At 44.3% G+C, this 72089-nt stretch overlaps 1 protein-coding gene across 1 annotated transcript; it reads right to left on the bottom strand.

The window, feature by feature from the left end:
- Positions 1-40450: 40450 nt before the first annotated feature.
- On the bottom strand, positions 40451-70604 carry Edem1 (ER degradation enhancing alpha-mannosidase like protein 1). Its single transcript, XM_041633261.1, has 12 exons — positions 70043-70604; positions 62100-62172; positions 57763-57866; positions 56384-56555; positions 54871-55054; positions 53024-53198; positions 51027-51147; positions 50366-50536; positions 48711-48784; positions 47102-47198; positions 45238-45438; positions 40451-44194 (listed from the first exon to the last, which is right to left on the bottom strand). Exons 1-12 carry the CDS (start codon positions 70522-70524, stop codon positions 44105-44107), a joined length of 1944 nt encoding a protein of 647 aa, XP_041489195.1. The 5' UTR covers positions 70525-70604; the 3' UTR covers positions 40451-44104.
- Between the last annotated feature and the right edge of the window lie 1485 nt (positions 70605-72089).

Below are 72089 nucleotides of genomic sequence, written 5' to 3'. Positions count from 1 at the left end.
TAGTCTTTCTAGGAGAGAACTGAGGCTCGGAGAGTTGACGCAAATTAGTCAGTGCCAACGTTGATTCATACTGAGTCATGACAGCGCCTAGCTTTGTTCATCAAACCAGGAAGTAGACCAGACCAGAAGGGGCAAGCAAGCAAGTAAGGCTTCCAGTCCAGGGGAAAGAAAGGCCAGCAGGCACTGTGACAGATATCAGTGAAGGTCTTTCTGAGGAGAATCACAAGAGCTACAGCGTGCTGAAGGATTGCCTTCCACCAGACAGTGCTCAGCCCTGCCCACACACAATTCTCCAGCATGCCACAGACAAAACACTATAGCTCCTGCCGCCTTCTGTTTACTCGTGACCTTTTCCTCCCTCTGCCACGTCACGAACCCACGGAAACTCCCATCTTTCTACCTTGAATCCTGACTCCAAAAGGGAGAAGTAAGTACGATTACAAGCCTTGAACCTGTGGTGTGTGGGCACCAACGAAAGTGAACTGAACATAAGGAAAACAGCAGCCGGCCTTGGGGACAAAGCCACATCTTCAGGAATCCTAGAGCTTGTGGCTTAGGAAATCTGGACTAGATGTTTTCTGTGTAATATGAGAAAACGGAACCAGAGTGAGGGAGCAAAGTAGAGGCAGTGGGTACCCCACAGTTTTCCAGATCTGTTTTAAACCCAAGTTGTTCTAAGGGCTGGTTGTCAGCTTCTGAGAGCCACACGATCCAGCGGAATTCCCACTGGGAATGGATGCTGGCGAAGATTTTTCTCTCTGTCCGCTTTTATCACACCTTTAGATACATGGTGACTGGTGTACCCACTGATCTTCTCACACAGGTAGACTTAACAAGTAATGAACAAAGACAAGCAGAACCCTAGGGGAGCCCGATTGTCCCCACTCAGGCAGAAAAAGATGCCTCTGACATCACACCCCAGGAACAACTTTGGAGTTGCTGTCTGCTGCCCTCTTTACTCCCCAGGGCTTTCCCTCACTTGGATAATTTGCAGGTCCATTCTTTCTACCCACATTGTATTCCTCAAGTTTGTCTCTTTCCCTTTAACTCAAGGAAGGTGGGAGGCAAGAAGAATGGAAGGCTGTAGCAAAACAGAAATGTGAAAGAAACATTGCCCCAAGATCAAATATTTATGCTGCCGCCAGTTTGCTGGATGACGGTAATATCATAGGCTAATAAATCCGTTGGGAAACGGGGGTGAAGGAGCGATCAATGTGAACAGTATAATTTGCCTTTCGTCAAGTGCGACTAGAAGCTTGATTTTTGTCATTGCTGTTATAAACCTAACAACGATCATTTCTGATTATATTTGTCTCATTTAAAAACACATTTTCTTCCCCTGCCCCCAAGCCACTCAGAGGTGCCCTGCTATTAGGGAGGGTGCTGTGGAGGACGCACTGAATTCCCGACTCTGTATCCTGTCAAAGGAAACGTGTAGCTTCTGACATTGTGTCTGCTTTTCAGTGGCCCCTGCTGGGTTTTCCGTGATTAAGAAATTAATTGAAACCCAAACAGATGGGAGCATTTCAAAGAACAACTATTTTCAAATTGTAGATTCCAGTAAATGAGACATAGGAAAAATTAGCAGCGGCCAACTCGCCATTATTTCTCATTCCTAGCCAACCATCTCCTTCTCTTCCCCCAAGTCCAAGTGGGCAGCAAGGAAGAAATAAAATGTAGACAGAGACAAACAATGCTCACGATCGTTTTCAAATAGAACCACCCATCTTGCTGCATTTTTAAATTGTTATATTATGTGTTTTGATTACAAAATCTTCTTAGGCAAGTCTACCAACCAGGTCATAGTTTAGAGATAAACTGTCCTAATATGCTGCATCAACCTATTAATATACAGTGGAAACAACCTGAGTTCTTAGAGAAAGCTTAGATATGACATTTTGTTCTTCTGCTTTGAAACTTTTATTTGTGGCTGGTATTAGGATATAACCCACATGCCATGTCATTCAGCCACCCTAACTGTACAATCAACTCAAGGTTTTGCTGTATTCACAGACTTGGCTTTCTCAAGAATAACCACGATTCTGCTGTTTTGAAATGGACTTTACAGACTGAGAGCCTTTCAGAGAAATCTAAAGACTCTGTAACACAAAGCGTCAGGCGCTGCTTTTCTTCCATCCCAAGCCTTTGTAAATTTTCACTTTTGCTTTAAGGAGGATTCATTCCCACAGTTAAAACTCTCTCTGCCTAATGTCAGCGCAGCAGTAATTTCATGATGTCCCTAACTGAGGAAAGCAGAGATGAAGCTCTGAGTGCTGCTGTTAGAATATCAAAGCTTTGCTCCCTCCCCTTCCCCCATGTTTCCTTAAAGACCTTGTTGGGTAAGGCTGATCTTTATGACTCCAAATTTGCTCAAGGCAAATGATTTATCAGAAGCAGTACCTACATAAATTTATAGAGAAAAATATAAAATATTAGTGAACTACAGCTCACTCTAAACAGCTCATTCTGCCTCAGGGTTGTATGTATGAATGTGTATGCACATGGACACTGTACACACACACACACACACACACACACACACACACACACACACACACCTCCTGGTGTACAGCATGGTTTACAGGTCCGGGCTGGTACGATGACTCAGCAGATAAAAGTGCTTGCAGCCAAGACTGAGAGCCTGAGCTTGATCTCTGAACCCCATACGGTGGAAGAAGAGAACTGACTCTCGAAAAGCTGTCCTCTGACCTCTACAATAAGCAAATAAACATTTTAAAAATTAAATTAAAAAGAAAAAGAAGAGATTGTGAGACAAACTTGGTGATCTATGCTCATAATCCCAGCACTTGAGAGGCAGAGGCAGGAGGACCTTTACAAATTCAAGGCCATCCTGGTCAATATAGTGAGTTTCAGACTAGCCAAAAATATATAGTGTCTCAAAATTGAAATATGATTACGTCCATTAATTCTCTTATTTCTCTGTTAGGTTTCTGTCTGATTGACCTGTCCATTGGTGAGAGAGGAGTGTTGAAGTCTCCTACTATTAGTGTGTGTGGTTTGATGGCTGACTTGAGTTTTAGCAATGTTTCTTTTATGAACGTGGGTGCTTTTATATTAGGGGCAGAGATGTTCAGGATTGAGACTTCATCCTGATGAACTGTTCCTGTTATGAGTATAAAATGCCCCTCTCCATCTCTTCTGACTGATTTAAGTTTGAAGTCAACTTTGTTAGAAATTAGAATGGCCACACCTGCTTGTTTCTTAGGTCCATTTGCTTGATAAGCCTTTTCTCAGCCCTTTACTCTGAGTAGGTGCCTGTCTTTGTGGTTGAGGTGTGTTTCTTGTAAACAGCAGAATGTTGGATCCTGTTTTCTTATCCAATCTCTTAGCCTGTGCCTTTTTATAGGTGAGTTGAGTCCATTGACATTAGGTGATATTAATGACCAGTGGTTGTTAACTCCAGTCACTTTTTTAGTCGTAGAGTTTGTGTGTTTCCCTTCTTTGAGTTGTGTTGGTGAAGGGTCTCTAGATGTCTGAGTTATTGTGGTCATTGTTGGACTCCTTGGTTAGTGATTTTCCTTCTGTTACTTTCTGTAAGGCTGGATTTGTGGCTGCGTATTGTTTAAATTCGTTTTTATACTGGAAATTTTTATTTTCTCCATTTATAGTGAATGAAAGCTTGGCTGGGCATAGTAGTCTGGGCTTGCATCCATGGTCTCTCAGTTTCTGCAGTACATCTATCCAGGACCTTCTGGCTTTCATGGTTTCCATGGAGAAGTCAGGTGTAAGTCTGATAGGTTTACCTTTATAAGTGACTTGGCCTTTTTCCTTTGCAGCTCTTAAAATTCTTTCCTTATTCTGTATGTTTTGTGTTTTGATTATTATATGGCAAGGGGATTTTTTTTTTATCCAGCCTATTTGGTGTTCTGTATGCTTCTTGAACCTTCATAGGTATATCTTCATAAGAGATATCATCTTACACCTGTCAGAATGGCTAAAATAAAAAACTCCAATGATAGCCTTTGCTGAAGAGGCTGAGGAGGAAGGGGTACCCTCATCCATTGCTGGTGGGAATGCAATCTTGTGCAACCACTTTGGAAATCAGTGTGGAGGTTTCTCAGGAAATTCGGGATCAACCTACCCCTGGACCCAGCAATACCACTCCTGGGAATATACCCAAGAGATGCCCTATCATATGACAAGAGCATTTGTTCAACTATGTTCATAGCAGCATTATTTGTAATAGCCAGAACCTGGAAATAACCTAGATGCCCTTCAATGGAAGAATGGATGTGGATGAAGAAAGTGTGGAATATATACACATTAGAGTACTACGCTGCGGTAAAAAACAATGACTTCTCGAATTTTGCATGCAAATGGATGGAAATAGAAAACACTACACTGAGTGAGGTAACCCAGACCCAGAAAGATGAGCATGGGATGTACTCACTCATAATTGGTTTCTAGCCATAAATAAGGGTCACAGAGTCTACAATTGGTGAACCTAAAGAAGCTAAGTAAGAAGGTGAACCCAAGGAAAAACATAGAGTTATCCTCTTGGCTAGGGGAAGTAGACAAAATTGCCGGGGAGAAAATTGGGATCTTGGGGGTGGGGTGGGATGGGGGTAAGGGGAGATAAGGAGAGAAAAGGTAGAAGGGGAGGATGGGGGGAACTTGGGGAAAAAGGATGATTGGGATAAAGGAAGGCTGGATAGGGGAGCACAGAAGCACAATTCTTAGTTAAGGGAGCCACCTTAGGGTTGGCAAGAGACTTGAACCTAGAGTGGCTCCCAGGAGCCCAAGGAGATGTCCCCAGTTAGTTCCTTGGGCAGCTGAGGATAAGGAACCTGAAATGACCCTATCCTATAGCAATACTGACAAATATCTTGCATATCACCATAGAACCTTCATCTGGTGATGGATGGAGATAGAGACAGAGACCCACATTGAAGCACTGGACTGAGCACCCAAGGTCCCAATGAGGAGCAGAGGAGGGAGAACATGAGCAAAGAAGTCGGGACCACGAGGGGTGGACCCACCCACTGAGACAGTGGAGCTGATCTATTGGGAGCTCACCAAGGCCAGCTGGACTGTGACTGATGGGATAAAACCGGACTCTCTGAACATGGCGAACAATGAGGGCTGATGAGAAGCCAAGGACAATGGCACGGGGTTTTGATCCTACTCAATGTGCTGGCTTTGTGGGAGCCTAGCCAGTTTGGATGTTCACCTTCCTAGATATGGACGGAGGGGGGAGGACCTAGGACTTTCCACAGGGCAGGGAACCCTGACTGCTCTTTGGACTGGAGAGAGAGGGGGCAGAGGAGTAGGGGGAGGGGGAGAAGGGTGGGAGGAGGGGGAGGGAAATGGGAGGCTGGGAGGAGGCATAATCTTGTTTTTTTTTTTCCTTTTCTCAATAAAAAAAAGAGAAAATAGTGGAACAAATGCTCTTGTCATATGATAGGGCATCTCTTGGGTATATTCCCAGGAGTGGTATTGCTAGGTCCAAGGGTAAGTTGATCCCGAATTTCCTGAGAAACCGAAACACCGATTTCCAAAGTGGTTGTACAAGATTGCATTCCCACCAGCAATGGATGAGTGTACCCCTTCCTCCACAGCCTCTCCTGCAAAGGCTATCATTGGAGTTTTTTATTTTAGCCATTCTGACAGGTGTAAGATGATATCTCAAAGTTGTTTTGATTTGCATTTCCCTGATTGCTAAGGAGGTTGAGCATGACCTTAAGTGTCTTTTGACCATTTGAACTTCCTCTGCTGAGAATTCTCTGTTCAGTTCAGTGCCCCATTTTTTAATTGGGTTAATGCCCAAGCCGAGGTCCCCAGTTAGTTCCTTGGGCAGCTGAGGATAGGGAACCTGAAATGACCCTATCCTATAGCAATACTGATGAATATCTTGCATATCACCATAGAACCTTCATCTGGTGATGGATGGAGACAGAGACAGAGACCCACACTGGAGCACTGGACTGAACTCCCAAGGTCCCAATGAGGAGCAGAAGGAGGGAAAACATGAGCAAAGAAGTCGGGACCACGAGGGGAGCACCCACCCACTGAGACAGTGGAGCTGATCTATTGGGAGCTCACCAAGGCCAGCTGGAGTGTGACTGAAAGAGCATGGGATAAAACTGGACTCTCTGAGCATGGCGAACAATGAAGGCTGATGAGAACCCAAGGACAATGGCACGGGGTTTTGAACCTACGTAATGTGCTGGCTTTGTGGGAGCCTAGCCAGTTTGGATGTTCACCTTCCTAGAAATGGACGGAGGGGGGAGGACCTAGGACTTACCACGGGGCAGGGAACCCTGACTGCTCTTTGGGCTGGAGAGGGAGGGGGAGAGGAGTGGGGTGAGGGGGAGAAGGGTGGGAGGAGGGGGAGGGAAATGGGAGGCTGGGAGGAGGAGGAAATTTGTTTTTTTTTTCTCCTTTTCTCAATTAAAAAAGAAGAGAAAAAAATTAAAAAAAATTGAAATATGATTATGTTTAACTTTTCAACCTGTATTTTATTCCTCCTCGCTCCAGGTTCCTTGACCTTCTGGAAGGACTGGCACATAAGAACCTACATTCTTGAGAATTTTTATTTTTAATGTTTATTGTTAGAGCACCTGTGACGGTATGTACAAAACCCAAACAAAATCAAACTAGAAAAAAAAGTCCTAGAGCGGAGAGGGGAGGAGGGCATGAAGTTGCCCCTGGTTTAGGAGGTATTCACAACTGCGGAACTTACATTTTAAGCAAACTGTCCAGGTGATTCCAAGGCTCTAACACTGATGAAACAAGACCACACTGTCAAATGCTGGAGAGCAGGCATTCAGTAAAACTATAGATGACAGAGACACTGGAACACATCCTGTCCCTGTCAGAAATGGGAGAGCTTCCAAATCTACATGTGAACTAAATGTCTACCGAATGGGCCTATAGAAGAACTACAGCATAGATAAGGCTCAACTCCTGACTCTGTCTGGGAAGAGATGGGACTATGAAACCAATAACTTGCAATAAGTTATTACTAGAATAGAATAAAATAAAAAATTATGAATGAACTCAGTCAAATTGTGGGACACACCACCGAGTTTACTGTATCTCCTCTTTCCTTCTTCTAAGTGATCTCATCTTCCTGCCTAAACCCCTACTTCATACAAGTACACACCTCACACTACAAACATACACACACATATATGAATACATACACACCAATGCTCCCGGCCTATGCATATACCTTATTCTTCCTACAGACACATCATATAGAGAGAAATTGCCAGATTTAGAAAATACCAGCCCCAGGACACTCAGCTAAAGGAGTTTCAGGAGAACATATTTAAGACACACTTACCAGTACTGGATAGTTTAATATCCACTTGACATGAGTTATAGTCATCTCAAAGAAGGGACCTCAATAGAGAAAAAGCCTCCATAAAACTGGACTACAGGCAAGCCTGTAAGACATTTTTCTTAATTAGTAATTGATGGGGGAGGTCCCAGCCCATGGTGGTTGGTGCCATCCCTGGGATGACATTCCCTGGGTTCTACAAGAAAGCAGACTGAGCAAGCCATGGGGAGCAAGTCAGTATCTAGCACCCCTCCATGACCTCTGCATCAGCTTCTGCCTCCAGGTTACCACTCTGCTTGAGTTTCTGTCCTGGCTTCCTTCAGTGATGAAGAATAATGTTGAAGAGTAAGCCAAATAAGCCCTGTCCTCCCCAAGTTGCTTTGGTCTTGGTGGTTCATCAAAGCAATAGTGACATTAACTAAGACACTACCTTAAAAATACTTTACCTGAAGTTCTAATTTAAATGAGAATCCTATACTTTCTTTGTCCACTTCCACCTCTCCTTCTGCTTGACTTTCTTTCATATTGGCCTACTTACTGCATTGCTGAAAGCCCTACAAGTGAGGAGAGTTCTAAGTCACTACATCTTTTCTCCTTTCTGTATCATTTCTTTATATATATATATATATATATATATATATATATATATGTGTGTGTGTGTGTGTGTGTGTGTGTGTGTGTATGTATATATATACATATATATATATATATATATATATCTTCTGTAATTGGATTTTTTAATGTTCAGAAATACTTAGATGCATATTTAGTAATGTTAAGCCACCAGCATTCCTGGTAACATGACCCCTCCAGAACCAATTTGTGAGCTGACTCATAAAGCATCAGGTGTCTGAGGAAATGCAGGAGACCACAGCAGAAAAAAGGGAGGGCAAAAACAGAGGTGCACTAGAAAGGGCAGCTGTGAAAGGATGCTGGGGAAAGCAATCAGGGAAACCCTGGGCATGCCAAGGGCTTTGATGTTTTTATGAGGAAATTAATTACAATAATAGTTGCCAGGATATTTTGTTGCCGTGTGTGCACTGCAAAAGAGAATCATGGTGAGAAAGGATGCCCTACGCCAGACTCAGAGGGCATCTTTCCCTAATTTCTCTAAAGGTTTCATGAGAGCTAACACAACTGCCTCAGTTAGTATTTAAGATTAATTGTTACATGCTGGCTAGTGTGCTAATAGACTCAAGATTATCAACTCCCTGTGGGGAGCTCCCTATTATAGGAAGTAACAACACTCAGGGAAATTTGGCTAACAGCAGGGAACCTGGGATGTAGTCTAACTCACACATTACAAGCTGTCACTCTTTATTCAGCCTAGATCATCTCATACCACACTCGTGAGACAGATGTAGGATTCTGTTTTCCAAACACGGCTTCGCGTTGATCTTCTAGAGTGTGACTCCCTGTTCAGTACATCAAGTTTAGTGCCCTCAACCTCAAAGCCAACCATGGTGGGGGAAAAAAAGCAACAAGGTTAAGCAGAGATGATGAAGATGGCTTGAGAAGCTGGGTCAAGAGAGATGAGGCAGTTCCCAGTTCCCACATTGTTTTCTGGACCATGTACAGTACGTAACTAGGACTTACAGAGTCTGGCTATCATGAAACCACCACATTGTGAGGAAACCAAACTGCTTTCAGAGCCCAGAGGTAGACTCAGAACTATCTTCAACCAGAACCGGGAAACATCCAGGGATGAACTTGCTGTGTGGAATTCAGATCTTTGAAATCTCATGGCTATCAACTTTTAGGTCTTCTTAAATGAAAATTCTGACGCGCTAGAGCAGAGACAAGGGATCCCTAGGCAGGCATGTCCAGTCTCATTTCCCGAGACATACAAGGTCCAATAGCACAAGTCACTAAGTATTGAAGTAACTTCTTATAGTCATTGAATCCGGAACATGACAGAATGTCACATGACCTGTGAACATGGTAAGGCCTAACAAATTCTATCAAAGGCTGGAGAACTAAATAGCAAACAGGTTGGCTATTATCCTGAAATCTACCATATCAGGAGGTCTCTACCTATGGCCTAAGCATCACTGTAAGATTTAACATTACTTTGATAATACCAATGCAGAACTTATAGGTCTGAAAAATAAAGCAATTAGTACAAACTCATTTTTCCTACTCTACTTCAACTTTCTTAGAAATATACAAGTCTTCTATGCTATGAACATTTCTGAGCCTCGTGGCTTATATAACACCCTCAGCAAAGAAACAAGACAGAAAAGCGTACAGATAAAATTGGTCTACTATCTTCCAAGGACAGCAGTCTGGTGCCTTTCTGAGCTTTTTTCTTTTTTTTAAAAAAAATATTTATTTATTTATTATGTATACAATATTCTGTCTGTGTGTATTTGCAGGCCAGAAGAGGGCAGCAGACCTCGTTACAGATGGTTGTGAGCCACCATGTGGTTGCCGGGAATTGAACTCATGACCTTTGGAAGAGCAGGCAATGCTCTTAACCACTGAGCCATCTCTCCAGCCCTCTGAGTTTTTTTCTAGGTAAACATTATGACACCAGGTGTTAGCCAATCACAAGTCTCTTAGGCCTTATTTGGGCTGCTGAGGATTTCCTTACATGTCTCTATAGCATGAAGAAGAACATTCATAGCAAGCAAGTATAGTTTTTCTTTCTTACAAATCAGTTTTAGATATAGTCAAAGTATTTTTTTTTAAAAAAAAAAGTAAAAACAGGACCACACTATACATGCAAGCATGATTTCTAAATGACGGTGTGTTCATCAGAGGGCTTGTACATGCTAAACACACTCTTATTTAAGCAACCAAATATGCAGCCCATCTCTGAGAAGGGAAACAGAATCTGTGGGACCATCTTGCAAAGATCATTAGGAAATACTCAAAACCCATTAGTTTCATCTACTGCCAAGGCAATGAAAAAATCACGACATACTATTGTCAATGGTCAAAACCTAGGTAAGGGGGTTTTATTTGCATATATTTAAAGAAGCACTTGATAGAATTTAATAAGGCTCAAGAGGAGCCCCAAATCATCTCTATACCTTCAGGAGTCTCACAATTTAAAACATCCATTACCCCCATGAAAAATGTCTGAATCAATTGAAGCAATTGTATACTATTATTTAGAAACAAAATCAACAGCATTTAGGTTTTAATGGTAATATACATTCAACTATTTGGATCTTAAATGTTCTCAAAGGCCCATATTTTAAACCTCAGAGTTGCACTGTTAAGGAGTTGTTTAGATCTTAAGAGGTGGAGTCTAGTGAGAGAATTTAGGCTGTGGGGGTGTGGTGCTAATGAAAGTGTACCATCCCAGTGCTCACTTCACTCTCTCCACTTCCTGGCATTGAGTTGAGCCATTCCACTAGGGCTCCTATCATGGTATGCCTTCTCTCCACTGACCTAAAAGTGACCTTTCTTCCCATGGAAGACCTCTAAAACCATGTTTGGGGGAATGCTGTACTATGTTCAGTTCATCAGCAACTCTTGCACTATCGCTTGTTCCAGGAGTCTCCCTGCCTCCTGGATTCTTTCATCCCCACCTCTTGCTTGCTTCACTAGGACATCTGCCACATAGTTCATCAGGAAGCCAATGGAGTTAGAACCAGAGCTGAGACCCGGGGCTCTTTCTGCAGCGTTGGGCTGAAAGACAACCTTGGACCTTGAGAAGGACTCTAGTTATGTAAATATAAGCCATGGGGAGCCTTATGAAGTGCTGAGAAATATCTTTATCTTTGTATTGTTGATTTCTGTTGCTCTCCACCTTGTCATTGTCATCTTTTAACCACTGTATGGTTCACCTGGATAAATCTTCCCCCTTAATCACCCTCAAAACAACAAGAATATTCTCTTCCTTCCCAGAAGTTCTGGGCAGATTTTATTGGGATTCTGGAAATGATTATCTTCTTGTTTATATTAAGACATCTGTTGCTACTCCAAACACAGCAATTATATTTCAGATCTATGCTCTCTTCTCAGACTGTTGGGGATGGGGAGGATTCTAAGTCACCAGCAAAGACTTCAGTGATTTGTTAATGATGTCCTCAGAGATCAGGAAGCAAAGCCAAGTGCCACAGATTTGCCATCCTGGCTCTGAACTAAGGTATGGTGGAAGCCACTAGTGTCTAGAAACAATAAAACCATTTTTAAAAAGCACAAAAGTCGGTCATAAATTAACAGGGGAAATTTAAACAGATTTTTTTTGTAATATTGTTTTTTTTTGTGTACCACCAACCCTTGAGGAAAGAAGGTGTGAAAAATGAGTCTACTTTATTACATTGCCGGGTCCTGCGGCTGATTCCAGAGGGATTAGAGTTAATAAACATCTAAGATGGAAGATTGAGTTGTATTTGCTGCAATCCCCATTTCATTTCGTTACAGATAATATGTACTCACCAAAAGCAACTTTATTATTCTTCTGACATCTTTCGATTCCACCTGTGAAATGTGTGTGCTTCATGCCCTGTCCCTTCAGGAACTGGGGAAAACCCTCAGCGCTAGCATCCACACCTAGCCTCTGGGTGGAAATCCATTCCCATAACCAAATGCACATGAGCAAGTTAGTGACAGTGGTTTCCTAATGCTCAGTCACTCCCTTAGAGCGAAGGAGGCCGGGTAATGAAGCAGCTCTGGACCCTGTTTGTTCAAGGGACTAAGAAGCAACCCTAGGTCCAACACTGACTTTTCTCCCCACACAGTCATAGTCTTCAAGATGCATGATTTGACCAGGCAATGCAGCCATACACAGGGAAAGCATTTCAAGAGGCCTGGCTTCTAGACTAGCATCCAAGTGTCCTTTCTCTAACAATAAAAATATTCAGTACACTTACCTATCAGAGTTAAGGTGGTTTAGCTCACCCTGCCTAGCGAGCATAAGGTTCTGAGTTCTAGCCTCACTTTTGAAAAACAACTGAACAGTCCCAGACGGTGGCCACATGTCTACTGGGCACTCACAATGTGGCTATGCCACAGAAAAAAATAAAACTTTTCATTTTAATTTTAGTTAGTGCAAATTTAAGTAACCAGTCTCTTAACTTTGGTCAAATTAGTTTGCCCAACACTCCGTTTTACTTCCTCTAGAAGTCCCAAATCTACCCACTCTTTTGTTTCTGCCACTATTTAGTCCCCTAATCCAAGCTACCCAGGTCCTACCCTGAGTACTCACTGAGCCTCCTAATTAATTCCCTTTGCTGACCCTCGATAGCAAATGCATGTAAAACATGAATAGTTTAGGAGGTAGGAGAGCATACTGCTGTGCAGAGGTCCTGAGTGTAGTTCCCAATGCCCACAGTAGGTGACTCATAAGTGCCTGTAACTCTAGCTTCAGGGGATCTGACACCACCAGCCTTTGCAGGCACGAGCATGCACGCACACACACCCCTAAAAATGTTAAAGTAAATTGTTTTAAATATCATATTTAAGGTCAGGTATAATGGCATACATCTATGAACCCAGCAAATGGAGACAGTACAATTAAGAGTTTAAGGTTAGTGTGACATACAATAGGACACTGTCCCAAAAACAAAACAAAAAGTGGATTTAAAGGTTAGTATTTAGAGGCTGGAGTGATGGCTCAGCAATTAAGAGCCCTTGTTCGTGAGGATGATCCAGGTTTGGTTCCCAGCACTCGTATTGTGGCCTGCAACTGTCATTCCACTCCAGGGGATCTGATGCCCTCTTCTGACCTGAACAAGCACCAGACTTGCATGTGCGCATAAATACATGCAGGCAAGAAGCTGATACACATAAAATAAATAAAGCTAAGAATAAAATTTTTAATTAGTATTCAAGGGATCCCTGTAATGTAATCTCTAGGGAGGCTGATTGTAAGTTCAAGGCTAGTCTAGGACACATGGATTCGTAGCAAGTTCAAGACCAGCCTGGGTTATGTGGGACTCTGTCACAAAATTTCACAGTCCATTAAAAACAATCTTGTGAAAGATTTCCATAAAAGACCACAGAATTATGTGGATTTTAATGAAGACTTATTTGATATCCAAACCCTCCTTGATTGAACTCTCCCATGATGTTCTCACCTCCAAAGCTCCAGCCACTCTGACCTTTCTCTAGCCTTGCAGTGTCATACCCCAGGATCTTTGCACTGTCTTTCCTTCCTGGTCTGACACTCAGAAGAATGGTCAGGCATGCACTGAAGAATGTCAGAATATCTAACCATAGTGCGGTCTAGCACTTCTCCAGGTGTGACCTAGACCACACTTTTCCTGACCCACAGATCCTCTAGCATTTATAAAAACTAAATGAACGATTAAATAGGCCCTACTTTGTGCCCCTTGAGCTGTGTTACAGGATACAAACACAAATATCTAACCATCTCAGTGATGGAGAAGAGAAGCAAAGATCTGCATTCCAGAGTGAACTTTCTATACCCATTATCATACTCTATTGGCATGAGATTCATGGGCCTTTTGGAGGGCAATGAGGCAAAATATACCGAGACTTATAAAATATTAGTGCCTTGTGCTGGAATGAGCCTCAGTGGTACAGTGTGTGCCTAGCACACATGAGGTCATGGGTTCCACCCCCAGGACTACAAGTAAATAAATAAATAAATACAACTTTTAAGTGTTCTGATAACTTTATTTCTAGAACATAGCTTCTTAATGAGTGACTACTGGCCCAGATCAAAGCTCATATGTAAATCTTAGTAGCATTATTCATCACAGGAAGTACAAAATGCAGCCCGAATTGCTGATCACAGAGGAACTAGGTTAAAAGATTATGACTCATTCATGAAAAATCACGTTCGCAGCTAGTTTGGAATGACCCAGGGAAATGCCTCTGCCTCACTTTCCAACTTCTACAACAGTCTGTGTTAGTGATCGGTTGCTGTCTAACAGATGACCACCCCATAACCTCGGCAGCCTAGAACACCACCGCTGTGACCGAGCATGCGACTGCATCTCCCTGCACATGCCTGCCCCAGAGCTGCAGTCCCCTCAAAGTTCAACCAGTGAAACATCTGCGTCCACATTCATTGCTGAATTCATTGCTACCTTACCTCTCCTGCAGCCAATGGTCATGGTCCTACTTCTTCTGCTTAACACATGAACCTTTCCATGAGGCAGGTCACATATTCAGGAAACAGCTATGTCAGCAACCGAACAAGAGAGAGTTGTCGACAGGATATAGTCAGTATTTTGCAGTTGGAATGTGAAGGAAACATCCAGTTCTTCTTTCATGTCCTATTTGTCAAAAGCACCTGGCTAGCTGGGCATGGTAACACATTCCTTTAATCCCAGCACTTGAGAGGCAGAGACAGGTGGATCCCTGAGTTTGAGGCCAGCCTGGTCTACAGAGAGAGTTCCAGGACTACATAGAGAAACCCTATTTTGAAAAAAAAACAAAACCCAGAAAAGGCATCTGTAAATAGGTGTGCACCCCATGGAAGTTCCTGTCAGCAGCATCATAGAGTCTTGCTATTGGCACCAAGAACCATGCTAGAAGATTATACACAGGATCCAGAGAGAAGCCCTAGCTGGAGCCCATGCACATGAAGAAAGGATTCTACATCCCTATAGATACTAGCAGTATCTACAATCTGAATATGTCACCTCCAGTAGCTGGTCAGAGGTCACCCAGACTAAGTTCTCCTGGTCTTTCCCATCAGCTTTAACAAGGATAAAAGAACAAAGAAAATTTGCCATAAGCACTTGCCCAAGGACGAAGAGCAATAAGCACACCAGAGCAATCAATGCAAACAGTGGGAAGAGCTGAACATTCAGAAGATCTTCCTTGTAAGCCCAAAGGTCACAAGTATTAAAGAGGAGAAGGGCATTTTCATACCCAGGCCAGCTGGTCTTGGTGAGTTCCCGATAGAACATCCCCAGTCCTCCTTCTTATTTAGCTTCTCTAGGATCACTAATTATAGGCTCAATGTCCTTTATTTATGGCTGCAATGGGTTTTTGATCCTACTGCACGTACTGGCTTTGTGGGAGCCTAGGCAGTTTGGATGCTCACCTTACTAGACCTGGATGGAGGTGGGAGGTCCTTGGACTTCCCACAGGGCAGGGAACCCTGATTGCTCTCTGGGTTTTCGAGGGAGGGGGATTTGGTTGGGGGAGGGGGAGGGAAATGGGAGGTGGTGGCGGGGAAGAGACAGAAATCTTTAATAAATTAATTAATTAATTAAAAAAATAAAAAAAAATGGAAAAAGTTTAAAAAAAAAAAAGAGGAGAAGGGCAAAGCAGCCAGAGGAAATTCTGATACCTGACTTAAGCTTTAAAGTCCCGCCAAGAAGAATCTGAACCAGGGCAAGAAATAAATGTTCAGCCAGACGGTGGTAAAATGCCCTGTGCTCCCCATTCAGACTGCCTCCCTATCCTAATTGTCCACTGGGACTGTTGACCACTGATAACATACTGTGTCCATTTTTCCAGAGAACTCCTCTCAGATGGCAGATGCCTCCTCCCCAGACAGTTCCAGGCACACGCCTACCAGAACAGAGGCGGCCCACTCATGCAAAGTTGACTGCCTCAGTTATCCTTGCTCAACTCCTTCCCTTTACCTAGCCTGAGTCCTTCAATCTCTTTGTTTTTGTTGGGGTTTTTGTAAGTTATTTTATGTTTTGATTTTTTTTGCTTTGGTGTTGTGTAGGTATGTTTTGTTTCTAGCCCAAGATGTCTACAAACTTCCTGTCTAGCTAAGGATTACCTTCAGCTTCTGATCCTCCTGCCATGGACTCCCAAGTGCTGGACATACAGGCATGCACTGCCAATATTCAGTGTGTAGCATACTGGGGCTGCGGGAATCAAACCCAGGGTTCCTGCATACTAAACAAGTTCTCCATACTGAGCTGCACCCCTAGCCCTATCCTTCAACCTCTTATAGGTTCCACACACACACACGCACAAGAAATAACATTCTGCTGGGCACAGAAACTCACACCCATAAGCCCAGCACTTGGGGAGCTAAGGCAAAAAGATTGCCACAAATTCGAAGTCAGTGTATACTACACAGTGAGGTCTAGGCTAGCCTTGGCTACAGTGTGAAATACTGTCACGAAAAGAAAGGAAGGAAGGGAGGAAGATATCAAGGCTCAAATCTCCCTCAAGCCCCAAGCTCTAGGCAAAATGACCTAAGGTAATCAAGATATGTGACATAAGGCACAGATGCCACATCGTGCTGAAACAGCTGCAGTGTAGGGTAAGCCTCAAATTCCAAAAGATCTAATTGGTTACAGCTGTGAAGGCCAGATAGCCAACAACAGGGCAGGCAACAGGAGGAGGACGTATAAAGAGTGACTCTACCAGGAATATTTATTATTTGTTGTTGTCATTGTAGTGTGTGTGTGTTATGTACGGTCTAGCCATAACAGGCTCAACAGAGATCACCCAGGCACCACCCAGGAATGAACCATCCAAGGAAAAAGTACCTAAGATTCCAAAGGAAATGCCTAACGTTCCAACCATTGTAGATAGGAGCACCTGACGTCCTTAGTCCAGCACACACCTATCCCCCTTCACCAGGACACCTCTAGACAAACGTCAGCCAGTCAGGGATCCTGAACTTTAGAAATCCCTCACCCCCAACCTCTACTATGATAAAAACCCCACCCCAACTAAGCTGGAGACTCTGATCGTGCCAATGCACTGGACACATGAAGAGTCTAAGTTCAAACTTGAATAAACGCTCTTTGCCTTTACATACACAACTTGGTCTCTTTGTTGACTTTTGGGGGAATTATGCAGTTTGGGCATAAAAGAGTGTGTGAGTGTGTGAGTGTGTGTGTGTGTGTGTGTGTGTGTGTGTGTGTATGCGCACACACATGTATGTGCACCACAGTACATGTGTGGAGGTCAGAGGACAATTTTCAAGAGTCAGGTTTTCTTTCAACATTGTTGGGACAAAGTGTCTCTTTGTCCCCACATACTCTAGACTGTCTGGTGTTTGAGCTTCCAGCCAATCTTCACCTGTCTCCACCTCCTTCTCACTATAGGACTGCTGGGATTGCAGAAAAAAAAAACAACCCAATCCAGCTTTTCCACATGTGTTCTGAGGATTGAACTCAAATTATATAAAGTAACATTTATAGGCCATTGAACTCGAATTTTGTTTTTTACGGGGTTGGGGGATGCATTGTCAAGCCTATTGCTTTCAGTTCAGTCTTCAGTAGAATGGATAAATTACTATCTTCCCCTTTACAAGAACTGAGCTTTATAATGATTAAATTCACATGTTATTCCAGGAAAATTCCCAACATGAACCTCAAATCTCTACATGCATATACACACATATGCCTATGTGACCATGCATGCCCATGTTTGTATCACATGCATACACAGGAAAATAAAATACTTCTTTAACAGTTCTTTGGGTCATGGCTATAATCAGCGGTGGTGTGCTTGCCTACAGTATACAACACACACCTGTAACCCCAGCACTTGGGAGGCTGAGACAGGAAGTTCATGAGTTCTAGGCCAAGTAGGGCTACATATGGAGACCTCTGTCTTCCAAGTCCTGAGAGAAGGCAAAAATAAAAAGAAGATTTAGAAAGAGCACCCAACAGGAATGCTAAGTAGCTCTAAGAATAACTGAACTTGAAATGTAATTCAGTTGGTAGAGTGTGCATTTAGCATTCACGAAGTACTGGGTTCATTCCCCACCACCACAGAAACTAGGTGAAATTACCTGGCGTGAGTGAGAAGAAAACATAGAACACGCAACAAGCCAGCTTAGTTTACTAGAGGGGCATGTACAGGCCTGGGAAGTCAGTGTGGAGAGAGAGAAAGAGAGAGAAAGAGAGAGAAAGAGAGAGAAAGAGAGAGAGAGAGAGAGAGAGAGAGAGAGAAGGAAAATGGCGCATCCAGATTTTAAAAGCTGCCTAGCGCATGTGCACAGGGGTCGATCATACGCAGATGACAGGGGCTTAGCTGGGTCCTGCATGGATCACAGGGAACCCTTTAACATCCTCAGGGGTCATTAGTCACTTCTGCCTGAGGGCTTATCTGCACCTGCATGACCCCTAGAACCCGGAAGTATTAGCCTTATGTGGCTGAAATCATTACACTGGGTATGCAGCATAGAACCTCAGCATCTCAGAGGGAGTAGAAAAAGAAATATCAAAAGGTCAATAATATAGAATATAGCAAATTCAAGACCCAGCCTGAGATACACGAGACCTTGAATGGGGCGAGCAAGGCTGGACAGACATCCTCTTCCAGAGGACCCAGTTTTGATTCCCAGCACCCACATGGTGGCTTACAACTGTTCTTGGAGTTTCTTTTATTCTAGCCCCCATACTGGAACACCAAAATGTTGTTTTTGTTTTTTACCTCTTTGCTCTTTGTTCTTTTGGAGGCCCACCACCCAGGTCCCAAATAAACCACAGACATGGAGAATTATTATTACTTATGAATGCCCGGCCTTAGTTTGGCTTGTTTATGGTCAGCTTTTCATAACTTAAATTATCCCATCTACCTTTTGCCTCTGGGCTTTTATCTTCCTCTATTTCTATATACCTTTCTTCTTTCTCCATTCGCTGTGTAGCTGTGCGGCTGGCCCCTGATGTCCTCCTCTCCTTGTTCTCTTGCTCCCCAACCCAGTTCAGATTTCTCCTTCTATTTATTCTCTCTGCCTGCCAGCCCTGCCAGTCCTTTCTCCCGCCTCGCTATTGGCTGTTCAGCTGTTTATTAGACCATCAGGTGTTTTAGACAGGCAAAGAATCACAGCTTCACAGAGTTAAACAAATGCGACATAAACAAAAGCAACACACCTTTACATCATTAAAATAAATGTGCCACCGCATAAACAAAAGTAACACAGCTTAAAGTAATATTCTACAACACACAACCATCTGTAAGTCCACTTACAACCAATCTGATGTCCTCTTCTAGCCTCTGTACGCCCACACATAAAACAATGAAATAATAATTTCAGAAATTCTAAGGGCTGTTTTTGGCAGACTACCAGCATAAGAGTTGGTCATTACAACTGGTCCTCCACAGCTGGAAGGAAATGGCTCAGCAGTTAAGAACACCGGCTACTGTTCCAGAGGGCCAGGGTTTGGATCCCAGCACCGGCGGCGTTGGGTAGCTCGCTGAACCTGTAACTCCAGTTCCAGAGCATCTGAGATGCAGAATCTATATGCACATGACTAGCACACATGCACACGCGTGCACGCGCGCGCACACACACACACACACACACACACACACACACACACACACGATCGTAAAAATTAAAAGCTGCTCTTTCAGAACACCACTGCATCCTAGTCCCCCTCCTGCGTTGTCAGGGTTGCAGTGAGGGGTTGGAGACTGCTCTTGGCTGGAGAAAGCACTTCCTGTCCCCCCTCCAGCCAGAAAGGCTGGAGAAAGCACTTCCTGTCCCGCCTCCGGCCAGAAACTCATTTGCCCACCGACTTGTTCCCTCACCCCCATTCCTGTTTTGTGTATTATTAAAACCAAACCTTATGGGTGTCTGGGCTGAGAGAATTTTACTTCTTTCTTGTTGAAATCTGTTTTCGAAATGATGGACGTGTATTTTTGTTTGTTTGTTTTTTTAAGGTGTAATGTAAATTAGCCTCAAAATGAGTGATTCTCCCCGCCCACCCTGCTCCCCAACCCCGGCAATCTGAGAAGAGAAAGTGTTGCCCACAGAAGGAGCCATCTATCTGCATACAATCTGAGCGAGAAAGAGAATCCTTATCAGTATCACATAATATATGTCTGCCCTCAGCCAGTGCCAGGAAACGCAGAAATTTGACCCAATGAGAGCCATCAATTCCATGAACAGCGGTGTCACTGTATTTCATTGAGAAAAGGGGGGAAATGTTGCTGCCATCTGTTCTACAAAACAGAGAAACATAAAGAACAAAGCAGCCTCTTGTCCTTCATTGGGAATTTAGTCATGTTTCTTAAATGCAAATCACAAACACCATTAGGCCACACTGAAAGAAACTTTAAAGTACTATTGTTGCTGTTCTTTGTTGTTATTTTTTTCTGGGATCCACTCACCTCTTCCTGAACTCTTTTCCATCCATGCCTTGCAGAGACTCTCTCCTCTTGCTGCATGAACCCCCTCAACCTGCCTTCTTTACAGAGAATCTTATTGGCCCTGCCCAAAGGTGGCAGAGATGGGTAACGGACGTGTGCTTCCTGGACTTAACATCACAAGCACTGTGTTTTAAGGAATGAAAACAGGGACCAACATAATTGTTCAAGTGGTGTGGTCAGGATCCCTCTTCTCCACTGTACATCCTTGGGTTTTGCTCCTTAGGAAATCCAATCCCACCCAGTGGTCCCTGAAAATCTCAAGGCTGAATCCTCATGCCCTGATAACTCCACCAATTACTGAGAGGGTTTTGTTTTTCTCTTTCCAATATCACGTTGGAAAAGTTCTTGACTGAATTTATCTTAGATACCTTGTGCCCTTCCCTGAAGCATTTGTTGCTGGAGATAAAGAGATAGATGTTGCTGGGTGGTGGTCCACACCTTTAAATCCCAGCAGAGGCAGGTGGACCTGTGAGTTCCAGGCCAATCTGGTCTATAAGCAAGTTACAGGACAACCAGTGTTACACTGAGAAACCCTATCTTGAAAACCCTCCCCTCAGACCTCTCTCTCAGATTTTGGTCCTGTGCCTGCTCCCAAAACAGTGGGTAAGGAAGATGGAACCTTTGGGACTTAAAGACACAGGCTGAAAATCAAAGTGTTCTTCCTAGTTCAAGGCTTAAGATACAAAAAGACTTTACGTTACACAAGAAAACACAAATAGTCACCTCTTCCCATTGTCTCTCTCACCCAAGCATCTATCCTCAGCCCCTGCTTGTGCCCCCAGAGCTCTGGCCATTATTGATTAGAGTGTTTGGGTGAGAATGGCCCAGTAGACTCAGATATTTGAATATTTGGTCCTAAATTAGTTTGGGAAAAATTAGGAGGTGTGGCCTTGTTGACGAAGGTGAGTCACTAGTAGTAGACCTTGAAGCTTCAAAATCTCACGACATTCCCAGTTAGCTCTCTCTCCCTCTCCCTCTGCCTTCTCGTTGTCCTCTCAACATGTAAGGTCTCAGTTACTGCTCCAGCGCCATGCCTGCTGCCATGCTCCCCATCATGATGGTCATGGGCTCTGACCCCCCTGGAAACATGATCCCCCAAATTAAAAGCTTTCTTTTATAAGTAGCCTTCATCACGGTGATTTTCCACAGCAATCGAAAAAAGTAATAGCATTTGTTTATTTTTTATGCAAAGGCATAATCACATCACCACATTCCCACTACTCTTTAAGAGTACCTGGCACAAAATAGTATTTGGTATTGGTTGAATAAAGGTACCAGCCTACCCCTCACCCATTAATAGCAGATAGCTGGGCAACAACATACAGTAGAGAGGAAAATAAATGACCATTTATCAGTACACTCAGTAGGTGCTTTAGAAATGCTCACTGTCCACTCACACAGGAGAGTGGGGAACGGATCCCATCCTCACCCCATCAGCTTAAGGCTGGAAGAGATTAGAGTAGGCCCCCTTTATCAAAGAGGATGGGTTCCAAACCCCCAGCCCATGCCTTAAACTGTGAACAGCACTACCGATCTCCACGTGTACTGCATTCTTCCTGTTCATATATATGCAGTTTAACTTCTAAATTAGGAAAAGAAGTGAACAATTATAGTAAAACATGGCAATCACAATATTCTATAGTAAACATAAAGCCTGTTAAATGCTTAGTTCTGGAATTTCCCATTTAATATTTGTTGACCCTAGATAATGGAAAACTGGGATATAGAAACTGCAGACAAGGGGGGGGGGCATAATAAATAGACCCCCAAGGTATGCCACACCTGTTACAGAGGAAGGGCCCCTGACCTCACACTGGGGAAGCTGCCTCTCTACTTGGACTTAGCTTTTCTGCACAGGGCTCTGGGGCCCATCTCCAGAGTTTCAACGAGCACGAATTAAATCTTGAGTGTGGCCCTTAGATGTGTACCTCTTACCGTTTCCCAAGTGGTGTGGCTGTTATTTCAGAAGCTATATTGTAAGAAGCAAACTCTCCTGGGGAGACTGCAACTTCCTACAGTTATTCCAAAGCTGACACCGAACCGCAGGCAGTCTCTGAGGGCAAGCTGTGAGCGATAGGATATGGCGACAGTCCCCCAGCAAAGGCCCAATGCTGTGATCTACAAAGGAATCTCTGACCACCTCCACCAGTTCCCCCAAAGGCAGAATCTGATTTCCTGCCATCAGGAATGTTTCCCCAGCCACGCCCAGGGATTCAGATTAAAGTCTGAGGACCACTACCCAGTAACAGAGCCATAAAGAGATCACAAATGAGAACCCTGTGAACCAGCCTCAGAACCAGGAGCTGTAGCTATTGTTAGGAATTTTCCTAACGGGAGCTCTCTGCCGACGCAAAAATCCCAATCAAGCCAAATCACAACAAGCCAAATTAAAAAATATCCAGGTTTAATAGGATTCCTGCGCTCTTGGGTGGCCCCGAGGAAAAACTGGGAAGCCAGGAAACGCAACCATCACGGAAGGGGGGGGGGGGGGGGTGTCAAAGCAGGGACAGGGTCTCCAAAGATGGAGGCCAGACACAGGGACTTGGGACTTACAGCTATAAAGACAGCAGCTGGGAGTGTGATGAAGGTGGATTTACTAAACACATCCATCTACTGTGGACCAGGTCCCTGAACATCACTGACAGAAACACCTCCCAAAACCAATGGGACGGGTACAATCGGCCCCATTTTCAGATGAGGACCAGAGACCAGGACCAGAGAAGGATTACTAATGTGGGGAAGAGTCCAGATCAATCCCACAATTGTTGGTGCTGAATCCTGTCTTCCATCTGCCAAATTAGGCCATAGAAACTGAAGACGGGCAGGAAGAAGTAGGAGGCCCCAGGAGGCAGGAGATGCTTCTATGGTGAGCAATAATAGGCTAGCAACACTGTTCTCTCGGGGAAACTCCCAAACAGACATCGTTCCTAAGTGCCGAGACAGTGGCTGCCTTCCAAGATTTATCCAGAGCTGTGTATCTCAGATCCTCATCAAATCGAAAACAGCTCCACAAATGGAAAGGAAACCCACCCGCCTAAATAGACGGGATCCAAAGAACAGCCTCCATTTCTTTCTCTTTCTTACGGCTGGCGCTGAAGTATTGCCATCGAACTAAGCAGAATGTGGCCCTTCTATACAGCTCAGGATTACTCTCTGGAAAATGAAAACGCTGAGCACAGGAACATTGTATTAAATGGGTCACAGGAAAGACCTGTGACTTGGGGACTCAGACCCCCTTACTGACACGGTGTTCTCACTGCGGTCAACGTCCCCCATTTCAGTCAGCAGCACACACCATGAGTTTCCTACAGGATTTCAAAGAGCCATGAAATTACATTTCTGCATTGTATTTATTTTGACTTTTTTGTTTTGGGGGACTAGTGTCTACATTATGTTTAAAAATATGAATAGGTTTTGTTCGGTTTGTTGGTTTAGTTGGTTTGGTATTTTGGTCCTTTTTTTGCAGGGGCAGGGTGTTATTTCTTTTTTCTTACTAGCTGTTCTGTTTTTAAAAAGGCACCACTAGAAAAAGCAAAGCAATAGTGGTCTCTTGTGGAAATGAACAGCATTTGCAACTGTATTTATAACCTAACACTGAAACACAGGATGTTTTTAAGGTCCATGGTGGAAAGCTGCCCTTTTTCACAGTGGATAGCACTTAAAAGTTGAGGCCTAAAAATCAAAGGCTATATTTAGGAGCCTTTTCTCGGGGCCATGAAGACATTGTTGTTACTGTTTTTCTTATTCCCCAGCAGTCCTCTGCTCAAATCACCGAGGTAAGCCGGAGGCGAATGTTCAAGAGACTGAGATTTCATGGTCCAGCGGGTCCCAGTAGCGCTGGATAAGCACATCACTCCATTTTCATTAAAAGCTGTTGTCATAGGGGACCTGCAATAATTAAACTCTTTCTACCCAGAGACCCACTCAGAAGTGCACTAGCAACCCATCGACAACTGCTCGTATTTGCTTGTGTCCCTGGAAGGCAAAGAACAAGGGTACAAAAGAACCAGCAGGTTTATAGGGAACACAAACTACGTGGTGAATTTCTCTAAGGAATGATGTCCACGGCTTCCAATGATGGATATTTTTGCCATTGTTTAAACTGGACCAGAACAAACTAAACCTATGGCTTATGTTTCACAACTTGAGAAGTTAATATCATTAAAATGTTAGAATTCACTTACAAAATTTAGTATATACATTGCCTTAGTCAATTCCAGTTGACCTGAATACCACAAATTGTCAAGTTGAGTGACTTACACAAAAAACGTTAGTTTCTCATGGTTCTCGATGGAATCAGAGAAACTGCAAGTCTGGGATTAACATGCCAGCACCATCCAGTTCTGGGGAGTGTTATCACCTTTGCAGTTTGACAGCTTCCCATTTTTAACTCACAAAGCAGCAGTTATAAGAAGGGCAGTGGTCGGTGCCTCTTCCTTATAGACACTAACCCCATCATGAGGGTTCTGCCTTCATCAATTTAATCCACCCCAAAGACCCACATCCTAATGCCATACTGAGGGCTGCCTTTCAACGCGTGAATGGGAAGGAAGGGGTGCAGCCTTCAGCCTGTAGCACACACTGAGAGATGTGTACAAGTTGTAAAGACAAAAAGTGACCACTCACATAACTGCTACTCAGGCTATGCAAAAATTTCATGAGTACTTGCCTTAGAAGGCCCCTAAGGGACACTCCGTGATCACATCTGCTCAAAAATAGACCCCTTAGTCCAGTGCTCCAGTGTGGGTCTCTGTCTCTATCTCCATCTATCACCAGATAAAGGTTCTATGATGATATGCAAGATATTCGTCAGTATTGCTATAGGATAGGGTCATTTCAGGTTCCCTATCCTCAGCTGCCCAAGGAACTAACTGGGGACCTTGGCTTGGGCACCTGGGAGCCACTCTAGGTTCAAGTCTCTTGCCAACCCTAAGGTGGCTCCCTTAACTAAGAATTGTGCTTCCGTGCTCCCCTATCCAACCTTCCTTTATCCCAATCCTCCTTTTTCCCCAAGTTCCCCCCATTCTCCCCTTCTCCCTTTTCTCTCCCCATCTCCCCTTACCCCCATCCCACCCCACCCCCAAGATCTCAATTTTCTCCCCGGCCATTTTGTCTACTTCCCATAGCCAGGAGGACAACTATATGTTTTTTTTTTTTTTATTGAGAAAAGGAGAAAAAAAAAAACAAGTTTCCACCTCCTCCCAGCCTCCCATTTCCCTCCCCCTCCTCCCCCCCTACGCCCCCTCCTCCCACCCTTCTCCCCCTCCCCCCACTCCTTTCCCCCTCCCTCTCCAGTCCAAAGAGCAGTCAGGGTTTTCTGCCCTGTGGTAAGACCTAGGACCTCCCACCTCCGTCCATATCTAGGAAGGTGAACATCCAAACTGGCTGGGCTCCCACAAAGCCATCACATTACATAGGATCAAACCCCCGTGCCATTGTCCTTTGCGTCTCATCAGCCCTCATAGTTCGCCATGTTCAGAGAGTCCAGTTTTATCCCATGCTTTTTCAGTCACAGTCCAGCTGGTCTTGGTGAGCTCTCAATAGATCAGCTCCACTGTCTCAGTGGGTGGGTGCATCCCTCGTGGTCCCGACTTCTTTGCTCATGTTCTCCCTCCTTCTGCTCCTCATTGGGACTTTGGGAGCTCAGTCCAGTGCTCCAGTGTGGGTCTCTGTCTCTATCTCCATCCATCACCAGATGAAGGTTCTATGATGATATGCAAGATATTCGTCAGTATTGCTCAGGATAGGGTCATTTCAGGTTCCCTATTCTCAACTGCCCAAGGAACTAACTGGGGACCTCAGCTTGGGCACCTGGGAGCCCCTCTAGGGTCAGGTCTCTTGCCAACCCTAAAGTGGTTCCCTTAACTAAGAATTGTGGTTCCGTGCTCCCCTGTCCAACCTTCCTTTATCCCAATCCTCCTGCTTTCCCAAGGCCTGACCTCCTTCCCTTCTCACTTTTCTCTCCCCATCTCCCCTTACCCCCAACCCACCCCACCCCAAGATCCCAATTTTCTCCCCGGCAATTTTGTCTACTTCCCTTAGCCAAGAGGATAACTATATGTTTTTCCTTGGGTTCCCCTTCTTACTTAGCTTCTTTAGATTCACCTATTGTAGACTCCGTGACCCTTGTTTATGGCTAGAAACCAATTATGAGTGAGTACATCCCATATTCATCTTTTTGGGTCTGGGTTACCTCACTCAGGATAGAGTTTTCTATTTCCATCCATTTGCATGCAAAATTTGAGAAGTCATTGTTTTTTACCACAGCGTAGTACTCTAATGTGTAGATATTCCACACTTTCTTCATCCATTCTTCCATTGAAGGGCATCTAGGTTGTTTCCAGGTTCTGGCTATTACAAATAATACTGCTATGAACATAGTTGAACAAATGCTCTTGTCATATGATCGGGCATCTCTTGGGTATATTCCCAGGAATGGTATTGCTGGGTCCAGGGGTAGGTTGATCCCGAATTTCCTGAGAAACCGAAACACCGATTTCCAAAGTGGTTGCACAAGATTGCATTCCCACCAGCAATGGATGAGGGTACCCCTTCCTCCACAGCCTCTTCAGCAAAGGCTATCATTGGAGTTTTTTATTTTAGCCATTCTGACAGGTGTAAGATGATATCTCAAAGTTGTTTTGATTTGCATTTCCCTGATCGCTAAGGAGGTTGAGCATGACCTTAAGTGTCTTTTGGCCATTTGAACTTCCTCTGCTGAGAATTCTCTGTTCAGTTCAGTGCCCCATTTTTTAATTGGGTTAATTAGCATTTTAAAGTCTAGTTTCCTAAGTTCTCTATATATTTTGGAGATCAGACCTTTGTCTGTTGCGGGGTTGGTGAAGATCTTCTCCCAGTCAGTAGGTTGCCTTTTTGTCTTGGTGACAGTGTCCTTTGCTTTACAGAAGCTTCCCAGTTTTAGTAGGTCCCATTTATTCAATGTTGCCCTTAATGTCTGTGCTGTTGGGGTTACACATAGGAAGCGATCTCCTGTGCCCATCTGCTGTAGGGTACTTCCCACTTTCTCTTCTATCAGGTTCAATGTGTTCTGACTGATAGTAAGGTCTTTAATCCATTTGGACTTGAGTTTTGTGCATGGTGATAGATATGGGTCTATTTTCATTCTTCTACAGGTTGACATCCAGTTATGAGCTCCCAAGGTCCCAATGAGGAGCAGAAGGAGGGAGAACATGAGCAAAGAAGTCGGGACCACGAGGGGTGCACCCACCCACTGAGACAGTGGAGCTGATCTATTGGGAGCTCACCAAGGCCAGCTGGACTGTGACTGAAAAAGCTAGGGATAAAACTGGACTCTCTGAGCATGGCGAACAATGAGGGCTGATGAGAAGCCAAGGACAATGGCACGGGGTTTTGAACCTACGTAATGTGCTGGCTTTGTGGGAGCCTAGCCAGTTTGGATGTTCACCTTCCTAGAAATGGACGGAGAGGGGAGGACCTAGGACTTACCACAGGGCAGGGAACCCTGACTGCTCTTTGGACTGGAGAGGGAGGGGGAGAGGAGTGGGGGGAGGAGGAGAAGGGTGGGAGGAGGGGGAGAAGGGTGGGAGGAGGGGGAGGGAAATGGGAGGCTGGAAGGAGGTGGAAACTTGTTTTTTTTTTCTTTTTTTTTCTCCTTTTCTCAATAAAAAATGGAAAAAAAATAGACCCCTTGTTTTAAGAACCTCTAGATAAACTGGGGTTCGGTATCAAAGCTGGCAGCGATCCTTTGGAAGCTGAGTGAATGGAAGCGCGATAGAGGTCTCACAAGATGATCTTAATGACTGGTCGACTTTCAGGTGTCTATAAATGGTGCCTCTCATAGGGTCTGTTGCTTCCCCTGGCACCAGCCAATGGTCTGAGTCCAAAGCATTGCTCTGGAGCTGTTAGATCCTGAGAGAGATGCTGGGCCAGGTCATCCCCTGGGTCTTCAAATTTAATATACTACCACTCAGTACATAGACATGTAAGTTTTACTTACAGGTTCTGGGCTAGGAGGGCTTCATGCATATTCAGTTCTTGAGACAGGTTTCCTCTGTGTAGTCCTGGCTGTCCTGGAACTCTTTGAGTGTGAGATTAAAAAAAAAAATAAGAAAGCTGAACTGTCAGAGAGGAAGTGTGGTGCTGACCAGCACCAGGCTCCTAGCTTGCTTAGCAAAGACAGATCAGGAGAAGGATTCCTGAAGGGGAAGTGGGAGCCCCTAACTATGCTAGGCTTAGAGCTTCTTCTTCATTATCTTCATTATTTTCACTGAAATATAATATTTTCAGGTTCAAGGCCTCAGAACAGGCCCCAAAGCTACAGATAAACTCTGTCTCGATAAACCAAGAGTACCAGGTATGGGTTCTGTTTCACGACATAGGCCCTTAATCCAATATAAAATTGGTTGGTAAAAAAAAAAAAAAAAAAAAAAATTAAAAAAAAAAAATTGGTTGGTTACTGTGTTGTGTATTTTTAAGTAAACTTGACAGTAACTAAAGACATTTGGGAAGAGACTCTCAATCAAGAAAATTCCTCCATAACATTTACCTGCAGACAAGTCTGTAGGGTATTTTTTAATTAATGGTTGGTGGGGGTTGGGTCAAACACTGTGGGAGAATCCATCCCTGGATAAGCCATGAGAAGCAATCCAACCAGCAACATTCCTCCATGGCCTCTCTTTCAGTTCCTGTCTCCAGGTTCCTGCCTTGAGTTTCTGCCATGACTTCTGTCAGTGATGGACGGTGACCTGAGAGTGGTAAGCTGAAGAAAATCCTTTCCTCCCCAGGTTCTTTTGGTCATGGTGTTTTATCCCAGCAAGAGAAAGCCCTACTAGGACAGTTACTCCCGTAACATTGTTGCTACTATTGCAACTGTGGGTATCTTTTTTGAGGACAGATAATCGTTATAGCTCTCAGGGCTTATAACTGGATGAGAATGATGATAATTCTCCTCTTATAGCAGGCATAGTATCTTATACTAGCACTGTAAATGCTAGCCAGTAGGGACAGAGCTTCTAGAGGAGTAACAGCTAGATTTTTCCATGTTCTATGCCATAAGTATGTGATGTCTTCAGTAATAGGGTCTTACCGCCAATTGTGAAGAATAACCAATAGTACTGGCAACAACAGCCTGTAGTGTTGGGGGGAGGGTTATTGGGAGCCTTTGGCTAATGACCTAGAAAGATGGACCCAAAGGGGATGGGAAACCATCAATTATCATTCTGGCAAATGAACACAGCAATATAAATGACTCCTGATGACATATTGCTATCCCCAAGATCAGTGCCCCACTCAAACGTCAGCAGAGAAGTATCTTCTTGCAAATGGTAATTAACACTAACTAACTAACTAGACATGCAGAGAGTGAAAGACTTTGGAGTGCTCAGCCCTGAATAGGTTGTCTTTATCATAACCCTCACCTCAAGGCTCTTGAGTATAAGGCAGAAAAAAATTGAGTCTGTGGTGGTTTGGATGGGATTTCCCACCTTCCATTGCTGTGGGATAATGGTCTTATACATTTGCCATGAGGCTAGACTCTCAGAAAGCTAAGAAATTGGGTAGACCCAGCTGTCAAAACCACTGCTTTAATCCTAGCCATATCGCTTAGCAAATTAAAGACTCATGTAGTCAGAAAAAGAGAGAGAGATATACACTAAAGATAGATTCAGATGAAGAAAACCTCTAAATTATTTATAGTGTGTTTAAAAATATATGTAGGCTTAGAAGAGAAAAGAAAAAGGATAAAGTCCTTAAAATAAAAAAGAAAGAGAAAAGTAGTTGGGTGTGGTGGTACACACCCTTAACCTAACACTTGGGAGGCAGACACAGGTGGATCTCTGTGAGTCAAGGTGTGGTGGCACACATCTTTAATCCCAGCACTTGAAAGGCAGAAGCAGGCAGAGCTCTGTGAGTTCAAGGACAGCCTGGTCTACAGAGTGAGTTCTAGGACAGACAAAGATACACAGAGAAACCCTTTTCTCAAAAAACCAAAATTAAAAATAAAAATAAAAGAAATAGAGTTTAAAATAAAGCCACGTAAAGATGGAAAATACGCAAAGAATCTGGATACTGTATGTTATTGTATTGTCTTTGAATTCTTTGATGGCTGAGGAAGAAGTAACAGCTGCTAAAAGACATTTGATTATAAATGTTGCTGGATTAATTCAACATATGTATTTTGAAAATGCCTTAACTTCAAAATTTAAGTCAAAATATATGTTAATTTGGAGAAGAGGTTTTGCTTTTGTTTCTACAGGAAATGAAAGGCTGTGGATTCATTCTGGGTTAAGAAAAAGAGGATCAAGAAAGACCCTCTGAGAAATCTCGAATAAGAGTGGAAGGCCCGGATATCTAAGTTCTGCATTCAGAAAAGTTTCATGACTGTTAGCTAAGATGATCAAGCCTCACAGAATACTCCAGTCAAGACTTAATCATAATTCTAAATTTTCTTTAGATCCCCACAACATGATCCGTGCCTAGAAAACTATGCCACATTCCGAAGAAATGGATTATGGATGTTTTTCTTTGTTTAGAGTATTGGTTACAAGTTGTTATGAATATGGTCTGGAAAAAAAAGCTAAACAAAGGAGATTAGATTCAGAGTTCTTGTTTTTTTTAAAAAAAAAAGTTGGGGGAAGTGATGTGTGACAGTGGTCTGGTGCCCTGTAAAGATTTGTTACTTGTATTTTAATAAAATGCGGATTGGCCAGTAGCAAGGCAGGAAGTATAGGTGGGGCGACCAGAACAGGGGAATTCTGGGAAGAGGAAAGACTCAGTCTGCAGTCATCACAGAGGAAGCCAGACACAGAGAAAGCAGGATGAGAATGCCTAGCTGATAAAAGGTACCAAGTCATGTGGCTAACACAGACAAGAATTATGGGCTAATTTAAGATGTAAGAGTTAATAAGAAGCCTGAGCGAATAAGTCAACCAGTTTAAAATTAATTCTTTGGGGCTCACTGGCTGTGGGACTGGGCAGAACAGCAGACCTCAGGCAACACTCCATAGGTATATACATTTGCAGAGTCTCCAGTTGATGAACTGTGCCTTAGTTAGGGTTACCACTGCTGTGATAAAATGATCAAAAGCAACTTGAAGATAAGCAAAACATTTTATCTCAGTCACTGTTGCATATAACAGTTCATCATCAGAAGCAGTGAGGGCAGGAACCTGGAGGCAGGAGCTGATGCAGAGGCCATAGAGGGGCACTACTTACTGGCTTGCTCTCCATGGATTTCCCAGTCTGCTTTCTTATAGAAGTCAGGACCACCAGCCCAGGGATGGCACCACCAACAATGTTCTGGGCCATCATCCATCCATCAATAATTAAGAAAAAGCCCTACAGGCTTGCCTACAGCTCAATATTATGGAGCTATTTTCTCACTTGAGGCTCCCTCCTTCCTGATGGCTTGTGTCAAGTTGACATAAAATTAGCCAACACAAACTTCTAGGAATGATTAGGAGGTGTGGCCTTGCTGGGGTATGTGTGGCCTTATTGGAGGAGGTGTGTCACTGGGTTTTTGTGGTTTCAAAACCCTACATAGGCTCAGGCTCTCTTTCCCTTTCCCTCTCCCTCTCTGTCGGCTGCCAGAGTGTCAGGATATAAAGCTCTCAGCTCCTTCTCCAGCAGCATGACTGCCTGCATGCCACCATGCCCCCTGCCATGATTATAATAGATTAAGCCTCTGAAACTGTAAGCAAGCTCCCACTAAATGCTTTCTGTTTTCAAGAGTTGCCTTGGGCATGGTGTCCTTTCACAGCAACAGAAGATGAAGATGGGTTATTTTCAGAAAACAGCATTTTCCAGACACAACATGGCAGATGCACATGGGAACTCACAGAGATTGTGTCAGCATGCGTTAGACCTGCACAGCCTCACACCAGATAAAATCTTAAAACAAAGGAAGGGCATTGTGCACAAAGTCCCACCCCTAGCCAATGAGCTATTCACAGATGATGGTTTTTGGAAAACGAAAATCTACTTTCTTTGAAAGAGTGACACTGGGTGTCACCCATACTCCAGGCCAGGCCCCAAGCATAGGAGTAGTTAGCCAACACAAATCAGACTCAGTGTTCTTCGGTAGCTTTTCCCTTTGCTTTTGTTTTTGAAAGAAAAAACATAAAATTAGGTGGGTTGGGAGGAGTTGAGAGGTGGGAGAAAGACTATGACAAATATATGCTGTGTGAAATTCTCAAAGAATAAAAATATAATAGTTTCATTCATTTTTGAGAATTTCATACATGCATTTTGAACATATCCCCTCTCACTCCTCCCCTAACTCCCCCCAAGTTCACACCCAACCTGCCACACTCTCCCAACTTTATGTACTTAGTTTTTTTTTAAAAAAACAACAAACTCCAATGTGTACTGACCATATAATTATGGTTGTGGGGCCAGCCACTAGGACATGATCAACCTATCAGGAGCCACATCTTTAGAGAAGCCGTGGACTGTCAATAGCTCCTCAGCTCATGCGTCCCTCCCCCTCACATGTGGAATATTGACTGGCTTGATCTTTTGCCAGCAACTGACCACCAACATGGGACATGTGGGTATCAAACAGAACTGGAAGTGGACCAGAATGACAGTCCACTTGCTTGTGATATGGGAAGATATGTTATGAGCTTATTATGTCAGAAAATCCAGATCCTTCTATCATGTCAATTTATTGAATAGCAGTAAGTTCACAAGCTATGTTAGTTTCATCTAATTTGACAATTTGTCAAAAAAAAATTCTAATTTCACTTGATGGCTGGCCATTGGCACGTATAGGTCCTTTCATTCCGATGTGAATTATTGGCATTAATTCTCAGGTCACATATCCAGTTCCCATGGTAATATACATGAGAGATACATCATTGGATGACTAAGAAAGGCTTCAAAGAGGATGCAAAGTTCAGAGACAGAATCCTGAAGTCAGCATCAGCAAGGTGACACAGGTGCAGATGTCAGTAGGGTACCAGAGGAGACATCGTCTAAACTGCAGGTGCGGAGCTGTTCCAGCAGAGATGCCAGATGCAAGGCTGGGGGCAGGGCATTTAGAAGGTCAGTTTCAAGAGGACTGAGAGTCCTGGTCAGGAAAACTGGGCTTGAGCTTGATTCCAGGGACAGAGGCAGGACAGTTTTCCTGGATGAGACTCATGACAAGTGACTGAGAGACTAGTTATCAGGGCTGCCGCATTCAGTCTTGGGGTAATGCTTCGATAGATCCAGAGGAGGGGACATTTATGGTCCTCTGGTGAGACGGATAAACTCATTGTAGTTGGTGTTCCTGATATGATATATTTTCAGTTGTCATTATTTAGTGCCACAGATGAATAATCAGCGTGAGCCTCCTGCTGTGCTGGCAGCTGGTAGTCACTTACTTGTGTAAATATGACAAAGAGATAGACTTTATTGGCACTTACACTCAGAGTAAACTAGGTTCGGGCTGCTGATTGTATCAGAGAGTAACCAGCAGCTGCCTGTTCTCATGTATTCCACGCGGAAACCAAGAAGTCAGAGATTCGAAATCTGAGAACGAGGCAGCAGGGCCTGGCTTTGAAATGAAGTGTGTCATGGGCACGAACCTGAGAGCGATCTCAATCATAACCCCACAAAGAACGCAATGCTTCCATTTAGCGAGCCTGGAAGGGCCTTCTGTTGACGTTCTGAGGGCTAGGGGCCCTTCATTCTCACCCACTCATCCTAGACAACTGTTACCTCAGACATCTACGCGCGCTTCCGTCAGACCACTGCACAAATACAATCTCCTCAGGGCTGCCAACCTTAGGCAAAGCATCTAAGAAACTCCGTCCTCCACCTGTTTCTTTATCATGCGTCATTTTTTTCCCTCAGTTTTTTTTTAATTGTTTGAGAATTTCATACATGCATAGAATGTGTTTTGATCAAATGCATGCCAGCTCCTCCCTTCGGATCCTTCCCTAGTCCTCCGCTGTTTGCTCCTCTGTTTCCTGTCCTTTGTTTTTAACACCGAGTCACTCAGTGCTACCATCTTGTGCATGGGAGCAGGACTACCTGGCGGTGCATGAACAGTCTCTCGAGAAACTCATGCCCAAAGGCTTTCTCCATCTGCCAGCAGCCACCAATAGCTCCTCAACTATGGCTAGGGCTTCATGAACTCTCGCCACAAGCGTGTTGGGTTTGGGCTGACACGTTTTTGCAAAGGTCTTGCACATGTAGTCACAGCTGCTCTGAATTCATATGGACGGCAGCCCTGTCCTGCCCGACAAATACTATTTCGGGGCAGATCGGCGCTAACGCTGGCTCTTACACTCCTGCTAGGTGAGGTTGACCTGAACTTTGCACCCTCCTGAGTGCTGGTACTATAGCCTGTTTCACTCACCCACTTGCTCATCTCGAGGTTGTTTTCTGCTACCCACCATCAAAAACATCTTGCTAGTCAGACCAGGACTTCCATTTGTTTGCCCCCTTTCCTGAGATCCCCAAAATATACCTGACAGATTCTGAAAATGAAATAATTGAATAAATGTTTTTTTTTCAAAAAAGTCGGTGATATAAAATTATAGGTATTTACAACATCTTTATGCTAAGTTTTAGCAAAATTATGTCACTTACGTTTTATATAATTTCGACAACTGTTTGCATCTCTAAGCAATGGATTTAGTTTGGGTGAGCTGTGAACAATGAATAAATTGATTGTTCCTTGCTCTTTATTCTGTAACGTTTCGGCGTAGATTGTTGACTTTTGATGTGCAGTGTGGTAATTTTCCCTCTTTTGTTTTGTGCTGTTTTTGTTGTTGTTTTGGTTTGGGCTGTTTTTGTTTTATTTTGACATACAATTCTGCTTTGAATAGCCCTGTCATCAATCGATTTCTTATATCCAAAGGACAAAGAATGGATAATATTTTTGTATGGGGCCAGAGTGCATATTTGGACGCAGGCAAAACACCCATATACATAAAAACAATACTGAAATATTTTTTAGTTTTTTGTTTTTTATGTTTTGGTTTTTTGACACAGGGTTTCTCTGTATGTAGCCCTGACTGTCCTGGATATCACTCTGTAGACCAGCAGTTCTCAACCTGTGGGTCTTGACTTCTTTGGGAAACCTCTATCTCCAAAAATATTTACAATTCTTAACAATGGCAAAATTAATTAAAAATAAAAATGAAATACTTAAATAAAAATAGTTAATATAAATATATAATTAAAAATAAAAAAAAATTTAAAGATTTATTTTATGTATATGAGGGCTCTGTCTGCATGTACGACCTTATGTTAGATTAGGGCATCAAGTCCCACTATAGATATTTGTGAGCCACCACGTGGCTGCTGGGAATTGAACTCAGGGCCTCTGGAAGAGCAGTCAGTGCTCTTTTCTATGAGCCATCTCTCCAGCCCCACAAAAAAATTATGGTTGAGGGTCACCACAACATGAGGAAGTGTCACAGCGTTAGGAAGGTTGGGAATCACTGCTGTAGACAAGGCTGGCCTCAAACTTAGAGATCCACCTGCCTTTGCCTCCTGAGTGCCTGGATTAAAATCTTGTGCTACCACCACCTAGCTTAATTTATAAAAACTTAAATAATTATATATACATGCTGTTTTATATTAATGACAATGTTAGCTAAACCCTGATGTTTTTAATATGTAGAACTTACAATTTTAGGAAAGTCAACAAACCACCATGTAGAGTATTTGCCAAACTGTACACACTTGCAGTGTACTTTGTAAGACTTCAGAGGATTATTCTAAATCAAGACACTGAACTCCTGGGGTGAGAGAGGAATGGACATTCCCAATGATAATAAAAGAGACAATCTAAAAATTCCCAATAATTTATGGAAACACATGCTTTAATAATTGAGGGTACACAATCAATTGTAATGCTTTTAAGATTTCAATAGATACATTTGAATAAGTAACTTAAGAGCTAGCAGTGCAGCTCAGTGGTAGAATGCCTACTTACCACACACAAGGCTGTGGGTTCTACTCCTAGCAGCAAAATCTAAAAACAAACAAAAACCCTTTACAGTTGTAAACTTTTAATGCCACGGTTTGGAAACTAGAAAGACGGCTCGGTGGTTGAGTGCATATTGCTCTTTCAGGACTTTCGGTTCAGTGTCTGGCACTCACATAGTGTGGCTCACAACTGCCTCTAACTCCAGCTCCAATGGGTCCAACACCCTCTTCAGCTTTCAGCAGGCACCTGGCACACTTGTACATACCCTACACAAAGTCACATACATAGTTAATCAAACATCAAATAGAAATCATGAAGTAGGGTGGGTGTGAAGGTGGGGAGAATCTAGGCGGAGCTGGAGAAGGGAAATAATCAAAATATGTTTATGAAAACAATTTCAAGCCAATAAACACACAGAACAATTTTAATCTTAAAAAAATTTAAAGTCAACATTTGTTAAAAAAAAAAAAGTATCGTCCTGATAGGTTTTTGAACAACAGAAGCTGATTCTAAAAACAAAAACAAACAACTTTCATAAGCAGGCTTTCAGGTTGTCAGTCCATGTTCTGTAAGGAAATAATTGCTTACCACCGCCAGACCAGTTTCTGCAGGGCTGAGTTTCAAAATATCTCAGCCAAAGAAAGTCCAACTTGTCAAGATGGTGTTTGAGGAATCTCTTCCAAGTGGGCTTTGTTGTGTGGAGAGCCAGTGCAGACCCTCTCCCCCCAAAGTAATCTCTTCCCACACCCACAGAGTCACACAGAACACTCCAAGTTGAGGTGAAAAGGTCTTTATTGTCTGAAGCAGTGAGGGCCCCAGCTCCCAGTACTTTGAAGGTCTGTGATGTGGAATTCCCCTTTGTATGCTGTGAATGTGTTTCATTACCATTGGTTAATAAAGAAGCTGCTTTGGGTTTATGGCAGGGCAGAATAGAGCAAGCCAAGAATTCCAAGCAGAGATAGAGGAGGAAAAGAAGGCGGAGTCAGAGAGACTGCCATGTAGCTGCTGAAGGAGACATATGCCCTGGAACCTTACTGGTAAATCACGAGCCTCAAGGTAAAATACAAAATAAGAATGGGTTAATTTAAGATGTAAGAGTTAGTTAAAAAGGAGCCTGAGCTAATAGGCCAAGCAGTGTTTTAATTAATATAGTTTCTGTATGATTATTTCAGGTCTGGGTGGCCGGGAACAAACAAGCAGCCTCCGCTTACAGGTCTGCCCACCCAACCCAACCTCTCTCTCTGGGAAGGTATCCCTGAGATGAGACATGTGGCACTGTGTCGTCTGGGAACATTCGTCTCGCTTCTCCCCTGAGACAATAGAGACAATTAACACTGGTTCCCAAAAGAACTGGAGGTCAGTGTCCCAGACTGGTCCAGTGTTGACTATAGGAAAGATTATTTCCCCAGTGCATTCACAGGTAGACACAGAGAAATAGAATTTGCCTCCATCACTGAGGTGTGTGTGTAAGGCTGCTAACCTATGTGCAAGCTACATCTGACAGGTGGGTCCCACAAAGACTGGTGACATGAGGACACAGTTCTTACCAGTTGCCACTTGGGCCTCATGTGCTAAGACATAAGAGTGTGGTAGAGGTAACACAGGGAAAGATTTTAGATGCTGCCACCAACACGTTCTGACACAATGGGGTTGTAGCATACTCTGCCCTCCTAAGGATCATGGGAGTCCAGGTGGTATGACGAAGAAATGACATGAGGGTAACAACTGAACCCAAGTCACACACTCAGAAGGGACAAAACAGAGCTTCCCACCAAGCCTATGTAAGCCTAGCCCACACCTCCTTCAGGCCCATTGAAGTCAGGTGTGATGGTGCACACCTGCAGTCTCAAGTACTCGGGAAACTGAGGCAGGATGGCAAAAATAAAAACATAAAAAGAAACTAGATGGCTCAGTGACAGAATACCTACTTAAAGCCCTGGGCTTACCCCAGGACCACATACATGCTTTTAAATATATTCTAGGGCTCTATACGATGGCTCCGTGGGCAAAGGCACTTGTCACCAAGTCAATCCCGAAGACCGAGAGAGTTGAAGAACAACTCCCACAAGTTGTCCTCTAACTTACACCCATGCGACCCTACCCCAACACACACATAAACACAACATTTAAAAATAAATATACACAAAGACCTATCCTGGGAAGCAAATACACCTTGACCTTTGTTATAGGAAACACAGGTACCTTACACACGCCAGGAGCTATACTTCACACACGGGAATCTGTCCGACTCTTCACCACCACACTGTCATGCCCTCTTCCACATGACAGGACTATTGAAGCCGTCAGACTGTTCAGTCCTAAATGAGCCTCAATATTCCTATACCCGCCCTCCAAAGAAAGGTTTGGGGAACTGGGAGAGGGGATGGGTGGGAACGCTGTGAGCTATCCTCTGCTGGAGACAACACAGCCGCTACACACATGAACCTCCGGCAAAGCGAACACCTGTACAAGACGGGGTCCATTACCACGTCCCTCCCCAAGGAGCTACAGGCAGCTAATGGTGTTGCTGTAAGGAAGGAAGCCTTACTTCAGTGATATAGCTGCTTCTAAGCTGCCCCTATGCCAGTATATAATTCCTCACCCATGCTCATGAAAGCAACCCTAAGGAAATTCATTGACACACAACCCAAAGTAGAAGCAGGGCTTGGGAAGAAGAGTTTAATGGGAAGTTGAAAAGAGGTTAAGGGGATAAAGGGAGGGTAAAGGAGATATGGGGATAATTGGTTAAAAACTGTGTGTCAAACTGTCACAACCAGGCATGGTGATGTGAGGCTTTCCCTATTCCTAGCAAAGGGGAGGTAGAATCAACTGATCTGATCAAGTTCAAGACCAGCCTGAGCAACATAACAAAGCATCCACATTGGGCTACTTACAGCCATGTGAAACTTCAGCTACAGGGAGAATCTGAAGCCTCTGGCCTCCACAGGCACCTGCACTCGCATGCACAGACCCACACAGGGACCATAATTAAAACTAATAAAAATAATTTTAACTTGCTAATGACAGTGCAAAGCTAGGACCCACAGTCCCTGGCTCTCAACCACGAAGCTCTGTCTCCACAAACGACTGCTCCATACCATTCGATACTTGCTGGTCAAGGACGTACGCTCACAATTATTGAGGCAAAGAACCTCAATACTGGATAGACACCAGAGACAGTATCTATGTGATTTTCGTTTGTTGTCTCCATGAACTTGGAGCAGTGTGGTTTTATGAGGACGGCACAAACCCATGGCACTTCACAGTCAGAACACCTTAGAATGGTATAGCACTTAAGAAAAAGGGACCAGCCTGGTCTACAAGAGCTAGTTCCAGGACAGGCTCCAAAACCACAGAGAAACCCTGTCTCGAAAAAGCAAAAAAAAAAAAAAAAAAAAATTGTGTGTACATAAGCGAATGTGTGCATGAATGTGTTCATGGGCACATTTGTGTGGGTGCAAAGGGAGGTCAGAGGAGGGCATCAGATCTTCTAGAACTGAAGACAGAGGAGGTCGTGAGCCACCTGATATGGTACTATGATTCTAACCCCAGTGCCCTGGAAGAGCTCTTAATTGCTGAGCCCCCTCTCTGGTAAAGCTCTTCCATGAAAGCAAATATTTATCTTAGGGCTCTCTCCTGAGCCTTCTGGCACTGCTTGGTCCTCGTTTTTTTCAGAACTGCCTATGGCCCGAAGATGGGCACACTGAAATGCCACAAAAAGCATCTGCTAACTTTACCACCAGAAACCCGAGAAAGCAGTGCAAAAAGGGAGGGCAGACCTCTATCAGCTCTTCAAGCTTCCTGAGGACAATGTTCCCTATATCACCAGCCAAGGGACCCTGTTTTGTTTTTACAGATAGGTAACCCAGGCTAGTCTCAAGCCTCTGGAGAGTGAGGAATACAGGCGTGTGCCATCACTGCCCAGCACCACTACAACAGAGAACAGGTAACTAGTAACAAGTCTGAGAAGGAACCACTGGAGGGGAATGAAGTAAGGGGGTAGCAATGGGACATGTCAAAGTCCACAGCGTCCACAGTGAAGGACATTATTCAAACACAAGGCTGTGACAGACGACTGGAGAGAAATGTCTCAAAGCTTAGCTGTTGAGGGAAACTACAAAACAAAATCTAAAGAGTTTAGTCATGAAAGCCGATCATTCTCTAAAGGACTTTCCCCTTTTCCTGCACAAAAATGAATATATCCAAGTATTCAAAGGAGAAACACAGTGACAACTCAAAAAAAGAATCTTTTAATAAAAATTATTCATAAAAATCCTAATAAATTTCAATGAGCAAGATATTCCTTAGCACATTTATAAAAGAACATTTGGTCCTTTTACAAAAATCTCCCATTTAATTTAAATACATTTCTTATTTACAGATTAAACATAAAGTATCGATGGTCGTCAAGCATATTGCACATCACACAGAGAGAGAAGCATTTGTGCATCTCGGTAAGTTATCCCAGAGTTTCCAACTCTAGATTTTTGTTTTGTAAAAACAGATTTACGTTCCGTGTGTGTAATAAATAAAAACACAGCTTTGTGGCTTGCTATTTAACGCTAAAACAAAAGACCTGAAAACCTCTCAGAAAGAGCAAGGTAGTAAAAGTAGGGTTTCACAGGTACTCGACATCTTTAGGAGATTCACATCCAAATTCAAGAGGGACCATGACCCTGAGCCCTGCTTAATCAGGGCCACATTGCACCCCTCCCCCATACATAGCCTTCTCCAAGTCACAAGGAGTCCCTGCCCCGCAGGGAAGAGGCACTGGAGTAGGTGCTGGACAGCTGGAACAGAAAAGCAAAGATCAGCACCTTCTTCTCAAGTCCCTTGTTCAGCCACTCTGTGACTGCAGTGACCACTCAGGCCTGGCCTCTGACCAGCACTAAACGTGTACATGTCAAGAGAGCAAGACCTCAGAGCCCTGAAGAGAAGGTTGTCTGATGTAGAGTCTACAAGACCCAAAGGGAAGAGCTACAGCGGGCACCCATCCACCGACCGAGCTGAGGAGATGGCTAAGAGGGATAGTTTATTCCACAGGGGTGAGAGGAGAGATGGCATGGAGACATCTGCACTTAATCACACCAGGAAAATATGGAGTCCCTGACACTCACCTGCGGAGGTACTACCCTCATGTGCTTTCCCTTCAGCACACAGAAAACTATTTGAATATCATGTGCAGAGGCCACAATCCAAGACAAGAAAAGTCCTAGCAATTCAGTTACAAAAAGCCAGCTCTGGCAGATCAGGAAGAAACTAAAGGGAAGCTTTAAGAAACAAACCTGTTTTCCATAATGGCCAAAGCAATCAGAGAGCCATCAAGCATTCCTTTGTGTCCCCTCTTCTAGGAGAATGGAGTTTCTCTGTCACAGTGTTTAGAGCAGCTAAAGAAAGCCTATTGGTTATAGGAGAACCAGGCTCTACCACACCTAACCAGAAGGCAGCTTGCTACACTTCAAACATGCTGGCTGAACTGGGCACTAGACACTGGCTACTCCTGGGAACATAAGCATGGTCCACTCTACAGATGTTTCAAACATCTGCGAGGCTGTCTGTTTACATTCCAGGTATTCTTGAAACAAATGAATGAATTAGAGAATTTCTATCCATATTTCAGCACGCAGACTAGAAGGAACAGCAAACACACTACAAGATATACATCGCAGCTGATGACATTCTGATTGTTCAGAAAGCAAGCAAGTCTGCTTCGAACTTGACTCAAATGCTTTTTATATGACTGGCACCAGGCAGTGTTCTTCATCTGGCCCCACAATCACTGAGCAATCTAGAAGCTCAGCAACTACAACTTCTAGGCAATGTCTTACTTGTCCCCAGCCTTCTCAACAGGTGAAAAGTCCAGTACCCAAAAGTCAAGAGGGTTTGAGACTCAATAAAATGCACTGCATGCTGCCTGTACCCCGAGAGCACCCAAGGCACCATGATACTTGCAGACACAGATCACTATTTTAGGAGCACAGGGAGAAGAAATAACCCAAACCCACCCGATTGTGATAGGTGAAGGCCAGGTGAGAAGACTGCTGGGTGCTGCCACACACTCCTGCTGCCACAGAACCAAAGAAATGGGAAGACAGTAGAGAAGAGAAGCACGAAGACAGAGCCTTCTTCCCTGAAAGGTCTTCAACTGTCCCTAGTGGATTGTTCACAGTCACACGTGAATTTGCCTGGAGCAAAGGTTAAAAAGGGAGGGGCGCACACACACGCCTGTACATGCACATGTTTAACACTTTTACTAAATTAACAAAAACATAAAATAATTTTCTCAAAGCTTTTTGTACAGTAGATGAGACACTGTTGATACATATAGAACAATACTTGTGAAATCAAAGAAAATAGAAGCATTTAATATTTGTAACAAATAAATAAAACCAATTGCATAGTAAGTGTTTAAAAGGTGTCACATTCACTACTGAAATCCCCATTCTAAGAATGCCAAGAACTGAATGACATATCTCTTTTCAAAACAGTAACACATTTTGAAGAATAGAATTTCTCTCTTTTGACTAAAATCAAATAGTTCAGAGGCATTTTTTCCTGGCTACAGAACACTGGAACAAACTAATCTTAAGTGTATAAACAGTACAGGGAAGACACAAGACACGTGAGGCTGGACTGGCTTTCTCATAGATGCCCCGCCCTTTGCCTAGGATGCCTTTGGACATGTCACAATGCAAGGAGGTCAGGCTCGGGGTCAGACACAGCTCGGTTTCTTAGGAACAGTCAGTGTAAATTCAGAGAGCTTTCTGTTTGCTAAAGAGAATAAAAAGTATTTCCTCTTAATTTCCTCCTTTATGCCTGGCTAAAATCACAGGTTAAAAGGCAAAGACTGACAAACTGGTTTTCAGGAATCCTCCTCATGCCCACCCTGCTCTTAATTGGTTCTATCATATGGCAATACAAAACCAGCTGTCAACAGTCACCACAGTGGCTGCGACAGCCAATGGCCCAAACAAAACCCATAAGGCACTAATCTAAAGCCTGTATCACATAGAGAAATGGCTCAAGGATGTCAGAAAGTCATCTGATCATTTCTTTGTCCCTGATTATCTAATTGGCACTACACATAAGCCAACAAGAACAGAAGTCTAACCCAAAGATGGTCAGCGTTGAGCATCCTTGGTTATGAAACACAAGAGATGGAAGCTCACACAATCCTAAGGTTTTCCTCTCCCTAGAAGGCACCTGGTTCTGGAACCATGAGTTCTTCAGGTAAGTTGATGTTGAAAATAAATGCATTATAGCTCAAAAGATCTGTTATCTCGTAGATTCCAATCTAACTTTAGAGGCTACCTGGAGGATTTCCGGTTAGACCATTACACTAAAACAAATAACACTGTATAAATTACTTTAAGACATAAATAGACCATGTGATCCAAAATCATGGCTGGCTATTTGGGAACAGCATGATGATCACATAAGAGAGAGAAGGGATGAGACTTGCATTGCTGTAAGTAGTGATGCCAAGTAAACCTCAGGACCTTTGCACAGGACTTTCATCCCTGATCCTCTAGCAGAGAGGTAGCAATACTTCAGCACAGCAAGTGGAGACAACGCGAAGAGACGGGCATTCTACGTGTGAAGTTGGGAAGAACAATCCAAAGAGGCGCATCCATTGTGCTTAAGAACATCAGCATGTCACAAGAAGCTCCCACATAGCTTCCCATTTCTAATGGTATCCTTCAGAAAAATAGGGTGTTTTATTAAAGAGAAGGGAAACACTAGGTGCAAGAATCAACCAGAGGTAAGAGCTGGACAGAAACTTCTACAGCGTCACAGACAACAGACTCCAACCCTTCCATCTTAGAGGAGGTTTTGGTATGCTTGGATTTGGTTTAAGGTCTGACCACACTGAGGTGAGCAGGTCAAATCAAGCCAACCATCTGGTCGATCTGGCGCATGTAGATGCTCTTCAAGGGCAGGGAATATCTCCTCTCGTCAGGAACACGGTTGCACTGGGAAGACAAAAGTAGATTCGGATTAGAACCCCAAGAAACTCGAACCCACTGCAAGTGACATTCTGAGACAGAAGCTTCTTTGTTATGGGAAGCTGCTCGGTGTATTAGAGGGGAGTGAACAGAACAGCACTCCTCGCCTTCCCTACCTAAGGGGCCAGAAACAACTTCCAGCCTCCAGTTGTACCAAAAACGACTCCAGAAACTGCCAATGTCCCTGAACTAGTGCCCTGACTCAACTACACAGAAAGTTTGAAGCCAGACAAGGCTACATGAGATCCTGTCTCAAAACACGAAACAATAATAAAAAGATGATTTTAAAAAGAGTGACTGCTTTCCCTGTCCTCCTGGAGGGTGGTAAGCAGTCTTCCTGAAGTATTCCCTGGGGACCCTCTCCTCACCCGGAGGAATGTGCTTTCATGGGTGAAAGCAACACTCTTTCTTGCCCTCCAGCCTGGGTGGAAGCAGCCAAGGAGGTGCACCAATAAGAGATCAGGAAGAGTCAGGCACAGTTACACACATCTGTAGTTCTAGCACGCACTGGGCATTAGTGGCAGGAGACTTCAAGGCCAGCCTCCATCACACAGTCCAAAGCCAGCTTGTGTTCCATTAATAACTGAGACCTTGCATCAAAATACAATTACAATACCCGACTCGAGGCATCAGATGAAGAGATGGGGAAGGGATCTGCTGTTGATACAGCTGCCTTCCTTCCTGAATATCACTGAAGCTAAATCTAAGCACTGGAACCTGCCAGTGGCCTCTCCTCTCACGATTACCTCTCCAGAATGCTGTACCACTCTCTACCTCCCCCTGCAGCCAGGACTGATGCCTGTACTGCTGGTCCCGGTTCCAGGCAGGACTGATGCCTGTACTGCTAGTCCCTGTTTCCCTAGAGCCTAGTGCCACCGATGTAAATGGTTTCTTTAGGAACTCTTGTCAAATTACAGAATCTGAATGTGTCATCTATTTCGTGTCAGAATTCTGAATGCCAAAGGAGTTAATATTTTCCTTTCCCACACGCAGTGGGAAAAGCAACTCACGTTAGAACTGGAGTTAATGATTCTGAACTCCTGAGACTTAGGCCTGTGCACAAACTTTTCCTCTTGGTCCCGCTCTCCATCTTCAAAGAAATCCTTCCAAGGCAATTCCCGAAGATGCTTGTCAACAGATATGATGTGGCCCTCTGTTGTAAACATGTATCTGGTTCCAGATTTGTGTACTGGATTCTCTTCATCAAACAGCTAGACACAGAGAAAAAGAAGCAAGAAGAAAACTGGGATTGGTTGGGCACAGTGGTTTATAAATTTAATCTCAGCACTAGGAAGGCAAAGGTAGGTAGATTTCTATGAGTATGAGGCCAACCTGGTCTACACAGTGAGTTCCAGGCTAGCCATGGAAGAAAGAAAAAAAGAGAAAGGGAGTGGGGAGGAGGGAGAAAGGAAGGTGGGGGGAGAGAAGGGGGAAAGAGAGAGGAGAGAGGAGGGGAGAAAAGAAGGGGAGAGGAGAGGGGAAGAGAAAAGGGGAAGGGAGAGAACTGCAGAGAACTGGAACAGGGATGTGGCTCTAAGTCCTTACAAAGCACACCCAGCCCCTGAGGTCAATCCCCAGCACCAAATCTAAGAAGAAACCTACAACTGTAACTGGAGAGCTTTTCTAACTAACTCACAGCCAAGGGTTCTGAGCTTCTGGGGAACAAACCTGGATGAAAAGGCATCAGCTGACAGCTCGATTCCCAGCCCAGGGCTGCAATGCAGGATTTACTTTGTTTAAACTTGGAAACCTGGAAGTGCCTCAGTCCTCACTCCCCGTCAAGAACCAGAGAATCAGAAACTCCAGGGCCAGGACCCAGGCCCAGGCTTCTATAAATGCTCCCCACATAATTTTCTCACCTGAATCCTAGAACTAACTACCCTCTGCCTCATATACAGATAGTCAGCAGGGATATCGGAGACGAAGAACATGGATTACACCCATCACCTTATCCGTAACATGGCTTTGCATATTATCAGTGCAGGCTTTTGTCAAAATTAAGTTCTCAAGCCCGTTTTTCTCAAAGACTCAGACTCAATGTGAAGGAAGTCTTAACAAGGCCCCAGGTTCATTCCTAGCTAGCTAGTTTGCCCCAGGTCTGAGGACCAGTGAACTACGGGACACAATCTATTGTTACTGCTGCTGCTTCAATCTGTGCCTTTCAAGTGTCCTTGTAGCCATGACAGAAAAGAGGCTACACACATAAGCATATAGGCACTACACATGTCTGTGACAGAATGCAGAAGCTCAAAGAGTACAGGACATGAGGCTCAAGCCTCATTCAGCTATGTGGTCACCCCAAGACCTCAATCAAATTAGCTGACCTCTCAGTGCAAGTTCAGAAGAGCAGGATGAAGAGGAACTAAACAATCCCAAGGTCTCTAGCAGGCCCAGACACTCTCCCCGACCCACACACAAAGGCATGCCTGACGATGTGTATGGGGACAGTAGGCAGCCCAGCTGCAGGTCTGAACCAACACCACATGAGTGTAGCTCAGTCGTAAAACACCTGGCTGGCTTGCACAAGGCTCTGAGTTCAATGTCCAATATACCAGGGGAAAAAGAAAAGAAGAAAAGCACTGCTTTCTTCCTTACAGAAGTCTCCAGAACGCCACCATAAAGCTGACTTTCTATCAGTCCTTACCACAGTTCCCACAGTTCCCAGCCATGAGCTCATTTCTGTTTACAGGACAAATAACTTCTCCAGGAGGCTGACAACCATGAAGACAGCAATATCCTTTTGTAACTCTGGGAACGTACAATACCCAGCGCACAGCAGTGACTAGTAAATATTTGTCCGAGAGAAAGAAGACTGCACAAATGTTTGTTCTCTGCAGTACTAAATACCTCTGGTTAATCTTGCAACACACTTACCAGATACAAGTATTTACAGGTCTCACTGAGAAAGAAGCTCTCCATCCGGTCCTCTTTAGATTTGTCTATAACGTGGTGCAGCGTGGCATACCCACATCTACAAAATAAAGGTCCAATTAGCCCTGCTTCAGGCGCCTTCCCTTGTGCTCATCACCTGCCAAAACATTCTATTATCAAGACAATCAACCTATTTCTCCAACACCATATAAAAAATAACTATGCTAGGCTGAAGGGCTGTTCTTTTCCTTTTCTTTTTTTTTAAGCATTAATTATTTGCAAATTTACTTTAAAGCATGCTTAGATTGCTTCTTATCAGGTCAGCGTTAAGCTGGGGACAGAAGATAGTGGAGGGTGTTTACCAAAAGTCAAACATGGCTTCACGAAAATGACTGAGAATAAACGTAGAAGGACTGATTTAAACTGTTCAGCCCAGCATTTGTGGAAATTAACTATTATTGGTATATCCTAAAACAGCATTTTGTATCATATACTTCTGGGAAACATACAAAAAACACAGGCTACAAAATACAAGTATGTTTATATATATGTGTATGCATACATATATATGTATATATATATATACAACATATGCATAAATATAACAAATAAAAGATACTATGCACAGGTACTTCCGATTTACCATGGTGACCTGTAAGTACAGATCACAAGAATCTTCCATTCTTAATATCTTTTGTGCTGCTTAAGTACTTTAATGAATTAATGACATAAAAATAAACTTCTAAAAAAGAACAGTTTGCTGAAATCTTACACAATATTGGGGGCGCATAAAAACGCAATTTCCACTATAATGAGAAATTCAACTGTATTAAAAGGTAAACCATTTCTCTATCAAACTAACACTAATATCTGTACGACACATTTGAAATGCAAATAATATTTCCTGGCTAGAGAGATGACTCCCTGGCCATCAACCTTGACAACCTGAGTTCAGACCCCAGGACCCACATCGTGTAGGGATAGAAAAGATTCCTGCAGGTTGTCCTCTGACCTCCACTAATGCACTGTGGCATGTATGTGGCATGCCACACATGCACATATGCGTGCACAATTGCGCACACACAATAAGTAAACATAATTTAAAAAAATAACTAAGGGACTAGAGATGGCTCAGTGGTTAAAAGCTTGCAGTGCTCTTGCTGAGGAACTCAGTTTGGTTCCCAGTACCCACAATGGGCAGCTCACAACCAACTTTAATTCTTCACACAGACACACACTGATATAATTGAAATATTTAAAAACAAACAAACAAAAGCCTTGGGGGAGGGGTAGATAAAGAAAAGTCTTAGGGGTTAAGAGCAGTAGCTGCTCTTCCAGAAGACCCAAGTTCAATTCCCAGCACTCCCATGGCAGCCCACAAGCATCTGAAACCCAATCACGGGAGATCCAATGCCCTCTCTGGCCTCCAAGGACACTAGGGACGCACATGGTACAGACATATAAACAGATAAAGCATCTATACACATAAAATACTAAATAAAAATTTCAAATATAAATATACATAACTAAATTATCATTTGTCCAGAACAACTCTCAGTCAATCATAAGCATCTAAACATCCAAACAATAAAAAGGAGTTTAGAGCACTGACTTGGCTTTTGTGTATTTTTCCAGACTCTGCAGAATGTCCATTCCTACATGGAGGTAGAAGGGATTCTTGGTTGCCTAGACAGAACACAAGAGAGTGTGATGCAGGAAGGGCTTGGAAGAGACACCATTAACATACATCATAGGGACTGCAGGGGTTCCCTGAGGAGTAGAGTCACCACGTAAAGGAAAAAGCGGGGTGAGACTCACTCCATCTGACTAAGACACTCAGTGATGTATTTAACTTTGCTCAGGAAACCTGTGCAAGGGAAGAGCACTACTTTGGCTCTACTGATGATTATCACGGTCAGAACAGAAACATTGCTCCCCTAGAGTTCCTATTTCAGAGAAGAAATCCAGTTTCCATCTTGCCTCACAAGTCCTAGAAACTTAAGATGCAAGACAAGGAAATAGGACTTCACCTCATTCCAGTCACTGCAGAGGCACAGCGAAGGGGATGACAGTCCTCCAGGACAGGACTGTAAAGGAAGCCTGAACACTCTCCTCTAATCACCCAGGAAATCGGAGCTCAGCTCCTTGCTCCTCTGTCAAATGCTCTGGTTATGGGAAGGGATTCTCTGGGAAAGTAAGACTTTTACCCCAAACTTCTCACTCAGGCTGCTGCCAACCTACAGCAACAAGCGGAGAGAGAGCATGTTGGCCACCTCTACGCTAAGAGCGTGGGACAGGCTTCGAGGAGAAGCCTGTGAGGGGAAGATTTCTCTGGATTCTAAGTGCATGGTGGACGAGGGTGGCTTGAAGATGAGGAGGAGGCGTTAGACAGGCTACAGGGCTAAGCCACTGACAAGCCACTCAGCAGCGGGGACGATGTCCTCGGAGCATGCCAAGTGTCACCTTTCGCTAAGCTCAGAGAAATCAGGTCCAAGATCACCTCTTCCCTTTTCTAAGCCTTATGAGGTCTCCTGAGATTCGAGAACTAAGCCCAGTCTCACTGGAGTCTCCCCACCACACACACACACACACACACACACACACACACACGTTTTTCAACCTAGAAGCAGTGACTTCTAGTTCAGTATAATTTTTTTTTTTTAATAAATCTAAAGCACAGAACAAATCCTATCATCAGGATCTCTAAGAATGAGGGTCCTTGCACACTGTAGCTGCCTCTTTCATATCTACTAAGCTCAAAGGAGCCAGCTTCCTGGGAAGTTAAAAGCTTACGTTGACGGGTCTGTGATTATGTGTATGTGTGTAGAACATGTGAAAAAGTTTGTGCGCCAAGTTCAGCTGTCAAGGAGACACTTCAGAGTAACATTTCCTCTGTTACTACAGTAATCATGCAAAAATAAATCCCTCTTTTAGAAACATAAATACAAAAAAAAAAAAAAAACCTTTTGTGCTAATACTTTTATGTAACCAGAGAGCTGGGAAAAAAAAAATCACATCCCTCTAAGGGTTCTTTGGCCAAAGAAATCTGGAAACTATAAGATGAAGTCTTCTCTTAAATATTAAGGATAAGAAAATTAAGCCCACAGTGAAAACAAAACTCCTTATTAAATGTAAGTTAAAAGTACATTTGGCTGCAGAGACTTTCTCCATCCTAGAGAATCAAGAGAAGTCTAGCAAGAAAGAAATAGGTAGCAAGTCTATCAAGTCACGATGCACCGGTAAAGCACTGCTCAGCAAGCCCATTACCTGGTAGAGAAGATAGGTGGACTCCACTAACTCTGGTCTCAGTGGGTAGAAGAGAACATCAGGGGCCTGGAGCTGCCAGTTGTAGCGCTCAGGGAGGGCCCCGTACCGTTTCCATATAGCATAGTAGAAGGCGTGGAGGCAGATGGCGTCTTCCACATCCCCTATCAGAACCTATGGAGACAACACAGACAAATTATCTAAAATCACAGGCAGATTTTCAAGTCTAGGGACTGATTTCAGAAAGATCAAGATGTGCTATTTTCCAAATCCAAAGGACTCAGAGAATGCTCAGGATAAAAAGGGGGAGAGGGCTTTCCCAATAAAGGCTTATTCTTAATAAATTGGGATTGTGTGCACACATGCATGCATCTACACTGTATGCACGCACGCATATTCGCTCATGCGATACACTTGAAGGCCAAAGTAGGACATCTGCTCCCTCACTCTCCACCTTACTCCCTGGAGCTAAGCCATCAACCAGCAAGCACCCAATGAACTTCTCATCTCTGTGTGCTGTCCCCCCTCATCCCCCAGCACCAGGATTATAGATGCATGCTGCCACCACTGGCTTTTCAGGTGAGTGCTGAGGACTCAGACTGGGGGTCTGCAGGCTCAAACAGCAAGCACTCTTCCCCACTAAGCCACAAATGAATGCAAATACCTGCAGCCCAGGGAAGAAAGCCTGCAGAGAGTCAATCCAGGTGTTCATGAGCTGCCCATTGAACATGTTCACGTTGACATAGAGTGGTGGGTCCCCTTCTCCTTCATTGCAGGCTTCCCGGCTGTGGGTCCAAAGAGAACAAGCCAAGATGAAAAGGAAGCTTGCAGCTCTATTCCTCTGTCAGTTTTCCTCCTGGGGTTTCACTGAAGCAAAAGCAATGTTAACTTCTTCCCAACGCCTTCATCAAGCCTTTCACAGTAAGACTGCCTGTAGGTGTCTACACAGGACCTACAGACAGAAATAGGTAGCAATTCTAAATGTAGCCTTTGTGAACTATCAAGACTTCATTACATTTACAAAAAGCACTTTCACATCTGAGTTTCAGAACACTGACATGTAACAGAATTGGTCTGTGTTGGCCTCGACCCAAGCGGGGAAGCACGCTTTACTGTCCTCAGAGTCTCTTTTCTGGTACAGAAAGAACACAATCCTGTTTTTAAAAAAAAAAAAAAGGACCTGTAAAGGATGCATCAAGGCAGGACTCTGACAGCTGTCTACTCAATTTTGTTCAGTATTTTGTAAAGCCAAAATGAACTGGCATGGTAGTGAATACAGGAGCTGAGGCAGGAGGGTGGCGAGTCTCGGTGGGCAAAGAAGAGTATGCTTCAGCAAAAAACAGTAAAACTGTAGCAAACATAAAATTAACGTAATCTCTCCGTAACAATGACATTCAAACCATGCTGCGGTTCACATCCGCAATTTTAAGGGCTGTCTGATAAAACAACCAAAAGAGCTGCAGTGACAGCCACACTCAGCACCCACAACTCCGTAAGTGTTAGGTATTCTTTTGCAAGAGTTTCGGTTGTGTGTGTGTGCCTGTGAGTGTCTGCACGTATATTCAAGCAGGTGCATGCGGGTGCCCAATGCCCTGAAGCTGGATTAGAGGTTGTGACCCACCACATATGGGTTTCGGGAATCATACTTGGGTCCTCAGCAAAAGTGACATGTTCTTAGCCTCTGGGCCAATCTCTCCAGCCCCCAAAAGTTCCCACAAAAAAAGCTCCCTACAACGGCTGATAGAGAAATGAGTCAGAAACTCGTGAGCAGAAGCTTGTTAACTTGCATTAGCCATTTACTACATACACGTACAGAAAAAGGCCTGGGTGAGGGGAGCTGGGCCAGAAGCCTCTGCTACTCTGCACAGTTGTTCCAGGGACACAGTCTCTATGGACACTCTGAATGTACAGAAAAGGAAAAAACAAACAGTACTTTAAGCAGACTTTGGGCTAGCTATCCATTGCTAGAAACGGTTCAGGGTTAAGAGCACTTCATCTGAGATCCTGGCCCCAAATCAATGACTCACCAGTTCCCAGATCCCCTTAGGAACTGTGAGATATTTTAAGCCTCCAGGTTTGAGTACTATGCTACAAAATGACCAACTCCCAAATGACTAACAATCAGTTAAGGGGGAACACAAATAGACCCTGAAAGTTTCTATTAAGAGAAATGGAGCTGGTAGGGTAGCTCACAACTGTAATCCCAGCACACAGGAGGCTGTTGCAAGAAGTGCTAATCAACTGCAGGGGTGCCAACTGAAGAGCAGGAAACAGTCCCTCACTGTGTGTAGTGGAATACGACTGTGACTCCCGCGCTCGGGAAGGGGAAGCAAGAGGGCTGCTGCAAGTCTGAGTCCAAATGATACCAGATTAGCCAGGGCTACCCAGTGACACTCCACCCCCAAAACTTAAAATATTGAAGGAGACAGTGAGGGATGAAGATGTTTGCCATCGAGCCTGAACAGCCAGATTCCATTCCTGGGCTACCATGGTAGAGAACCAACTCCTGCAAGTTGTCCCTCAGTCCTTCATGTGTGTGCCACGGCACACATAACCCTCTCCAAAAACAATAAAATACACAGTAAAAATGAAACAAATAAATAAAACAGAGCTGGGCAGGAATCGAACACACTGCATGGCAATAGACGTGCCGACACACACCCTCTTCGCAGGTGGCTCTGGATGCTCTGATATGCAGCATTAAACATCTCCAGGTCTTCCTTTTCTCCAAAAAGGATGTAAGACTTCAAGAGGTATTCATAGAAGGAATCCAGCCCGGCACCCAGGCCACTCTGCTTGCCAACCCAGTGGCCTGTCTGGATGTTCACAACATTGCCTGCGGAAACAAACACACAAGGTGCTTCAGGTCTCAACGGCGGTTCCTCCTCCTGTCCCACTGTTTCTCAGCAGCCTTATCCCAGGCAGGTAAGAGGAATGGACAGTTGAATCTAAATTTTTTGATTAGTCCTATCAGTAACTTGGAAAACAGAGAGATCATTCTATAGTACTCAGGCGTATGTGCATGTATGCACAAATGTAATATTCAGTCACAGATAAAAAATGGGAATAAACATTTAATGGGAAAAAAATAGGCTTGACATTTTGCTTTCCCAGAATGGTACTGTATTTTAGAACCCAAAAGAGCATTCACAGCCTTTTACCCCATATTCTCATTCCTTAGAATTTGTCCTGAAAATAACACTTATAAAAACAAAAGGTCAGAGCTGGGGATACGTATCAGTGGTGGAGCAGTTGCCTAATAATACAAGGACCTGAGTTCTAACACCATAAAAACCAGCCAGGTAGGGAAGTGCAGAATGTAAAGGATGAGGAGTTTGAGGTCATCTTAGGTTGCACAGAAAATGGAAGCCAGTAGGTGCTACACAGCAAAAGTTTTATCAAAGAAGGAAAAAAAAAAAAACAAGCAAAATAAAATATAGTTTTGAAAACTGGTAACTATGAAAGTAGGGCAACAATTTGGAAACATCAGAATGATCTACCAAACGCACATAGCATAAAAACTTTGTTTCTCTTAGTTCTGTGTTATAACTGAAAAGTCACAGAAGTTACATGTGGGGACTAACAGGGCCCACAGAAAGCTAAGTGGCCGTCCGTGTTGAGACAAGGTCTCACTACGCAGACCCGGCTGACCTCAAAGTCACCGTAACTGCTGCCTCAGCCTCCAGAGTGCTGTATTTACAGGTGCGCATGACCACTTCCAACCTGAGTGACTTTATTTCTACTGTTGCTATTCAATGTATAAAGTTTGCACATAAACCTCAGAAGACAAAATTTACTTAATTTTTTTATAAATGATCCAATATAGTTCCAAAACAACCAACTTATTTTCAGATGTCAAAAAGAAATTACGTCCCAGTAAGGCAATTTTATGATGTTAAAAACCTATTTTAAAATAACACTGTGAGTTAGCAAAATACGGTTACTAAAGACGAACGTCATGATAAATACATAAAGGATAGTATTCGTTATTATGACTATTACTAAAGCGTAAACCTTTCCATAATAATTTTTAAGTATTTTGACTAAATATCCTCAAGGGTGGGAAAAATCTAATACGTTTCAACTAGGCTTTCACCCAGATTCCACCCCCACCCCTTTTCTTTAAAGAAGAAAGTCTCTCTATTGGAAATGCTAAGCTTCTGTATTTTTAGAACCTTATATTGAAGCAATAAAGTTTGCCTCTGAGACTGTTCTTTTTATGGCATTTCTATTAACAATAATTTCCAATGGACTATACCAAGGGATCCGAACCAAGGGCTCTAACAGCTGAAAACAGTTGAACCATTATTAATCTTCCATCAAACCCTAAAACTTCACACTAAGCAAAAGGTCATGTGAAGAAATCAGACCCATGCAGCACCAACGGCTGCTGTTGGAGTTATTAATTTCCAGGTCCATTTGTTCTAGGAAGATGAAGGAAAGAGCAGAGTACAGAGGAAGAGGGAAAGGGGACCAAAGGTTACACAGATGGCACGTGGTGAACCTACCTAGCAATCCTGTGTTGTTGCTCCGAAGGTTCCAGAGGGCTTTCACAGCTCGTCTGGCAACCCACTCAAAAGTGGAATCCCCCAGCAGTCGGCTCAGAATACCAAATTCCACCAGGAGAGAACCAGCACCCGCTGTGCAGGTTTCATTATTGCTGTCAGGGGGAACACCCGTCTTCAGATTCACCTGGGATAGGAAGAATCAAAAGTTGTGGTGAGCAATTGTACCCTAGCAGTCGGAAGCCAAGGCAGAAGGGTCATGTGGAGGCCAGTCTGGCTACAGAGCCTCAGCTCATAAGCAAGATCTCACTCCCCCCCCCCCCAAAAAAAAAAGTTTTACAGCAAAGCTTAAGAATTCAGTGCTGAAAAGTCCCATCGAGACTCAGCTAATGGACCAGACAACTGGGCTCACCACCTGTCTGTCATGTGACACTCAAGATGAGAGACACCAGTAAACAGTAAGAGCATAGCGTCCTACCTTCATTCCTTAATCTACCACTTTCTGCCAAGTGCCCTTCCAGACGACAGAAGCACCAGGCTCTGGGGTCTGTGGTGCCCCCCACACACGCATGTGTTTGAACACTGGGTGCTCAGACTGTTTGCTCAGGCTATGGAATCTTAACCTTTAAACCTTGCAGGAGGAAGTATGTCACTGGGGTGGGCTTTGAGGGTTCCTGTTCACTTTCTCTGCTTCCTGTATAAAATGTGGCCGGCCAGCTTCCTGCTGCTCCATGCCTTCCCTGACATTCCTGGACTCTCTCTCGCGCGCCATAAGCTAAAACAAATTCTTCTGTTAAAAGTGACTTTAGGTCTCAGCATTTCAGCACAGCAACAGAAAAGTAACTCCTACAGGGTCAGAGACAAACACAAGCTGTAAATGGATTCTAGCCTAGTTTCTAAACACTCACTCCTACTCTGCTAGACTGGGAGGGAAGCAGAGGTTCAGCCACAGCCTGACAGCCAATTTCATCAAGGAGGTGCTGTGGTCTGGCATTTCTCCGGATTACCGCAAAGGCTGACAAAATTCCCAGAAGAGTCATTTGGCTTGCTAAATCAGATGTCACAAATACACAATCTCACTCCAGATCTTGTATCTAAATCAGCATCTAATTGGCTGATCTTGCAGGCTTCACTTGCAGGCATGTGAAGCATTCAAATGACCATTCACTGAATTCCTGCACACATGTGAGGGTCCTTGGAAAACTGTGTGCCTGGAACACAGAAGGCACTCAGGAAATGCTAAAGTTTGAACAACTGACATTATGTTTAAGACCAAGGACATCTCTCTCTTCTCATAGCCAGGCCCCATCCCTTTTATGGAAGTTTGAATTCAGAAAAATTGTGAATTGTGAAAATTCAGAAAAACTGTGAAACTGTGTGTATGGTAACTCACACTTGGAATATTATCATTTGGGAGGTTGATGCTAGAAAATCACAAGTTCAAGGCCAGCCTGAGCTACATGGCACAATACCATGTCTCAAAAACAACAAAACAGCGAAAAAACCAGTCACTTACCCGAGGATAGGGGATCCCTGTCTTGGTGTTTTCAAAAGCTGGTAGGAGCCTCACGGCCAGGTCATGGGCCATGTACAATAATTCGTTATCATAATCCTCAATTTTCATGTCACCAAAGGGCTGTCTGGAGTCAGTTATTATTCTGTGAGCAGAAAGGAGGCTTCCCAGAACCCTGACAGCAGGAAAAAAAAAATTAAAATAAAAGCATATTGTTACAAGTGCACAGGATCCAATTGACAAAGATGAAAGATATCTCTACTTCTTCTTAAGCTCCAAACTGCCTGGTGCAGAAGAACCTGGTTCAGTAGCTTCCTGCTGTCCCTTTGGGCCCTAAGGGACTGATTCTCAGTTCACTGCATTGCTGACGGCAAGATGGGTATTATCCATTTGAGACGACTGAGAGCGAATGCCACCTAAAGCATTAACAAACTTGGTCATCTTACCCTGAGGACATTCATTAAGGACCTATGCTAAAAAGAAAGCGCCCACTGCTGTTCTCAAAGGACATATTTCCTATGAGCATCAATAAATTCCTACTGATTTATCTTGCTTGGTAAAAGAAACATTAGCCATATGAGAAGGAAAACAAGGCAAAACAGAAGCATGGAACGTCTGCAGGTCTGACGGGCTGGGGACTGAGGAACTGCCCCTGTGTCTAGTGAGCGAACATGGAGAAGGAAACGATAAAATGAGACCCTGGAAAGCAGAAAGCTACCTACCCTCTTAGATTTATGGCCTGTAGATACCCAAGTGTCCCATCGCAATTGTCGAAAAAGGACTGCAACATTTTTCAAACAAATGTTTATTTTTTTCTTATTTTAGGATAAACCATTTCATAACTTCAATTTCAGAATTCAGATCCAAATCTGGACTGTTGTATAGCAATACAATTTTCAAAATATTTAAACAGGAAAAGAGTCAACTTTTCATACTAAAGAAATCTGGGCACAAAACTGGGTATAGGCCATGAATCCACCATTATTTAGCAAATAGTGGGTGACAAATGAGAACCATACAAGAAGAAAAGACATCAAAAGAGCAAGCAGTGGTTTTTGTGGGTGGAGAGATACGAAACTCCATTTAAAAACATGGAAGAGGATTCCTAAGGCAGTAAGCAAGGAAACAAGAAAAGATATGAATGGAATCGTTGAAATTGCATTTGAGGGATAACTCTCTTATATATTTGCTAAAATATGAGTTTAAATAAAAATGAGATGATATTCAAAAGTTTCAAAAGTACAAGTTTTCATAAATACTAAATGAACATGAATAATTTACGTGGAGTCCATATTGCCCACATGGACTCTAGCTGAAATATCCTTAGGGGAATTAAGTCCCTTACCCCCCCCCCCTTCCAAAAAAGACATATGCTACTTTACCTTATTGTAGCTTCAAAGACTTGGACCGTGGAATCTTTGTCAAATGAAACGGTGTTGATCACTAACTTGACTGCCTTCTGGAACTCGGATGAATTTCCCATTATCTTTAAAGAGAGGAACACACACCATTACAAGCGGCTTGAAATGACGCTGAAGCGGCTGATCGGCCACCGCACCTGCGTCTGCACTGCCTATGGCTTTGCCACGGTGGGGGAGGACACACAAAAGGGAGGTGGCAGTGACTTCCCACACTCCTGTCAGATCCGGGACAGACAGCAAGCCTGCCTCCTACCACTCACTCAAGGGTCCTGCCTCCAAGTGGCACAAGAGTATGAATAACACCCAACAGAACCATCCTGGCTGTGGCCATGTCCTTCCAGTCCCTTCTCCCCCAAGCTCTGAGCTGACCTTTATTTGCAAGGCAGAATAGTTTCTAAACAGTTGTGGGGCAGGAGAAGATAAATCAGAAAACTGGCTAACAAAAATATGATCCTAGCTCTGTTTTTCAAGGTATCTCTGCTTTTCAAATCCAAGATAGCTGGAAAACTAACTGATTTGTTGCTGTCCATATGTGTGAAGGTTTTGAGAAATAGGACTAACAATACAGCAGGAAACGAGCAACATTGAAAATCAAGTGGAGTCTTGGAAAATGGCTCAGTGAGTCAAAGCAAGCCGGATCGATGACCTAAGCGATGACCCCTGAACCCCTGTAAAAAGCCAGGCAGTTTGTCCCCTGATCTCCACACGAATGTTGTGGTACATGCTTACCCTCACACACAAACAAGTACATACTTGTATAGAAAAATAAAACAGACAAAACATACCAATTATCAGCTCTATGTCCAATGCAACAATTAAAGTTCCTATCTGAGGTGTGTAGAAACAATGCGAGTCCCTTCAAAAAAGGGCAAATCTGTCATTTGATATATGTTAACCTATATGGAAATAATTTGATTTCACTCAAATTTTATAACCATTTTTCATAAGGACACAAACATCCACCAATATCTAGATAACTAAATCAAGGAGAAATGATTCTTCAGACACTCATTATTGGGGGTGTGCCTTATTTCTTAGTGTACTGGTCTGCTGCGTGTTTCTCATCAGAAGCAGAAGCAGGCTTTCTGTTTACAGTTCTTCCTTCTTAAAGGAACATGCAATCTTGTTCAGGTCGCAAGCAATGATCAGGGGACTGTGCTCCCTGAGGGCTCGCGCAGCACATCTGCAAACATCTGCTGAAAATGCTAACAAGAGAACTCCTGAAAAACGAGCCAGCGTGCTACCACAGTCAAGAACGCCTACAATGGGAAACCACAGAAATGGGTCTGTTTCCTCACAGATGTTCACCAAGAACAGTATCTGGTGCAGCTGCAGGGTTGATAATAATCTCAGATGAAGCTGGGGAAGGTGATGACATCCAGGCACTACAGTTACATCCCGTGTACTGTCACATTTGATAGCTAGTGAGCACAAAGAAACCAGGGTGCAGAATCACCCAGGCCTGGAGAAGGCTGACTGCACGGAGGAGGGGAGGGGCCTTTCAGAATTTTGAAAATGCTGATACACAGTTCACCCCTGTAATTTCAAGACTCTACAGACTGAGACATGAAGGTCACCGATTGGAGCCTCTGACTTAAAGACCAAAACAAAACAAATGGCAAGGGATATAGCTCAGGGGAAGAGCATAAGCCTTCCATACCCGAAATCCCAGGATCAATCTCCAAGTCCACCCAATACATAATAATAATAATAATACATGCCTGCAATCACATCACTTGCTGAGGCAAGAGGCAAGAATACTACTATAAGCTTAAGGCCAGCCTAAACCTTATTTTTTAAGATCCTGTGTCAAAAATTAAATAAATAGGGCCAGTAAGGTGGCTCGGGAGATAAGAGTACTTGCTAAGACGTAGACCGCTTGAGTTCAATCCCTGGAACCCAAACAGTAGGAGCAAACTGTCTCCTGCTCCACCCACATGCCCCACAGGCAATGACATGTGTACACACGCGTACACACACACACACACACTAAATATTTTTAAAACTTTTCAATTAGATGATTTTAAATAAAATGCTGTTGTGTGTTGTGGCTCTCCAACAGTCAGAAGTTCTCTGGTATGTCTGAGAACAATACTATACCAAGGGGCATACCTTAGAATACATGTTGGACAAAACTGGATTGGTAAGCAGTCACATAACAAACAATCTGGAGTCCTACTATCTACTAATTACTGTTGGGTGAGGAGGAGAGGAGAGTGCAACAAATAATAATGACAGCATTTCTGCACTCAGCAAGCAGGGGCGAAGACATCCTGGGAACTAACTGGAGGGCGAAGAGGGTGCGCTTTCTCAAGCTGCACCCACACTTCCTAACCCTGCTTCCACACCCCGGCCTGAGTCAGCGTCCAGCAGCTTCACTGGTTAGCGCAAATTACGCTGCACTTACTTGTCTGGGCACATTCTGAGACGTGACGGTGGATGACCTAATGGAGCAGCAATCGCTTCAGAAGGAAATACTGGGAGACTGGAAGTGCCCTGCAACTACAGCCTAGAAGGAAACCCAGTAGCCCTGCTAGAACCAGGGGCCAGTCCTGTTTCTGCAGTCTGTACAATGAAGGGACAGAACATTATCTCCACCTCTTTCCAAATCCTGCAGTTTCACTACTAGCAAACCACGAGACAATCATGGTGTAAACTTTGCTCCCTTACCCAATTCCAACTCCTAACTGACAGCTTTAAACATTTCCTAGGGATGTGTAAAGGAACCAGATATATTATTAAATATAGTACTCGACAGATTCAACAGCTTTCTAATAGTAAAGATTGTCTTGGACAAGGAAAACAGGAAGAGTTTGTAAAATTACTCTCCTAAGTAGATTGTGAATCACTGGAAACATCCCTTGGAAGCCATACTCTATGGTGCTAGGCCATGAAGCACACAGACACAGCCTGACAGCATGTCCAGTGTGGCCTATCACCTCCAGGAGGGTTCTTGTGTTTATGCTGAAAGGCCTCCAGCTCCCCACGGTCAATGGGGCTGCCAAGGAATGAGAGAGTAAAGGCAGTATGCAAGTTGGCAAGACACATACAGAGTGAACAGTAGCCAAAACAAGGAAGCAATAAACAACAGGGGTATCCACAGAGAGGGCCTCATGCACAGGCAGGCACTGGGCACAGACACTCCTTGGAAGCCAGTAGCTAGAAGCATTTGGGGGTACCTTCTGACCCTGGGATCTTCTGGTTTTTACTTCTCAAGTATTGTGCTATAAGCTAAGAAGAAGAAGAAGGGTGGATTTGTAATAGAAAACTCACACAAAATTAGCCTTCAGAAGAGAAGAGAAGGGGAAGAGAGCCTCATGGCTACAGCCCTGATGCTAAGGTCTGAGAGCCATTAGGAGAGATTGATGTGTGTGGTAGGATAGGGATCCTAAAAGGGGACACAGCCCACTCAGTTCCAGAGAACAACCAGAGGTTTCAGGTTATGGACAAGTTTCACAGTTCATGATTTAGTTAGGTCTGCTCCATGTATCAAAGGACACAGAGGCAGGCACTCAGTAGGACCATAAATTTATCTTGCACAGGGAAAGGAACAGGGGCTAAGATGCCATGGCACAGTTTCCTTTTTTTATTAGCTCTGCCTTAGACAGTTAGCAGCACGGAGTCGAGTCTGGGAGAGACATAAAGCCTAGAAGGTCCTTGTAGTGGTTTGAATGAGAAGTCCCGCCACCCCCCCCCACCCCTGCCCGCCCCCAATAGGCTCATGTACTGGAACACTTGGTGCCCAGCTGTTGGAACTCTTTGGGGACCTTATGGAACCTTTAGGAGTCTCACCATAAGTGGATGAAAATGTGAACATCTAGCTTCCTGACCCTGCTGCCTTTCCCACCTGGACGTCCTTCTGGAGGGTGTCCACTAAACCAAAATAAACTCCTTCCCTTAATTTGCTTTTGACCCCGGTGTGAAAAGCAACCAATACAGTCTGCAATCTGACAGATTACAGGGACTAAGTAGTAACAAGATTCTCCAGACTCTGGTAGGACATGATGGCTAAATCAATAAAAAAAGAAATACACACATACACACACACACACACACACACACACACACACATATATATATATACATACATACATACATACACATACATGTGTGTATGTATGTATATGTATGTTTTAAATTGCCTTCCCATGAAGGTCATTAAAATAACTAACACTCATCAAAGCCTCTGAGTATAGCATTTCCTGGAATTCCCATTCCTGGGGGAAATGAGAAAATACAGTAAGATAAATACTTTATCTTAATTATCTTAAATAAAGAAAAAAAAGCTGAACACTTACTGCAAGTGTATCCAAGGCATCAACAAGAGTCAGGGAGTAATTTCCCAGGACATCATTGATGTTCAGATTTGAACTGGAAAAGAAAGAATTAAAATTAATCAAAGGTACTTTACATTTAAAGTGAAAGGGGAGGGGCAAAAAACTAAACAGCCATCAGAAACTAAAACTGCTGGCCACGCTCATGATCCAGAAACAGACTGTGGGCAGCAGTGGGGAGCGGGCCTTCTGTCTCAGGAGCAGCAGGGTCTGTGTGTCCACAGGTTGAGGAACTACACGGGTCTAAGGCGGTAGTGAGAGAACTCAAGGGGAAGTCGGGAGATGGGCAAGTCACTCGCTCGCTGGTGCTCTGAGACACGCTTTCACCATCAAGGATCTTTAATCCTGTCTAGCTTCAAAACCCTCTTCATTTCACAAGCACTAGGGACTGAAGGAGGGATCCTGTCATACGAACTGGTATTTCTTCACTGCTCAAACTAAGACACACAATGAGAACGAATACATCCGGGAAGGCTAGACAAGCAGTGACAACGGCCTGGCGCGACTGAAGAAATCCAGTCACAGACGTCACCGACTCCGCTGTCCCATTACCACAGGCCAGAAAATAACTGCAGAGGCTGGAAAGGAAAAGAAAATGATAGCAAAAGAAGAAACGAGACAACTGCTTCTAGATCTCATCTACCAGAGTCAGAGCGAGAGCCCTACTTTCATTTCCAGGCACGGGTGCACTCACATCTGGGGTCCTCCATCTTCTCTGCATGCCACCTGCCCTTACGTCATCCTAAAGGCTCCCTCTGCCACCTGCTTCCTGTGAAAGAAGTTTCAAGAGCAGCACTCTGGATGGCTTGGCCTGCTGTCTCTCTAAAGACCTGTGGGGGCTGCTAAGATGAGTCAGTAGGAAAAGGTGCTAGATGCTAACCCCCAGAACCTAAGTTCAACCCCCAGGACTCACATGGCAGAAGGAGAACACCACCTCACACAAGTTATCCTTCACCTGTATATACGCACCATGGCACACGCCATACACACCTACAAACACACACGCACACATAAAAATAAAAGAAAATGCCTTTTGGGCTTCATTCAGAGTGAAATGGGGCTTACATGAAGAAGCAGGCATAGCCAGCTTCCACATCTGACCTTATCTGAACGCTAGAGCGGCTCTATATTGTGTGTGTTGGGCATTTAACAGAGGACAAAGAATCTACAGCAAAAAAACAAAACACACAAACAAAAACCCCACAAGTTCCCAGTGGAGCAGTGGTGGCACAGGCCTTTATTCCCAGCTCTCGGGGAGGAAGGCAGATCTCTGTGAGTTCGAAGCCAGCCTAAGAGCCAGGGCAGACTCCAGAGCAACAGAGAAACCCTGTCTTGAAAAAAACCAAAAACAAACAAGTAACAAGTTCCCAAAGGGGGTTACATAGGAACAAAAGCAACCAACAGCATCACTGTAAAACTGCACTAACCACAAACCTTCTGTGTGATTCTCTAAGGAAACTTACATGACGGAAAAGATGCTTTCAGGATGAAAGCTATGGATTCAAACAGGTCTCTCAAAGGCAATGCCAAACGCACAGGAATTGCCAAGGGTTGGAGGAGGGTCAAAGCAGACATCCTCACATTCAGGAGTGTCCTCAGGAACAATTGGCTGGGTTTAAATATTTAACTACAGGGCTATGTTGCTCAGAAACAGAGTGAGGTCCAAACCCCCACCCCACCAGAAAATGGCTGCCATATCATTTAGCGTTCCAACTGAAGGAACTGAACAAGAACTCCACATCATCCTGATCTATGGCAAGTGCCACCTCCCTAGCTGCCCCAAAGCCACAGAAGGCACGTGTAACTTTCAGCACCTTTCCGTGTTTACTGTGCTTTTTCTCTTACTGCACACATCAAAGGGACACAGTGTTCCACTATTTAAGAGCTGGGTACACAGCTACCGGCAGAATGCTTGCCTTGCATGTTGAGATGCTGGGTCTGAACCTCAGCACTGACCCTCCCTAAACAACAACAAATCCTCAGTAACACTGGCCAAAGAGTCAGTAACAACTGGTAACTCTTACCAGGGTTGGCTCTTTTAATGTAGTTGTAATAACTGTGAGAGTTCTACTCTAGTCAGAAAACCCACTTAAAGATCTAGAATGTTCTGAATTCTATTCAACCAAATAACCCCAGCACTTAGGAGACTAGGGCAGGATTAGAGTTCCTTCCTTACACAGCAAGATCATGGCTCAGAAGAAAAATAACCACAAAATTAATAATACAAATTATCAAAGTAGGGAAAAATTAGATTCCATAAAACAACCGGTCCTAGCCCTACGGCAAGACATTTTCCAGCTTCCTTTTGTCAGCCCGTCCTGCAGATAATGACACAGCTCTGTTCTTTGGACATGCTTATTGTAGCCCTGTCTGACCTAGCAGCACTTGAGGAAGTCAGTCTTTCAGAACAAGGCAAAAATCAAGAGTACAAGTGGTCCATGTAAGCAGCTGATCCAATCACAACACAACTCCCTCCTAATTTATCACACATGCATGACCGTTCATGGCAATCATTCCCCTGCGACACTCTGCAGCTCTTACTACTTCTAAACAAAAGCAAAGAAGAAAGCAAGCAAAGGAGGAAGGAGATAAAGAAGATGAAGATCAAAGTCTCTGCTAGAAAATCTTTGCTTATGTAGCTAATAAAATCAAGCAGACATTTTAAAAACCAGACAAGAAATCACGCTGCATATACTCAACCTGCAACAGCTGTTTGGAAATCTTATCTTTTCTGTGTGGGCAGAGAGATAACGTGACAAACAGTCCGGTGCATTCAAGGACTTAGTAATCCAGAGGGAAGCAAAGGGGACGGGACTCAATTCTCAAACACAGTTAAAATGGGGAATGGTGGCTCAAAGGGAAGGAATCCTACCTGAGACGTGCAAAACAAGAAGAATCACCTTCCATAGCTCAAGACTTGTACCTGACTCTGGAAGAGTTTTGAAAAAGGAATTGTGAAAGAGGCTGTGTGTGTGTGTGTGTGTGTGTGTGTGTACATCTGCATGTGTGTGAAGGCACAGGCACTCATGAATGGTAAGAGGTCTGAGGAAGATTTCTCCTGTCCTGCTGTCTCTCCATCTTAGACAGGGTTTCTCACAGAACCTGGAACTCACCAGGCAGCCAGCAGGTCCCAGAATTCCTCTTGTCTCAGTCTCCACTCCACAGTGTTTGGGTTACAGGCTCAGGAGTGACCACACCCAGCTTTGTACATGCTTGCTAGGGATTCAAACCCAAGACTTCCTACTTATCCAGCAAACACTCCTACCCCAGTGAGTCATCTCCTCAGCCCAGGAAGTGGCCATCTTAAGCTAGGGTGCCTAGAAATGAACTAGGCGAGGAACCAATACTGGATCTGTTTATTGGGATTTCCTTTTGTTTTATGGTTTCGGGGGAATGGAATCAAGCACTGTCACAGGCCCAAACCCTGAATTTATAGCTGCCATCCACAGGAGAAGAGAACTATCTAAGTTTCCTCAAACGATTGAATTAGGATTCTACAACGCAACAGCAGTCAGGAGCTAGACAGAGACCGGCTGTTTTCATAGGGCTCACGATTTGTTTACTTCATGTTAACACAGGGCCCATGTCTATCAAGATAAGCATCAAGAGGATGACTAACGAGAAATGACACAGCAGCTACTGTGGCCTGTGCCTGAAATCACAGCACCTGGGAGACAGAAGGCAGACGGATCAGGGGCTGATGCTAGCCTCTGCTACCTATTTAGCTGAAGGCCAACCTGGGCTATATGAAAAGAAAGGAGGAGAGAGAGCACCCACATTTTGTTTTTGTACTGTTTTAGGTAATATTCTAATATCAAGTCCATTCTTTTTAAAGTAATATTAGAAAATGATAATGAACATACTTGAATTTTGAAATCAAAAAGACATTTTCTGGGCATGGTGATGGCACACTTTGTAGTAATTCCAGGCTGTGGCAGAAGAATCCCAAGGTTGAGTACAGTGTGGTAGACTCTGTCTCAAAGCAATTTTTTGCTACTTTGCTTTTTGTAGAACAAATATTAAATTAAGGGCCTCCTACATGCTAGGCAAGTACTCTACCATTGAAATATATCCCCAGACCTCAAAATAAAATCTTACTTTGTATGTGTGTATGTGTCTACATGTAGACCAGATCACCTGGAACTCCCATGAGTTACAGGTGGTTTTGAATGTTGAGAAAACACTCAGTCCTCTGTAAGGGTAGCAAGCACTTTTCACTACTGCGCCACCTCTCCAGCCCCTCAAAGTCGAATTTTTAAAGGGGCCAGGAGTGTAGCTTAGTAGCAGATCACTTGTCTGGAATAGGTGAGCCCTGGTTTCAATTCTCAGAATTAGAAGAAAAAAAAAACGTGTAAGCGTCTTTATTACAGTTTATTTGGGAAACATAAGCACTTCCTACTTGTTCAGGATCAGAATGAGAAAGCACAGGCTTGAAACCCTCCTATATCAAACAATAAGAGGAACTATACTAAGGTGAGAGTCAGTAAAAACAGACAAATAAACGAACGAACAAAGAACCCTACGCTTTCTATCCTTGAATTGGCCAGTGTGGGGGTCTCTGCTCAAGGACACAAAATCCCAGGGCTCAGAGACACAAAGGCTGCCAACCGTTAGTCAGAAGACAGCCTCCCCCAATGTTAATTACTAAGGCCATCATCCCAATCAGAGACTTGACTTCAATTTATACGAGCTGCCACTGCAGAACCAAAGCAAACCACATGTACCATAGACTTCTAAAAAGGCCTACGCACCCCAAGATGCTACTGGGACCCACAATTTCAACCAACCACTGCCACCTCACTTTGCTGAAGAGCTCTCACCCCCACTCTGAAAGGCTCCAGAAAGCGCCCACAGTTCATTACAAAACAATAAAATAAAACCATTAAAGGTGGACCTGGTAAGGCAGGGCCTGTAACTCCAGCTACTCAGGAGTCTGACTCAAGATCACAAATTCAAGGCCTGCCTCAGCTGTGGGACAAGCTGAAAGCCAGCCTGTTCAACTCAAAAAGGCTGTCTCAAAATAGAAAGTGAAAAAGGAGCTGGGCGTGGAGCTCAATGAAGACGACTTGCCTAGCATGCACAAGGTCCTCGTACAACAGGCATTCAGAAACTGCGTCTGCTCAGAAGCTCCGACTTCTCACTTGAGCCCACAGAGTGACTTCTTAAAAGAGGGCGAAAGCCTGCCATTCCCATCTTCCTCTTGCATATGTCTCCTTTCCTTTGGTTCATCCTGCGTTTCTCTACACACGGGCACGTTAACCACTCCAGGAGCACCCGTGTAAAAACAGTGATTCACACCCTCTCTCATTCCTCTAAGACTGAAGGCATTGTCTTAAACCTGTAGTTACCTTAGATTTGACACGATGAGAACAATTATCTATGATGGGGAGGCTGGACTCTAAGCAGGTCCCCTTATAAGAACCTGAGCTCATACTGTAAAGGCCAAAACCACACTACATAGATATCTCACATCCTCTGCCCCAATCCTCCCTCTACTTGACCTAAGGCTCCTGGCAGGATCCTGAAGCCCAACTCAGGGACAGCTGGACCCCTTTATTTGTTCCACTTCCCAGGATGTTAATTCTCTTTCCTCTGCTCTGCGCCAGTAATCGTCTCTTTAATTGGCACCTTGGGGATGGGTGACCAAGCCTGGCTCATTAAGACAGTTGGAGCCAGAGCTTTTTACTGTATCGTTCTGGTTATGCTAGGAACCAGCCTCAGCATGAAAAACAGACAGACTGACAGACCAACAGACAGAAGAAAAAAAGAGGAACAGAAGAAGGTTAAAAGGAAGCGCGTTAAGGAAGAGCCACTTTCGAAGGAAGCTCCACGTCATCAGTACAGCACTTCCTAGTCCAAAGGAGAAGACATAGAAAGACAGTGAGACAATGAGGCCTAATGGAGGGGAAGCATAATTCTGCTACCTGGACACACGACATGCTTAAGATTTTGTTGGAAGTGTATCAGGAGTGCTCTGCAAAATGTTCTAGGGAGGCTGAACCCAACAGGGGTCATCTATAGCTTTTCAAACCAGTTCTTGTTCAAGATGCCTATTGTCAATCTTATTGGAACACAAATAAAAATACTGTCTTTGTAAAATTAAAAAAAAAATCTAAAATAGGCACGTACTTAAGTTTTAATTATGTAAAAATAAGTAAGTAAGTAAATAAATAAATAAATGAACTGTGTTGCCATATGGTCAGGAACTGGCAGAAAAGAGCTACTGAAAATAACTAGAGGGATTTTTCCGTTTCCCCTCCTAGATGTAAAGACTTTTTTTTTTCTTACAAGATAGAGGAGAGGGGCAGGAAAAGGAGTAGAGGGGGGAAGGGGGCTGAAGGGGAAGAGAGGAGTGGCGCAAAGCTGGAATTGAAGCCAAGCTAACCACAGGCAGGAAGTCTCCCCTGCGTCTCTTTATGAGTGAGACAACTCACTGATTCCCTATAACCTAAAAAGGAGTAGTGTTACTTCAAAAAAAAATGTATAGTTTTCCCCCAAAGAAACTGAGAAAAAAAAAATACATTTCTGCGAAAGAAGAGCTGCAATGTAGCTCAACTGGAAGGAGCTGCATAGAGCCATGGGTTCAATTCCCTGCACTCCCAAAGAAGAACAAGAAAGAGAGGGATGGGGTGATCCGGCTAAGCAAGACAAATAGTTCATCAACCCAGCAGAACTGTGCAAGGCCCAGTGCCTCTGTGTGGGATGTTCCCCTGCTATTACCAATCTATCAGCTATTAGGCTGCAAATGAAGACACAAATTGGCACCTCACCAACCCACTTGCATAGCCCTTTCTATGCCCTTTTAGAGTTAGCTTTTTTTTAATATTTTGGGGACAGCTGTGCATGTGAGTCACAGAGGCATGTAGAGAGGTCAGAGGACAACTCCGGGAGTCTCCTCAGTTCTCTTTCTCCTCCCTCCAAGTAGGTCCTAGAGGGTCAAACTCAAGTAGTGTCAAGCGTCTTTACTGGCTGAGCCATCTCAACAGCCCTTAGCTTTTCTTTTAGAACCTAAGAATCCGCCACTGTTTCCCACCAGAAGGAAAATACACATGCCAGGTGTCCAAGGATGCCCATGTGTAGTGCCAAAACAACGAACAACCCCAATTCACTTCCATCTAAGGGGAGGGAAGCTCCAGACACCAACCGGCCTGACTGGGTCGGTGGCAGTGCACACCCTTTAGGGAGGAGGATCTTGGCTGGGTGCTCCGTTCTCTTGGACTTTGAAGTCCACCAGAGTAACCCTGCAACTTCACCTTCCCATGACTCGGAGGCTGGGAGGACTGCCTGACCTTTTGACAGCACCATCACCCCACTAGTGTTTACGATGATACCAAGCAATGACAGTGTCAGTCAATTCGGCGCCTAAAGGACCATCCTTAGGGGATACAGATCGCAAATCTGGGCCAGGCAATACCCATCCCACCCAACTAGCTCTGCTACCCTAGGCACCGGCCCCTGGGAAGGAAAAATACTAACCTCCACCCCATCCCCTGTGTCCAATTCACAGGACGGCCCCTTTCTCGGAACCCGTGCCTTAATCTTTATATTAAAAAGCCTTGGGTGTGGCGTTCTGATCGGGAGTGGGGAGGGTTCATTCTGAAGCTGCGTTTTCCAAAGGAAGCCTACCGCTAGCACTTAGATAGTATGTCCATCTGGAGCAGCGGCATGCCTTGCCACTGTGACTGTCCCTTCTGGTCTCTAGCCCTCAATTTCCCCATCTGCAACAGAGAATGACAGGGACAGCTGTCCTGAAGTTTGGAGAGTCCAGGAGAATCAAGAGGATGGCAGTCCACCTCGCAGCGGATAGAGGGAACCTCGGACTTCGGCGGACCTTAAAGACCCTGGTATCCCTTCGGGGACCCGGAGGGGCGGAAGGCGGCGCGCGGGGCATCCGGCAGGCTACTCACGGGTCCCCGCGGTCCGGCCCCCGGCCGCGGCAGTAGATGGGGTTGAGCTCGTCCTGCGGAAAGGCGTGCGCCATGTAGTTGTCGTAGCCGAAGACGAACATGCCCCGTGCCAGGTCGCGCATCTGGGCACGCAGCTGCGGCGGGAAGGCGCTGCTGTAGCGCCGCTCGTACTCGTCCGGGCCGCAGCCACGGCCGCCCAGAGCGTAGCCCCAGTGCGCCTGGCCACACATGTCCGGCCCCGGCTCCCGCGGGGTCTCGAGCCGCCCCTCCGGCCCGCGCTTTGGCCGATGCAGCCAGGCCGGGCCTTCGGGCGGACCCACCGGCTCCGAGCCGTCGGGGTCCCTCAAACGCTGGAAGCCGAAGGGGAGCGGAAAGCGCTGGTAGAAGCCCATGCTGGGCCCCAGCCCGAAGAACAGCCAGAGCACCGCGTGGAGGCCGAGGCGTAGCAGCACCAGTCCCAGGACGAGCGCTCGCCATTGCATTGTCGAGCGACCGCCGCGGGCATTATTTTGAAGCGCCGGGAGCGTCTCTAGCCGACCGCCGCTCCGCGCGTCCGCCCGGATCCCGCTCACTTCCCCTTTAAGGAACTCCCTCGTGACGCACCAGGAACTGGGCCATTGTCCCCCGCCCCGCGTCCCGACCCGGCCCGCCAGGTCCCCACGTTCGCCCACCGGACGCCCGGGATTGGCCTCGCAAGGGCCCGGCCTCGAGGGGCGCGGTCGGGGACTCCCTCCCGCTCTATAGGCCGCCGGGGCCACAAGGCTCCGCCCCTCCGCCGGGACCACGCCCCCAGGGCGGACCCGATTCTGGTCGGGCTGGCGTGGCGAGCCTAGGTCGCGGAAGCTTTTGGGGAAGAGAACTTCCAACCAATGGGAGCGCAGCACGGGAGTTCCACGCGAGGTCACAGACGCGGCCCCTGACCCGCCCTTTTTCGGGTAAACATTCTGGGTGGAATGTTTGTTGATCTGAAGTGGGTAGGGAGAAAGCCCCTCCAGGTCTGGGGTTAAAGGGGTGAGAAAGTTAAGGGCCTGGCGTTAGGCAAAGGAGGTACCTGCCTAGGAAAGGTTTTTAACTTGGGTGGGAGTGGGACTTCCTATGCCTGGCTCAGGCTGTGCAATACCCCAACCTGTTTGTTTTATTGGAACGCCTTGATACTTCTAAAATACTCCGAGACCTCACCCTATCCCTCAGGGCGGAGGTGGGACTAACACCAAATCATTTTCATCAGAACTATTTAAATATCCTTCCCAGATCCTCCCACAGTGCAAGGCAGCGGCGACCTCAGAAATGTAGGACAGATTTTGGTATATAATCCCTTTAAGTCCTAATTCCTATAATTAAGCAGGTTACAGATTTTATATCTTGGGGGCTGTGACTTTCGTGTAAAAATTCAAAACTTGGAGCACCTATCAGATTTCCCTTCCCTAAGTTTACACCGCATCTATCAAACTTAAAAAGTAGGGGGAGCAACCAAGTCAGTGATGTATGTCATCAACAATCAAGGAAGTAATGGAGAGGATTTGGGTAAGTTGTGTGACTTATTCCAAAGCGGCTCCTGCTACGCGCGATAGGGTACAACACAGCAGCCAGCGAACAGTCAAGTTCTTCGGGTTGTTAGAGTTTATTTTGGGAGAGAAAAAGGCCCAAGCAGTAAACCAAAACGGGAGGGGGGGTTCCTGGGGAGGCTTCCGAAAGTCCAACTACAGCTCTTGACCCTGGTCTATTAGTCTGCCTCCCTGGAGACAAACTGCATGTGAACGTTAAGATATGCTTTGTGCAAGTTTTAGATTAAATTTATGTTGCAGTCTAGTCAGCTGTCAGCCACACTGATGACAGAGCCTGTTCTCACATTACAGAAAAGCCCTAATTTTTAAAAAATCAATCTAAAAACTAGAGAAAACCAGCCAACAGCATATGAATATGCTTTTCATGGGACAACTGACAACAGGTGCCAGTAGGTTTTTGGGACACTATCACATATTTCCACTTGTATCTTCAGAAACCCCGAAAGTGGAATTATCTGTTACTGGCCCTTTAGGACTTCTCA

Source organism: Microtus oregoni, unplaced genomic scaffold, assembly GCF_018167655.1.
Source record: "Microtus oregoni isolate MIOR12 unplaced genomic scaffold, Mior012 000002F_ref0000024, whole genome shotgun sequence".
Classification (NCBI taxonomy): Eukaryota; Metazoa; Chordata; class Mammalia; order Rodentia; family Cricetidae; genus Microtus; species Microtus oregoni.
The sequence above is the reverse complement of the archived record's forward strand: the minus strand, read 5'-3'. Positions and strand labels throughout refer to the sequence as shown.

What these genes read in the sequence shown, in the direction of transcription:
- Edem1 (XM_041633261.1), bottom strand. Translation starts at nt 70,524, where the DNA reads ATGCAATGGCGAGCGCTCGTCCTGGGACTGGTGCTGCTACGCCTCGGC. An exon ending in CAGGGATCCCCTATCCTCGG is followed by an intron (nt 55,055 to 56,383) that starts GTAAGTGACTGG and finishes TTCCTATCCCAG; the next exon opens with GTGAATCTGAAGACGGGTGT. An exon ending in CCACCTATCTTCTCTACCAG is followed by an intron (nt 48,785 to 50,365) that starts GTAATGGGCTTG and finishes TGTTCTGTCTAG; the next exon opens with GCAACCAAGAATCCCTTCTA.